This window comes from Mus musculus, chromosome 4, assembly GCF_000001635.26.
Source record: "Mus musculus strain C57BL/6J chromosome 4, GRCm38.p6 C57BL/6J".
Taxonomy (NCBI): Eukaryota; Metazoa; Chordata; class Mammalia; order Rodentia; family Muridae; genus Mus; species Mus musculus.
Genome location: NC_000070.6, coordinates 51,107,200 through 51,179,288, shown reverse-complemented (window position 1 = coordinate 51,179,288; position 72,089 = coordinate 51,107,200).

The following is a 72,089-nucleotide window of genomic DNA, read 5'->3' as shown; positions in this document are numbered from 1 at the left end:
AAAAAAATAACATTTATGGGAATTTAATAAGCATAGAATTCTACCACGACATTCATGAACTCACAGCTGCTGTAGCTGCCTAAACAAGGTCGGTTGATGATGTAATTCAATATTCTGGAACAGAGTGAGAAGGGATTTATGGGCTTTTCCATCATCTGAGGAGATATGGAAGGTTGATGGATTCCGGAAAAGAGAATGTCACTTTTCCAGGGAGGTTTCTTAGCATGATGTCTGTAAATAAATAGACCTACATGCAGGAATATATAGACAGGACAAATTACACTTGAAGTGTTATTAAACCACAAAAACCCCTGAAATCCTGTGTTAGAATCTTAGAAAAAAATATGTGTATAGCTGTTGGAAAAACAATTAGATGCCATTATTTCATGAGAAGGACAAATTCATTGTTTGAATGCATTTTTATCTTTTCTTAGTCTCTCTAATTTTATTAAGGTTGTTCTGAAATATTTCAAAAAAACATATTAATTAACATCAAGTCTACTGCATACTTCCTAGTCTTCAAATTCTCCCCCGCAATAAAATCAGGAACTTTCAGCTTCATTTAAATCTCTGAGAATAATTACTCAGGCCACTGCATGTTGCAGTGTAGAGTTCTGTTACTCACCCATGCCCCACTGCCACATAAAAGAGAAGCATACCTTTGAACTTCTACATCTTCTGAGTATTATTAATATAAACATTGGAAATGTTATTGTATATTGAGGACAATGGAAGTTTTATAATGGTAATGATCTTTGATCTCAGATATTAAGGACATTCAGAATGTTAATATTGTAACTTGAATAAGTAAGAGGAAATAGAAATGAAGGCATTAGTGCACAATGACGTAGAGTGCCATGCTCATAAGTGCACAATGACATAAGATACCATGTTTATATATTATTTAAAAAAAAATCTTCATTATGTAAAGTGATGTTCAAAGATGGACATGAAGGCACATGAAAACAAATCTCTATAGAATTAGATCTCCTATCATATTATTTATGAATTTCTTTTTTTTTAAATTTTTTATTAGGTATTTTCCTCATTTACATTTCCAATGCTATCCCAAAAGTCCCCCATACCCTCCCCCCCACTCCCCTACCCACCCACTCCCACTTCTTGGCCCAGGCGTTCCCCTGTACTGAGGCATATAAAGTTTTCACGACCAATGTGCCTCTCTTTCCACTGATGGCCGACTAGGCCATCTTCTGCTACATATGCAGCTAGACACATGAGCTCCAGGGGGTACTGGTTACTTCATATTGTTGTTCCACCTATAGGGTTGCAGACACCTTTAGCTCCTTGGGTACTTTCTCTAGCTCCTCCATTGGGGGCCCTGTGATCCATCCAATAGCTGACTGTGAGCATCCACTTCTGTGTTTGCTAGGCCCATTTCTTAGCTTGGTGGAAAGTTCTGTTTGTTATTCTGTTTATCCTCAAAGATGTAGAAAAGTTAGAAAAGAAAGTATAAGCTTCCAAAAACATAATTCTATTTTAAATTAGATATTCTCACACCATTTAATGTAGTGGGAATGTGGCTAGGTTTATATTTAAATATAAATAAATCTCCACAAATCATTTAGCTTCCCACTTATTTTCAGGTAACTAAGTACGTACAACTAGTAGGTTAATATTCAACCCCATTCTTTTACTATTCAAGACTAAGATAATCTAGCATCCATAACTCAGTTCATTTAATTACAACTATTAACTATTTGCAAAATTGTTCTATCTCCAGTGACTATTGACTCCATGTATATTTTTGTTAGCAGGTTAACTGATTTTTAAGGTGCTGTGACTCTTTTATAGACAAATGGTCTTAGCATCTTTGACCTCATCAAAAAATGCTTCAATCTCTAAGAAAAAATAGAATTCACAGATACATGTCTTTATGTCTTTTTGTTTGCATAGCCCATGGTAATATTTTCAAGAGGATGAACTCATCAGTCAATACAGGAATGGCAATATAATATTTCTTTTACATGGTAATATTTCTATTATATGAGTGACAGTTTTGTGTCTGGTGTACACTGGTACTGATTAGTATTCCACCCTTTGAGTTACAAGTACTGCACAGTGTCTTACAGACTTTTATGTGGACTGTGGACCTAGAGTACAACAACAACAACAACAAAAAAAAAAATAGAAGGAGGCAGAGCTTCTGAATCAGGATAATTCAAATTCTTTTTGGCTACTGTAGTGAGAAGTAAGGACATTGTAAAGAAGGGGATAAACAGAAGGAAGAACAAAAATAAAATTTAGAAATCTCTTATTATTTTTAATTATTCTTTATAAAATCATACTAACAAAATAAGAAGCAGACTGATAAGGGAAAGTATGTTTTAAAATGGTGACCATAAAGACAGTCAATAGATCTGTACAGATGAGAAAAGAAGTACAGGTAAAAGAAAAGAGTCTGTAGGTATTCCTTACATACTGCACATAAGATCAAGAAATGAGAATTCAGTGAGACTCACACTGTGTGTCTTAGTTACTTTTCTTTTCTCTTCTTTTCTCTTCTTTTCTCTTCTTTTCTCTTCTTTTCTCTTCTTTTCTCTTCTCTTCTCTTCCCTTATCTTCTCTTCTCTTCTCTTCTTTTCTTTTCTTTTCTCTTTAAAGGTATTTTATATTAGATTTTTTTCATTTACACTTCAAATGCTATTCTCAAAGCTTCTATACCCCCCCTGCCCTGCTCCCCAACCCACTCACTCCTGCTTCCTGGCCCTGACATTCCCCTGAACTGGGGCAATCCCAAGAGCCTCTCCTCCCATTGATGGCTGACTAGGACATCCTCTGCTACATATGCAACTAGAGACACAGCTTGGGGCAGCGGGTGGAGGGGGTAACTGGTTAGTTTATATTGTTGTTCCTCCTATAGGGTTACAGACCCCTTTAGCTCCTTGAGTACTTTCTCTAGCTCCATCATTAGGGTCCCTATGTTTCATCCAATAGATAACTGTGAGCATCCACTTTTGTATTTGCCAGGCATTGACATGGCCTCACCAGAGAAAGCTATGTAAGGGTTCTGTCAGCAAAATCTTTCTGCCATATGCAATAGAGTCTGGGCTTAGTTGTTGTATATGGGACGGATCCCCAGGTGGGGCAGTCTCTGGATGGTCCTTCCTTTTGTCTCAGCTCTGGAGTTTGTCTCTGTAACTCCTTCCAGGGGTATTTTGTTCCCCATTCTAAGAAGGAGCCAAGTATCCACACTTTGTTCTTCCTTCTTCTTGAGTTTCATGTGTTTTGCAAATTGTATCTTGGGTATTCTAAGTTTCTGGGCTCATATCTGCTTATCAGTGAGTGCATATCATGTGTGTTATTTTGTGATTGGGTTACCTCACACAAGATGATATTCTCCAGATGCATCCATATGCCTAAGAATTTCATGAATTTATTGTTTTTAATTGCGGAGTAGTACTCCATTGTCAACTGAGGAATACTGAATGGCTGAGAAGCACCTGAAAAAAAAAAAGTTCAACATCCTTAGTCATCAGGGAAATGAAAATCAAAACAACCCTTAGTGACTTTTCATTTTATTTATTTATTTATTTATTTATTTATTTATTTATTTATTTATTACATACTTTCCTCAATTACATTTCCAATGCTATCCCAAAAGTCCCCCATACCTTCCCCACACTGCCCTACACACCCATTCCCATTTTTTTGGCCCTGGCATTCCCCTGTACTGGGCATATAAAGTTTGTGTGTCCAATGGGCCTCTCTTTCCAGTGATGACCAACTAGGCCATCTTTTGATACATATGCAGCTAGAGTCAAGAGCTCTGGGGTACTGATTAGTTCATAATGTTGTTCCACCTATAGGGTTTCAGATCCCTTTAGCTCCTTTGGTAGTTTCTCTAGCTCCTCCATTGGGAACCCTGTGATCCATCCAATAGCTGTCTGTGAGTATCCACTTCTGTGTGTGCTAGGCCCTGGCATAGTCTCACAAGAGACAGCTATATCTGGGTCCTTTCAGCAAAATCTTGCTACTGTATGCAATGGTGTCACAGTTTGGAAGCTGATTATGGGGTGGATCTCTGGATATGCATTTAGCAAATTGTACGTTATATCTTGAGTATCCTAAGTTTTGGGCTAATATCCACTTATCAGTGAGTACATATTGTGTGAGTTCCTTTGTGATTGTGTTACCTCACTCAGGATCATGCCCTCCAGGTCCATCCATTTGACTAGGAATTTCATAAATTCATTCTTTTTAATAGCTGAGTAGTACTCCATTGTGTAAATGTACCACATTTTCTGTATCCATTCCTCTGTTGAGGGGCATCTGGGTTCTTTCCAGCTTCTGGCTATTATAGATAAGGCTGCCATGAACATAGTGGAGCGTGTGTCCTTCTTACCGGTTGGGGCATCTTCGGGATATATGCCCAGGAGAGGTATTGCTGGATCCTCTGGTAGTACTATGTCCAATTTTCTAAGGAACTGCCAGACTGATTTCCAGAGTGGTTGTACAAGCTTGCAATCCTACCAACAGTGGCAGAGTGTTCCTCTTTCTCCACATCCTCACCAGCATCTGCTGTCACCTGAATTTTTTATCTTAGCCATTCTGACTGGTGTGACATGGAATCTCAGGGTTGTTTTGATTTGCATTTCCCTGATGATTAAGGATATTGAACATTTTTTCAGGTGCTTCTCTGCCATTCGGTATTCCTCGGGTGAGAATTCTTTGTTCAGTTCTGAGCCCCATTTTTAATGGGGTTATTTGATTTTCTGGAGTCCACCTTCTTGAGTTCTTTATATATATTGAATAATAGTCCCCTATCTTCTCAGCACCTCACGGAACCTTCTCCAAAACTGACCATATAATTGGTCACAGAACAGGCCTCAACAGATACAAAAATGTTGAAATTGTCCCATGCATCCTATTAGACCACCATGGACTAAGGCTGATCTTCAATAACAACATAAATAATGGAAATCCAACATTCACATGGAAACTGAACAACACTCTTCTCAATGATACCTTGGTCAAGGTAGGAATAAAGAAAGAAATTAAAGACTTTTTAGAGTTTAATGAAAATGAAGCCACAACGTACCCAAACCTATGGGACACAATGAAAGCATTTCTAAGAGGGAAACTCATAGCTCTGAGTGCCTCCAAGAAGAAACTGGAGAGAGCACACACTAGCAGCTTGACAACACATCTAAAAGCTCTAGGAAAAAAGGAAGAAAATTCACCCAAGAGAAGTACACGGCAGGAAATGATCAAATTCAGGGGTGATATCAACCAAGTGGAAACAAGAACTATTCAAAGAATTACCAAATGAGGAGTTGGTTCTTTGAGAAAATCAACAAGATAGATAAACCCTTAGCTAGACTCACTAGGGGGCACAGGGAAAACATCCTAATTAACAAAATCAGAAATGAAAAGGGAGGCATAACAACAGATCCTGAAGAAATCCAAAACATTATCAGATCCTTCTTCAAAAGGCTATGCTCAACAAAACTGGAAAACCTGGATGAAATGAACAAATTCCTAGACAGATGCCAGATACCAAAGATAAATGAGGATCAAATTAACGATCTAAACAGTCCCATATCCCCTAAAGAAATAGAAGCAGTCATTAAGAGTCTCCCAGACAAAAAAAAAACCCAGGACAAGATGGGTTTACTGCAGAGTTATACCAGACCTTCAAAGAAGATCTAATTCCAGTTCTGCACAAACTATTCCACAAAATAGAAGTAGAAGGAACTCTACCCAACTTGTTCTATGAAGCCACAATTACTCTGATACCTAAACCACAGAAAGATCCAACAAAGATAGAGAACTTCAGACCAATTTACCTTATGAATATAGATGCAAAAATCCTCAATAAAATTCTCACTAACCGAATCCAGGAACACATTAAAGCAATCATCTACCCTGACCAAGTAGGTTTTATTCCAGGGTTGCAGGGATGGTTTAATATATGGAAATCCATCAATGTAATCCATTATATAAACACACTCAAAGACAAAAACCACATGATCATCTCGTTAGATGCTGAAAAAGCATTTGACAAGATCCAACACCCATTCATGATTCAAAGTCTTGGAAAGATCAGGAATTTAAGGCCCATACCTAACCATGATAAAAGCAATCTACAGCAAACTAGTAGCTAACATCAAAGTAAATGGTGAGAAGCTTGAAGAAATCCCACTAAAATCAGGGACTAGACAAGGTTGTCCACTCTCTCCATACCTATTCAACATTGTACTTGAAGTCCTAGGCAGAGCAATTCAACAACAAAAGGAGATCAAGAGGATACAAATTGGAAAAGAGGAAGTCAAAATATCACTTTTTTCAGATGATATGATAGTATATATAAGTGACCCTAAAAATTCCATCAGAGAACTCCTAAACCTGATAAACAGCTTCAGTGAAGTAGCTGGATATAAAATTAACTCAAACAAGTCAATGGCCTTTCTCTACACAGAGAATAAACAGGCTGAGTAAGAAATTAGGGAAACAACACCCTTCTCAATAGTCACAAATAATATAAAATATCTTGGCGTGACTCTAACTAAGGAAGTGAAAGATCTGTATAATAAGAACTTCAAGTCTCTGAAGAAAGAAATTAAAGAAGATCTCAGAAGGTGGAAAGATCTCCCATGCTCATGGATTGGTAGGATCAACATTGTAAAAATGGCTATCTTGCCAAAAGCAATCTACAGATTCAATGCAATCCCCATCAAAATTTCAACTCAATTCTTCTACGAATTAGAAAGACCAATCTGCAAATTCATCTGGAATAACAAAAAACCTAGGATAGCAAAAACTCTTCTCAAGGATAAAAGAACTTCTGGTGGAATCACCATCCCTGACCTAAAGCTTTACTACAGAGCAATTGTGATAAAAACTGCACGGTACTGGTATACAGACAGACGAGTAGACCAATGGAATAGAATTGAAGACCCAGAAATGAACCCACACACCTATGGATGGTCACTTGATCTTCGACAAGGGATCTGAAACCATCAAGTGGAGGAAAGACAGCATTTTCAACAAATGGTGCTGACACAACTAGTTGTTATCATGTAGAAGAATTTGAATTGATCCATTCCTATCTCCTTGTACTAAGGTCAAATATAAGTGGATCAAGGAACTTCACATAAAACCAGAGACACTGAAACTTATAGAGGAGAAAGTGGGGAAAAGCCTTGAAGATATGGGCACAGGGGAAAAATTCCTGAATAAAACAGCAATGGCTTGTGCTCTAAGATCGAGAATTGACAAATGCGACCTCATGAAAATGCAAAGCTTCTGCAAACCAAAAGACACCTTCAATAAGACAAAAAGACCACCAACAGATTGGGAAAGGATCTTTACTTTTTCATTGCCTAATAAACCACCATGACCAAAGTAACTTTAAAAGAAACTATTCATGGAAGATCAGGATCTACAGAGTTAGAGTTCTGAGACTACCATGGTGGGGAGAACAGCAACAGGCCAGCAGGCATGGCACCATAGTAGTAGCTGATAACAATGAAGATAGAGAAGATAATTTAAGAGAGATAGACAGACAGACAGACAGACAGACAGACAGACAGAGAGACAGAGAGAGAGAGAGAGAAGACAGAGAGACAGAGACAGAGATATAGAGATAGAGAGACATAGACAGAGAGACAGAGACAGAGAGAGACAGAGTGCTAACTGGGAATAGCATGAGCTTCTGAAATCTCAAAGCTGTCCCAAGTATACATCTTTCCAACTAAAACACAAGTGTGGAGGAGGTAGAAGCACCTATTTTCTGAATGAGAAAAAAATTAGAAACAGCATAATGTTAGCTGTTCAAGTTAAAAATACAGGGTTGGGTCAACAAATTCTTTTATTCTTTATCTTTTCACATTTATGTAGTTGATGGTGAGTTAAGCAAGGCTCAACATGGGGCTCGCACCATGGACTGAGAACAATCTCTAGTATTCTGTTTTCTCTCCTTCCATTGTGTGCATTTCAGGGATCAAACTCAGGTAGTCAGGCTTAATAGGAAACACTTTGACTTTCCATGATTCACTTTCTCCACAGCCCATAAAAACTTTGTTTCCTCCCATTTGTAAAGAAACAATGTCTTTGTCATGTAACTAGTTTGTAGGTATGTTCCTTTATCAATTTATACACCTAAGGATGGAGGAAGAGAAGCTTAGAAAGCCATTATTAGACTGCTGCCTATTATATCCAACATCCAGCTAAGCTATTCTAATAAATACCAGAGGAAATTCCTTTGTTCAGTTTTATGTGATTCAGAAATACCTCACATTTGCCCCAAAAATAGTTTTATCAGAATGTATTATTACTAACACCTTTTGAATTTATATTACTTCATATCACATCTATTCCACTCTAATAAAAGATTTTTACTATTTTTCCCTTCCTGTTTCCAACTTCCCCATAAAAATAAATAACGAGATGTTTTTGATATTTATATGTAATTGGTATAATCATTCATTAAATATATATTCATTTCTTTACAATCCATAATTGGTCCAGCTACAAGACCTAGCATAACTGGGGAGGGCAATTTTATTGAATTTATGAGTATTATCACATGCAATGATAGAAACTTACACAATTCTGTGAAAGAAATTAAAAATTGAAAAGAAACATTGAAGGAAAAGATGTGCACTGGGGAATGGCTCGTGAGTTACAGATCACACTACTCTTACAGATGATCAGAGTGAACTCCCATCTCTCTTTCTTCACCTTCATGTCACAATCTTTATAACTTCAGGGATTCTGACACCCATTCTAGCCTTTCCAGAAAATAGTACTCAAGTGCAAACACCCACACATTCACATATATACATACAACTGAAAATTAAAAAATAATCTTTCTCTCTCTTTTTATAGGTACAACAGGGTTTGTCTAAGACTAAGGATAATACAACTTTGGGGGAAGTGGTATAGTGAATGAGAGACAGAAAAATTTTAAATTAAAAAAAAAAATCTCTGCTTGTTGGTGGTGGTGCATGCCTTTAATCCCAGCACTTGGGAGGCAGAGGCCAGCAGATTTCTGAGTTTGAGGTCAGCCTGTTCTACAAAGTGAGTTCCAGGACAGCCAGGGCTACACAGAGAAACCCTGTCTCAAGCCCGCCTCCCCCCCTCCCCCCCCCAAAAAAAAAAAAAAAACTCAAAGGAATGGAAAAGGGATTCAATCTACTAGATTTCTAGATTTTAAGCATTGGAGAATGAAAGATAGGAAAATACCCCAACAGGAATAAATCTACGCTAGCATACTGCACTGAAGCACTGAGCAGTACCTCTTGACACACTGACAACCAAGGCACCAAGGCAACTAAGTGACCTTAAATGTGAAAGCAATACAAAGTGAGAGATTTCATCTCATTTTTGAAAGAGAAGATGTGTGGACAGAGACATAGTAAAAACATGGATCTTTCCTGTTTGTAGTTGCATTTTATATTAGGATAGAGTTTCTCTTTATTGGGCCTCCCATTTCAGGAACAGTCACTAACATGAAGCTTGTGAATGTGGATGGTACTTCTGGGTGAAAAAGGGACTTGATAAAATCTATAAGGAGAGGAAATGGCCGTTGCCAGTGACTTCACTTATTATTTTTTCCTTTTTATATTTTATCTTTTTTTTTTCACTTTTTTTAATTAGGTATTTATTTCAATTACATTTCCAATGCTATCCCAAAAGTCCCCCACACGCTCCCCCACCCACTCCCCCATCCATCCATTCCCACTTCTTGGCCCTGGCGTTCCCCTGTACTGAGGCTTATAAAGTTTGCATGACCAATCTTTCCACTGATGGCTGACTAGGCCATCTTCTGATACATATGCAGCTAGAGACACAAGCCCCCAGGGGGCGGGGGGGGGGGTTACTGGTTAGTTCATATTGTTGTTCCACCTATAGGGTTGCAGATCCCTTTAGCTCCTTGGTACTTTCTCTTGCTCCTCCATTGGGGGCCCTGTGATCCATCCAATAGCTGACTGTGAGCATCCACTTCTGTGTTTGTTAGGCCCAGGCATAGTCTCACAAGAGACATCTATATCTGGGTCCTTTGAGCAAAATCTTGCTAGTGTGTGCAATGGTGTTAGCGTTTAGAAGCTGATTATGGGATGGATCCCTGGATATGGCAGTCTCTAGATGGTCCATCCTTTTGTCTCAGCTCCAAACTTTGTCTCTGTAACTCCTTCCATGGGTGTTTTGTTCCCAATTCTAAGAAGGGGCAAAGTGTCCACACTTTGGTCTTCGTTCTTCTTGAGTGTCATGTATTTAGCAAATTGTATCTTATATACTTCACTTATTAAGGAGTTGTTTGGTTACTCAGAACCTAATGTTTATTATTGTTTCTCCCTTACTTCAACAGATATCCAAGAGAACAATTGTAAGTGTGAAAAGATATGTTGCCATTGTTCTGGGTTTCTTTTTTCTCACTTTAATTCACTTTACATCCTAATTATTGGCCTCTTTCATAATCCTCTCCCCATTCTCCTCCTCTTCTCCTCTGAGAGAGTGGAGGACCCCCTAATTATCCCTCTATCTTGGTGCAAATAAGTCTCTGGGGGGCTAAGTGTATCCTCTCCTAAATGAGGACAAAGAAGGCAACCCAGCTAGAAGAACATACCCCACTGCCAGGCAACGGCTTTTGGAATAGACCCTGATCCAGATGTTCAGGACTGAGCTGCACATCTTCTAAATGTCTTTGGGGTGGGGGGCAGGTCCAGGCTGTGTATGCCTTTTGGTTGGTGGTTGAGGTTTCTGAGATCCTAAAGGGTCCAGTTTAGTTGATTCTGTAGGTTTTTCTGTGGAATTCCTATTTCCTTTTGGGGGATGCTTTAATCTTTCACTCAATTCTTTCATAAAAGTTCCCAAGCTCCATCCACTGTTTGGCTGTAGGTTTCTGCATCCGTCTGAGTCAGCTGCTGGGTGGGGCCTCTTGGATGAGAGCCATGCTAGACTCCTGTCTGCAAGAATAACACAGTATCATCAATAGTAACAGGGATTATACATTATAAATACATTGGTATTTGCCCATGAAATTGGTCTCTATTTGGGTTTGTTATTGCTTGGTCATTTCCTTAGTCTCTGCTCCATCACCTGTCCCTGAGTTTCTTGCAGACAGTTTTAAAGGTGGATTGGCATTCATACTGCTCCACTGGGTTTATCACTTGGCTACTGTAGATGCCCTCTTTACATTCCACATCCTGAATGTTATGAGTCATAGCTAAGTTCACCCCACCCCTTTTGATTCTTGAATGCCTCCCCTATCCTAGGTCTCTCCAGTGACTTCAAGATCACTTTCACCTCCATAGACAGTTTTTCTCTCTTTTTCTACTACCAATGACCTTGAAAATTTACACAACCTTGTGCTCTAGTTTGTTTTGCTGCCAATTCTCCTGAACATCTGAAAAGTGAAAACGAAGTATGTCACTGACAATCGGCAATATTTTCTTGAAAGTTTGTTCCCCAAATGAATTAGATCATTATTTCTAAGCATGGCCACATTTAAATATTCAAAGCATAAAAGAATAGATAAATTTTTGCCAGAAATTATTTTGTAGAGTCTGCTTTTCTTTTCTTTTCTTTTCTTTTCTTTTCTTTTCTTTTCTTTTCTTTTCTTTTCTTTTCTTGTCTTGTCTTGTCTTGTCTTTTCTTTTCTTTTCTTTTTTCTCTTCTCTTCTCTTCTCTTCTCTTCTCTTCTCTTCTCTTCTCTCTCTTCCCTTCCCTTCCCCTCCCCTCCCCTTTTTTATTCTCTGTGTGTGTATGTATGTATGTATATGTGTAGAATAGAATATTTTCAGGGAATGGGGAGGGGTGTTGAGATGGTAGTAGAGACAGAGAAAAGGGGGAGAGAGAGACAGAGACAGAGAGAGAGACAGATAGATAGATAGACAGACAGACAGTCAGACAGACAGGCAGACAGAGAGTAGAGAAGCAGAGGCCAGCCACGAGCATTTGGAAAGAGAGAGGGAAAGGGAATGGAGAGATTGGGAGATTGGGGAAAGGGTGAGAGGACAGAATGGGAGCAAGAAGGCAAGAGAACCAGATTGAGAGGAGGAGTGAGCAGCCCCATTTTTACTGAGTCAGGCATACCTCGATGTTGCCAGGTAACTATGGGTTGGAGTCTAGACAAAACGCTAACAATATTTGCTGCTATGGCTCTTTGATAATTTATTCAAAATTGGATTTTACAACCTGTATCTATTCTGGTTATTTTTTCTTTTAGTTGATATTTACTTTATTTACATTTCAAATGTTTTCCCCTTTCTAGATCTCCCCTCTGGAAAACCCTATCCCATCCCTCTTCTCCCTGCCTCTATGAAGTACTCTCCCACCCACATACCCACTCCTACCTTCATGCCCAGGAATTCCCCTATACTGGGGCTTTGAACATCCTCATGCCCAAGGGCCGCACCTCCCACTGATGTCCAACAAGGCCATCCTCTACCACATATGTTACTGGAGCCATGAGTCCCTCCATGTGTACTATTTGGTTGGTGGTCCAGTCCTCAGGAAGTCCATGGAGTCTGTCCCATTGACATTGTTGCTCCCCTCATGGGGCTGCAAAACCCCTCAGCTCTTTGAGTCTCTTCTCCAACTCCTTCATCTGGGACCCTCATGCTCAGTCCAATGGTTGACTGCAAGCATCCAATTCTGTATTTATCATGCTCTGGAAGATCCTCACAGGAGACCGTTATATCAGGATCCTCTCAGCAAACACTTCTTGGCATCCACAATAGTGTCTGTGTTGGGTAACTGTTTATGGGATGGATCCCAGTTGGGGCAGTCTCTGGATGGCCTTTCCTTCAGTATCTGCTACACACTTTGTCTCTGTATCTCCTGCCATTTCTATTTTGATCCTCTTTCTAAGAAGAACATCTACAAGTGGGTAGGGAGAGAGGGACCTGGGAGGGAGAGTGGATGGGGAGGGGGGAGAATTGGCCAGAGAGGGGAACCTTATCTGGCATTGGGTAAGAGTAAAGGATTGAAGCCCAGAGAACCAGAAGAAAGAATGGAAACAGGCAACCTCAGGAGGTAGGAAGATGGCAGGACCCTCCAGAATGCACTAGAGACCTGGGGGGTAGGAGGATCTCAGGACTTAAAGGGTGTGATCTTATGAAATGTCCAACAGTAGGGAGAGGGTACTTATTGAGCCCACCTCCAGCAGGAAGACAGGGCATCAAATGAGATGGGGGTGCATCCCATAGTCACAATTCTGACCTATAATTGTTTCTGTCTCAAAGAATTACAGGAATGGAAATGGAGAGGAGCCTGAGGAAACTAAGGTCCAGTGACAGGCCAAAAGTGGGATCCAGCTCAAGGGGAGGTCCAAGGCCTGACACTATCACTGAGGCTATAGAGCACTCACAAAAAGGGACCTATCCTGACTGCCCTCCAAAAGACCCAACAAACAGCTAAAAGAATCAGATGCAGATATTTGCACCCAACCAATGGACAGAAACAGCTGACCCCTGTTGTTGAATTTGGAAAGGCTGAAAGAATCTGAGGAGAAGGCTGATTCTGTAGGAGGACAAGCAGTCTCAATTGATCTGGACCTCTGAGATCTCTCAAACATTGGGCCACCAAACAGGCAGCATACACTAGCTGATATGAAGTCACCAGCACACATACAGCAGAGGACAGCCGGGTCTGTGTTCATTCAGAGATGATGCACCTAATCCTCAAGAGACTGGAGGCCCCAGGAAGTTTAGAGGCTAGGTGGGGTTGGGGGTAGGGACAGCCACGTGGCAACAGAGGTGTGGGGAGGAGTTATGGGATATAGATCAGTCAGAGGGTAGACAGGGAGGGAATGAAATTTGGAGTGTAAAATTAATTAATTAATTTAAAAAAGAACTGGGGGAATCAGCATCCCTGACCTCTGTACTAGAGTCCTATTTTTATGCCACTTCCTCTTCCCCTGTCACCTATTGTTTTAGTAACAGTTCAATTGCTATGAAGTGGCAACAGAGGAAAGGCAACTCTTATAAAAGGAAGCATTTAATTTAATTGGGGTCTTACTTGAAATGTCTGAGTCTCAATTCACTTTCAACATAGCCAGAAGCTTGGTATCAATCAGGCATTCATGGGCTGACGGCTAACATACTGATTCATAGGGAAGCAAGCATAGTGGGGGACACTGTGCCTGGCTTTAAACCTCAAAGCTACATTAGAGTAACACACTTTCTCCAATACCTCTCTCTCTCTCTCTCTCTCTCTCTCTCTTTCTCTCTCTCTCCATATATATATATATATATATATATATATATATGTATATATATATATATATATGATCTTCCTCCTCCAACTTCTTCCTGTTCCTCCTCTTCTCCTTCTCCTTCTTGATATATAAATATATATTAAGTAATTTTATAAATTATATATAAATATAAATTTGGTTATTTATTTTGCATTTAAAAAGTTATTTGTGCATTTCAGTCAGGGAAGGGATAATTCAATTGCTGTGACAGTGATTGACTCACAAACAAACCTTCCCACTTATAACTATTTCTAGTTTTTCAGTTACATAGATAGTTTTGAAAGGAAAACCAGAATCCTTAAATATTTTATTTACAGATATTACTAGATAACTTTACAAAAACATTGGTTTCAATTTTTTAAAGAAGAAGAAGAAGAAGAAGAAGAAGAAGAAGAAGAAGAAGAAGAAGAAGAAGAAGAAGAAGAAGAAGAAGAAGAAGAAGAGCAGGAAGAACAAGAACACACATAACAAGAAGGATAGGAAGACGAAGCAGAAAAGGAGGGCAAAGTAGAAGAAGAAAATGGTGGAGGGGAAATTCAGTGCTATTGTATTTGATTTCTTCTTTTAATGATTTGTGGATTTGTTTAAACACTCTCCCTCTCTCCCTCCCTCTCCCCGTTCTCTCTCTATCTCTGTCTGTCTCTGTCTGCCTCTCTGTCTGTCTGTCTCTGTCTCTGTTTCTGTATCTCTCTCCCTCTCTGTATCTATATGTTAAATTTTACTGATTTAGTTACATAATTCTTTCTACCACATATTTTTCATAAAAGTCATTGATTTCAAAGACAAAAGCGCGAGATCAACTTTTGTTTTCTCCACATTATTTTATTTTGTGTGAGTGTATGTATGTGAGAGAGAAAAATAGGGAAAACAATGGGCCCATACATGTCATGACATAAATGTAGATGTCAAGCAACAGCTTTGCAGATATGGCTCTCTTCTTCCACCTTATGTAGGTTTCCTGGACTGAACTCAGGGCCATCAGGCTTCTAAGCCTTTACCTGCTGAGCCATTTCCCAGCATAAGTTTTCATCTCAGAATCAAGACTATGCAATTGAGATGTTAGATTCATTTAAGAGGAGGTACATAAAAATCAAAGGCCAGTTTTAGTGCTATGGAAACTGCTACTTTTGAAAAGAGAGTAGGGAATCTTTCACCTGAGAGTGAAAAAATAGTAATGATAGAATTTGAATGTACCTCATTCATTTATGTTCATATGTGTATAAGAAGAAAATACACCTAATTAATTATGTTATTTTACAAGAAATATATGAGTTTAAGGAAAGAACACTGGAGCTGGTAAGAAGGCTAAGTGTGTAAGAGTGCTTCCTGTGCAAGCATGACCATTTGCATTTGCATCCCAGTACATTGATAAATCCTGGGGGTGGCTGGATCCATACTTGCATGTCATAATCATGAAGTAAGAGATAGGATTTGGAGCTTTGTAGCTTCAGATTAAGTAAAAGATGCTGTGTTAAACTGTGCTAACACTGTCATAAAAGAAGACTACAAAGAATGCTAGAGCAGGATAACTCCCTAGGAACTCTGTGTGTTCATGCTCAGGTATGTACATATATAAAGATCACACATATACACACATGTATGTTTAAACTTAAATAGCTGACTTATTTATAATAGCCAGAAGCTGGAAACAACCCAGGTATCCCTCAACAGAGGAATGGATACAGAAAATGTGGTTCATTTACACAATGGAGTATTACTCAGCTATTAAGAAAAATGACCTCATGAAATTTGCAGGCAAATGGATGGAACTAGAAAATATCATCCTGAGAGAGGCAACGCGGTCACAAAACAAAACAAAACAAAACAAAACAAAACAAAACAACCCATAGTATGTACTTACTGATAACTGGATATTAGCCAAAACGAAACCCAAAAAAACCAAAAACCAAAAACCAAAAAACAAAAACCAAAAAACAAAAACCAAAAAACAAAACAAAACAAAAACAAAAACAAAAAACAAAAAACCTCAGAAACCCATAATACAACTCACAGAACATATGAAACCCAAGAAGAAAGACCAAATCCTAGATGTTTCAGTCCTACTCACAAGGGCTAAGAAATAGTAATTATCTCAGGAAGTAGAGGGAGGGAGGGATCTAGGAGGGGGAGAGGAGGGGAAGGGAATAAGAGGGCAGGTTCAGATACAGGAGGAGATGGGGTAGAATTATAGAGGGTCAGGAATTTGAAAGGAAATGTGTAGCAGTGTAGGAGGGGGAACTTGTGGCAGCCACTGGAAAGTCCCCAGATGCCAGGGACTCAAGAGGTTTCCAGGATACAAAAAGGAGGATATTAGTCAAAATACCCAATGAAGTGGAGGTAGAACCTGTAGAGACCCTATCCAGTGGATAAGCACGACCCCCTTTGAGGGATGGGACCTCCCATCCACCTCAAAAATACTAATCCAGAATTCCTCCTATCAAAAGGAATTATAGGGACAAAGAGTGGAACAGAGACTGAAGGAAAGGTCATCCAGAGACTGTCCCACCTAGGGATCCATTCCATCTGCACACACCAAACCTAGACACTATGTCTGATGCCAAGAAGTGCTTGCTGACAGGAGCCTGTTATAGCTGTTCTTTGAGAGGCTCTGCAAGAGCCTCACCAATACAGAAGTGGATGCACTTAGCCAAACATCAGACTGAGAGCATGGGGATCCCAGTGGAGAAGTTAGGCAAGGACTGAACGAGCTCTAAAGGGGTTTGCAACCTCATAGGAAGAAGAAGAAGAAGAAGAACAACAACAACAACAACAACAACAAAAACCCAACCAGATCCCCCAAAGCTCCCAGGGCCTAAACTACCAACCAAACAGTATACATGGGGGAACCCATGACTACAGCTGGATATGTAGCAGAGGATTGCCTTATGTGGCATCAAAGGGAGGAGATCCCCTTGGTTCTCTGGAGGCTCAATGACCCAGGGTAGGGGAATGCTAGAGGACTGAGTTGGGAGTGGGTAGGTGAGTGAAGGGAGCATCCTCATAGAGGCATGTGGGAATTGGGGGAAGGAATAGGAGGGTTTGAGGTGGGGAAATTGCAAAGAGGGATAACATTTGGAATGTAAGTAAATAAAAAGAAAAGGAAGGGTGCATAAAAATAATTTAAATAAATTAATATCAATAAAAAAGAAAGAAAAGTGATTGATTTTTACTACTATCAATGTTCATAAAGTTATTTCTGAATGAGCTTTTAAAATATCTATTTTTACCTTAATATAGACAGAAGTTCACTGGTCTAAATGTATTTTTGCATTTACACCCACCACATATGTATTTTTGGCTGCATACAGTGCTCATATTTAACAATAAATATAAGAGTCTCCTCACAGGCCAGGCAGTGGTGGCTCATGCCTTTAATCCCAGAACTTGGGAGGCAGAGGCAGGCAGATTTCTGAGTTCGAGGCCAGACTGATCTACAAAGTATGTGCCAGGAAGGCCAGGGCTACACAGAGAAACCATCTCGCAAAAAAACCAAACCAAAACAACCAACCAAACAAACAAAAAAACAAAAGTCTCCTTACTAAAAAGGATAAAAATGATTTTTATTTTAACAATACTAAATGAAAAAATTAACTTTCACAGAACTACTGTGTGCAGACAAGTGTTCCCTAAGCTAGTTTTATTCTTTTTTTATTATTATGTATTTTATCATTTACATTTCAAATGCTATCCCAAAAGTCCCCCATACCCTTGCGCCCACTCTCCCCGCCCCACTCCCACTTCTTGGCCCTGGCATTCCCCTGTACTTAAGCATATAAAGTTTGCAAGATCAATGGGCCTCTTTTTTCACTGATGGCCAACTAGACCATCTTCTGATATATATGCAGCTACAGACATGAGCTCTGGGGGTACTGATTAGTTAATATTGTCGTTCCACATATAGAGTTGCAGATCCACTTAGCTCCTTGAGTACTTTCTCTAGCTCCTCTGTTGGGGGACCTGTGTTCCATCCAATAGCTGACTGTGTGAATCCTTTTCAGTGTTTGCTAGGCCCAAGAATAGCCTCAAAAGAGACAGCTATATCAGGGTCCTTTCAGCAAAATCTTGCTAGTGTATGCAATGGTGTTAGCATTTGAAGGCTGATTATGGGATGGTTCCCCGGTTATGGCAGTCTCTAGATGGTCCATCCTTTCATCTCAGCTCCAAAGTTTGTCTCTGTAATTCCTTCCATGGGTGTTTTGTTCCCAATTTTAAGAAGGGGCAAAGTGTCCACACTTTGGTCTTCGTTCTTCTTGAGTTTCATGTGTTTTACAAATTGTATCTTATATCTTGGGTATTCCAAGATTCTCTGCTAATATCCTCTTATCAGTGAGTACATATCATGTGAGTTCTTTTGTGATTGGGTTACCTCACTCAGAATGATGCCCTCCAGGTCAATCCATTTGCCTAGGAATTTCATAAATTCATTCTTTTTAATAGCTGTGTAGTACTCCATTGTGTAAATGTACCACATTTTCTGTATCCATTCCTCTGTTGAGGAGCATCTGGGTTCTTTCCAGCTTCTGGCTATTATAAATAAGGCTGCTATGAACATAGTGGAGCATGTGTCCTTCTTACCACTTGGAACATTTTCTGGATATATGCCCAGGAGAGGTATTGCAGGATCCTCCAGGAGTACTATGTGCAATTTTCTGAGGAACCGCCAGACTGATTTCCAGAGTGGTTGTACAAGCTTGCAATTCCACCCACAATGGAGGAGTGTTCCTCTTTCTCCACATCCTCGCCAGCATCTGCTGTCACCTGAATTTTTGATCTTAGCCATTCTGACTGGTATGAGATGGAATCTCAGGCTTATTTTGATTTGCATTCCCCTGATGATTAAGGATGCTGAACATATTTTCAGGTGCTTCTCAACAATTCGGTATTCCTCAGGTGAGAATTCTTTGTTTACCTTTGAGCCCCATTTTTTAATGGGGTTATTTGATTTTCTGGGATCCACCTTCTTGAGTTCTTCATATATATTGGATATTAGTCCCCTATCTGATTTAGGATAGGTAAAGATCTCCCAAACTGTTGGTGGCCTTTTTGTCTTATTGATGATGTCTTTAGCCTTACAAAAGCTTTGCAATTGTATGAAGTCCCATTTTTCGATTCTGGATCTTACAGCACAAGCCATTGCTGTTCTATTCAGGAATTTTTCTCTGTGCCCATATTTTCGAGGCTTTTCCCCACTTTCTCCTCTTTAAGTTTCACTATCTCTGGTTTTATGTGGAGTTCCTTGATCCACTTAGATTTGACCTTAGTACAAGGAGATGGGAGTGGATCAATTAACATTCTTCTACATGATAACTGCCAGTTGTAGCAGCACCATTTGTTGAAAATGCTGTCTTTTTTCCACTGGATGGTTTTAACTCCCTTGTCTAAGATCAAGTGACCATAGGTGTATGGGTTCATTTCTCAGTCTTCAATTCTATTCCATTAGTCTAGTTGTTTGTCACTATACCAGTACCATGCAGTTTTTATCACTATTGCTCTGTAGTACAGCTTTAGGTCAGGCATGGTGATTCCACCAGAGGTTCTTTTATCCTTGAAAAGAGTTTTGGCTATTCTAGGTTTTTTGTTATTCCAGATGAATTTGCAAATTGCTCTTTCTAATTCGTTGAAGAATTGAGTTGGAATTTTTATGGGAATTGCATTGAATCTGTAGAAAGTTTTGGCAAGATAGCCATTTTTACTATATTGATCCTGCCAATCCATGAGCATGGGAGATCTTTCCATCTTCTGAGATCTTTAATTTCTTTTTTCTGAGAATTGAAGTTCTTATCATACAGATCTTTCACTTCCTTAGTTAGAGTCACACCAAGGTATTTTATATTATTTGTGACTATTGAAAAGGGTGTTGTTGCCCTAATTTCTTTCTCAGCCTGTTTATTCTTTGTGTAGAGAAAGGCCGTTGACTTGTTTGAGTTAATTTTATATCCAGCTGCTTCGCTGAAGCTGTTTATCAGGCTTAGGAGTTCTCTGGTGAATTTTTAGGGTCATTTATATATACTATCATATCATCTGCAAAAAGTGATATTTTTGACTTCTTCCTTTCCAATTTTTATCCCCTTGATCTCCTTTTGTTGTCGAATTGCTCTAGCTAGGACTTGAAGTACAGTGTTGAATAGGTAGGGAGAAAGTGGGCAGCCTTGTCTATTCCTTGATCTTAGTGGGATTGCTTCCAACTTCTCACCATTTACTTTGATGTTGGCTACTAGTTTGCTGTAGATTGCTTTTATCATGTTTAGATATGGGCCTTGAATTCCTGATCTTTCCATGTCTTTTAACATGAATGGGTGTTGGATTTTGTCAAATGCTTCCTCCGCATCTAACGAGATGATCATGTTGTTTTTGTCTTTGAATTTGTTTATATAATGGATTATGTTTATGGACTTGTATATTAAACCATCCCTGCATCTCTGGAATGAAACCTACTTCGTCAGGATGGAAGATTGTTTTGATGTGTTCTTGGATTCGGTTAGGGAGAATTTTATTGAGTATTTTTGCATTGATATTCATAAGGGAAATTGGTCTGAAGTTCTCTATCTTTGTTGGGTCTTTTTGTGGTTTAGGTATCAGAGTAATTGTGGCTTCATATGAATTGGGTAGAGTACCTTGTTTCTATTTTGTAGAATTGTTTGTGAAGAACTGGAATTAGATCTTCTTTGAAGGTCTGATAGAATTCTGCACTAAAGTCATCTAGTCCTGGGCTTTTTTTGGCTGGGAGACTATTAATGCCTGCGTCTATTTCTTTAGGGGATATAGGACTGTTTAGATCATTAACTTGATCCCGATTTCAGTTTGTTACCTGGTATCTGTCAACATTATTTTGAAGATGTTTGCTTTGTAACATGTGACATATCACTATGAAGTAGCATCCCTCCTCCTTGCCTATACTCTCTAAGACTTTGTGCTTTTTGTGGGAGGTATTTTGTCTTTGTATATAAACTTATTTTTGCTTATTCATATCTTGGCATTCTTTTTTTTATTCCTTTCTAGAATCCCAAACACTCTAGAAGAAGTGAGAAAAAGTCCAACCACCATAAAGACTGTGCTGTTCAAAGTCTGTGCTGTGCATGCACAGACTGTCTTGAGCATCGTTAGCACGTAAGTGAAGCATTTGCTGAAGTGGGTTGTGCTGCTCAGCATGCCATCTCTAATCTACTGGTTAAAGAACCTTAGGTGTGTTTATTTATGTCAGTATTGTTTGTGTGGTTCACGCAGTATGTCTCTCTTACTGGATCCTGGCTGTACTCCTTATCAATTTCTTTAATAAAATACTTTGAGATCTTTAATGGTTGACAGATTAAATAATCATAATAAAAGAGGTTCTAATATAATAGATATCAATATCAGTACATCTTAATTTAAAATTTTTCTTTCTAGATTTTGTTTTATTTAACAAATTTCCAAGAAAATCCAAAACGTTTTTTAATGTTTCCAAACTTTGAAAAATTTTCATTATAATAATAGATGCTAAATTTTCATTCTCCTCTTGTCTAATAATGGCTGTTGTTTTACAGAAGGGAAATTAGTGATCATTGCATTTGTCTTATAATCTGAGGGCTTATAACATTTCTAGGGCATCATATCATTTAGCTTCTATATTAATATCTATACCGTTGAACGTCTCAAATCATGCCAAATTCCACTTTCCTCAAATTTTCTCATTTTCCACTTCTACTTTCCCTACATTTAAATGCATTCCCATCCATACTTGGTATGCATTTCACATATTTGGAGAAACAGTTTAAGTTGTGGCAAACTAGGAGGCTTCAGCAATTTGCCTTATATCATACTCAGACAGCTATCTCAGGGATAGACTGCGCTGATTTATGGTCACAATGCTGGAGCTCTGCTTTTAGCATCTTCTACTCTCACTGTGTTCATTGGTAATTTCCTTTTCAGGTTCAGTATAGATTAGTTAGGGAAGGAAATACAGCCTCCAAGATACAAACAGTGAGCAAATAAATATTTTCTTGCTCCAATATATCTGAAAACTGATTTTGATTAACATGATATAATTTTACTATAGTAGTTCAAATTTTATACTATTGTTATCATTTTTTGTTTTCCTAGGGAAGAAGAATTTGGAAATATTCTCTAAGATATCATCATTACTTTTGAAAATAGTTGTGTAAGGTTTTACTATATTGTGTTATCTGTAGCATTGTTTAGCTTGTCTGCAGTGTGTCACATGGAGCCTTAGGCATCCATTGTGTGTGAAGTCTATACATTGAACTCTACCATCAGAAAGAAACATACTAGTCATCTGCCAGCCTTTCTTGTCATTTGCTGAAGCAAGCAGTGTTCCATGGCCAGGCTGTGGAGATGGATAATCCTGTCGGGGAATCCATCAAGAAGTGGCTACGCAAGTGTTCTCTTGGATTCCCTGAAAGCATTTGTAAAGAAACATGTTTTTTTTTTTTTTTTAATTTTTGGCCAAGAATCTTTTTAGAACTATGTAAAGGCTATGGCCTGCCTCTCTGCTCAAATCAGATTGACTACATGTTAGAGATGAATCAAAGCATGAATCATTACTTTTATCATATCCTGTCTATCAAAGCTGTGAGTGTACTGCCCTCAATCTGGAAGATGAAGCCATATTTTTTTTGCTATAAAATGTGTTCAATTAAAAATGCATAATGATAATCAATTTCTTGATCTTGAAAGGTAATACACAAAATCTGCAAGTAGCTATTAATATCTGCTAGACATACACTAAAACATAATTAAAATATTTTTTCAAACAAAAATGCTTTACATGAGTGCTCATAACAATATATCTGAAGATTGCCAGAGGACAAAAATGACCCCAAACCTGATCAACTGATAAAGATGTAAAGAAAGCATAAAAATTGATGAAATAGAATATTATTCACTCATAAAATCAAGGAGAGGTGGTTATATTCTATAACATGTGTAGGCATTGGAAGAATTAAATAAAAGATAAAAAGCCAGACAGAGTTTCCTAAAATTTAGACAGAGACAATATTATGAGTTATGAAATCCTACAGAAAGAGTCATGTCAAGTGACTCAACCATAACTGTGTACTTGTACTCTTGGATAATGATGCAAGTTTGGAATTAGAAGTACTAATTCTATAGAAATGTGAAATGCTCTATTGTAATTGGCTTTTATGTTTTATGATGGGTAATTTTATTATTTGAATGTACCTTAGGCACAGGTATTACTTACATATTTATATTATTAATATATTGTATTGAATATATAGTATAGAGTAAAGTGGAATATCCATATTCAATATATATAGAAGTTCCACATATATACATATACATATATATACACATAGAAAGAATGAATATATATATTTATGTATATATGAACATATATGTATATATAGATATAATATATATGAATGAATGAGTTGTATACATAATATAATATAATATGTATATTTTATATATTATATTTTTATATATACATATATATATGCATGTATTTTGAAGTGGAAGTTTCTAGATATGTCATGTGATAGAGACTCATGTGGTATTGTGATGATGCAGGCTTACATGGATTTTTGAGGCAAGGCCTGTGGGAGTACTTGTGGTATTTGTAGAGAGTATAAATAGGAATCAATTAACAGTGACAACACACTTTCTTGCATGGCAAGCTTTGCAACATTTCAGTGGTCTCACATTTTTGTTGATCTTTGTTTTGTTTTGTTTTTTGAGAAAGGCATTGCAAAGAACTTCTACTGTAGTTCTGGGTGGTCCTGACCACTACTGCTGACACATCCTTATGGTTTCTGCTGGATTATGTTACTGCTGCTGATTGGTGTTTGCTATCCTGACACTAATGGCACGGACTGCTGGTATCCTGACAAATGGAGATTAGAATTTCCCCTAAGGAAATACTTCTAAAGACAGCCCCATCCCCTTGTCTTTCTCCCCTACTTTTGGATGATGGGCTAAAAGTAGAGTTGGTGTATTTAAGGATCCTTATTAAAAGTAGGTTTTGAAAAAAATCCAAGCCTATAGGGGATGGCTGTGATTATCTGAGTCTGTTCAAATGACTCTTGTCTATTAGATGCAGATGTATGAGGCATTAGAAGTACGTAGGGGTCACTAAAAAGGACTTTTAATAAGGCAACAGGTCTTCTATGGCAAGGGACCATATCCAAAGATATGATCTGGCAGGAATGAAGACATAACACAATATTAACCCTTCTGTCTGGAACACACCTTTATTTCCCTGAAATGACCTCAAATTAAGGGGCAGATAAAGTGACAATTCAGAGAAAGTTTTGACAGAATGAGTCAGAGATAGGATACTACCAACTCTCATGAGAAAAGACAGGAACAAGAGGCTACTTAAAGGTCAATGAAGGAGGGAAAGTTGAATTTAGTTCAATTTAATTCTGATGAGTTCAGGTCAAGTGAGTTCTGCTTAGTATAGTTCAGTTGAGTGCAATAAAGCTTAGTGCAGATCAGATCATGGAATTGGCAAAAGGCACTCTTTCTAAGCCGTTCAATTTAGTTAGAAGCTGAGAAAAGCCAATTTGAACCTGTCAGCCTAGAGAGTAGTTTGAGCCAGAATAGCTGAGTTGAATCAGCCAGCCAAAGTTCATAAAGAGTTAGAAAGCGTGTGGTTATTCAGCAGTTAAGGCTTTCAGACTGAAAATTTCTAGATTTCCATTTGCAGACAGAGGCTGGAAGCTTAAGCCTTCAAAGTGTGAGCTTATAGAAGATTAGATTGTATAGAGTCTATAATTATTAAAAATAAATCTCAAGTATATTCTAAGCAATGATAAGCAGTATAAACATATAAGAGTAGTTTTAGCATACTAGAGGAAAATCATTTCACAGAGTAGAATATTAACTTTATTTTTTATTTCGTAAAATATATATAATTTCTATATTTGTTACCCTACTTTTAATGTCATTTTTATTACTACCAAATCTAGATTTTCAAGAAAGCACAGTAATATTTTTCTACATATCTAAGGATATATTTGAATAATTTTTGTTGCTTCTTTATAGTTTTAACATGTCATATTTCAGCATTCAATCTCCCAGATATTTAAAAGTATCTCTGTTTTCAAAATTCCGTGTAAATATTTCATTATAGTGTCACTTTCTGGTTGTTTGGAATGCAATAATAATCCTTACATATAAATATTGACTTGTTTTTATTTCTGTGTCTTAATTCGTCCATGTACTGAAAGTCGATTTTCTCTGTTTGGTGACAGCCTACTCTGTCACTCAATGTTCATTCCCTGATTATAACCATGACCCATGCTCTCTGTTCAAACATGCTATAGTGGTGGGGTTGCTGTACTTGAGCCTCCCTTTCCTTTCCTCTGAATCACTCATGCAGATGTACACTGGCTCACTGAGAGGTGTGATGTCAGCTTTGCTGCAGCTGTGACATCCAGAACTCATTGTGTTTCTCTTTCTAAAGCTCAGTCTCTTCATGAGTGCTTCTTGAATTCAAAAATTCCTGACATCATTCCCTTCTTTTCTGCCTGTGATTAAAAGTCTTATTTGTCTTCCAAGTGCTATGATTTTTTTAAAGAAATTACTATTTCTGATGATGATGACTTCTGAAGCATCAAAACACAGGCTGCAAATGTAAAACAGATCGTTATGACAGTATAAATTTGCTTATCCTGGTGGTTTGAGAATGTTGGATATGCATGTCATTTGTTTGCATCAATGTGCTCCTTTTACACCTCCCCTCCAATTGCTTCCGGGTCTCCTCTGGCCCAGCTTCTATGCCCCTGCCACATTTTCATTCTCATTCTTTGACTTTAGTGCTAACGTTTATTTAAAAATAATCAATAAAACAGCCTGAGCATTTCACACTGCATTTTCTGTTCTCTTTATGTGCGATACATAGAATCAGCTTAACTCTGCCCAGTATGCATCAGTGTCTTTTGACAGTTGCTATAAACAAAGAACAGAATTGTTCAGTCATGCTTTTAGCTTTATGCTTTACTGAAAGAAGAGGCAAGAAACCACAGCCTGTGTTTGCCAGAAAGGCTTTGCTGATAGCATTTAACAAAGGAGGCTAGCCTAGCCCATTTTCTTGAATCAGAACTCAAGTTTTATCCAGTTTAACTCTGAAATCTAGGTAAAGAAAGGTAAGCAATATTGTTTGCCACATTACTTTCTATCAATAGAATTTCCTCTGTAATGCAATGGTCTGATATTTCATTAAACCTCTATTAGCACAGACCTGTGAAAAACACAGACTTTCTGTCATCCAGAATTTTGCCTAGTTTACAAATGCCATACAGCTTTCTCACTTTGCCAATTGTGTTTTCTAATATTTTATTATAATTTGTTATGCAATTTAGGCCAATATATTTTTAGACATAGGTTTAAAATTAAAATACTGAATATTGTGCTCATTTCTTTAAAATGGTTAACATCATACCCTATTGTTAATTTTTTCTAGTAAAGAAATTAAAAAAAAAGCAGTAGAAACATATAGTTCACTATCTGCAACAGGTCCATGTAGCTTCCAAAAGAACTATGACAAACAGAAACTGTATAAACTAACAGTGCAAGCTCAGCTCTGATTTTATTTATTTTCATTGTTCCAGGAATAGCCTTAGGCTCTATTCCTCACAGTTCATATCTCTGCTGTTAAATTTATTTAAAAAATGTTTCTATTCCTCTCATTTTTCTTGTTTTTTTTATCTGTCTTTTTTTTATGTTTAGTTTCCACAATTCCCATCCTCTGTCTTTAACTGATATTTATTGAGACTGGTTGTTGACTACCATTTCTTTGGCCTCAGGCACCCAGGTGCTGGCTGAAGATTAATCTCTCATTTACCCAACCACTCTGCAGTGATGGGATGGATTGGCAGTACTCATTTATATTACTTATTTCTGATACATAATAGAAAGCTCAAAGTTCTACAACAGAAATTGCCTGATATCTGTGTGTCAGTTTATTCAATTTCACCTGGACAATTACAACTAAGGACATATTGTGTACATGGAGCCAGAATTAACTATGGGACTTTGGCGTTTGCTCCACTATGTTCATAGCAGCCTTATTTATAATAGCCAGAAGCTGGAAAGAACCAAGATGCCCCTCAACAGAGGAATGGATACAGAAAATGCGGTACATTTACATAATGGAGTACTACTCAGCTATTAAAAAGAATTAATTTATGAGATTCCTAGACAAATGGATGGACCTGGAGGGCATCATCCTGAGTGAGGTAACCCAATCACAAAAGAACTCACATGACATGTACTCACTGATAAGAGGATATTAGCCCAGATACTTAGAATACCCAAGATATAAGATACAAGTTGTGAAACACATGAAACTCAAGTAGAACAAAGACAAAAGTGTGGACACTTTGCCCCTTCTTAGAATTGGGAACAAAACACCCATGGAAGGAGTTACAGAGACAAAGTATGGAGCTGAGACAAAAGGATTGACCATCTAGAGATGGTCATATCCAGGGATCCATCCCATAATCAGCCTCCAAATGCTGACACCATTGCATACACTAGCAAGATTTTGCTGAAAGTACCCTGATATAGCTGTATCTTGTGAGACTATGCCAGGGCCTAGCAAACACAGAAATGGATGCTCACAGTCAGCTATTGGATGGATCACAGGGTCCCCAATGGAGGAGCTAGTGAAAGTACCCAAGGATCTAAAGGGTTCTGCAATCCTATAGGTGGAAAAAAAATATGAACTAACCAGTATCCCCCAGAGTTGGTGTCTCTAGCTGCATATGTATCAGAAGATGGCCTAGTCAGCCATCAGTGGAAAGAGAGGCCCATTGGTCATGCAAACTTTATATGCCTCAGTACAGGGGAACACCAGGGACAAGAAGTGGGAGTGGGTGGGTAGGGGAGTGCGGGGGGGGGGGGGTCTGGGGGACTTGAAATGTAAATGAAGAAACTACCTAAAAAATAAAATAAAAAACACTTATATTTTCCAAAAAGAAAAAGAAATTAGAATGAAAGGTTAGTTTTGAAATAAGTTGAATAGAATTTAAACTGTCTAAACTCTCTAATCAGTAAACTCACTAAACCCAATAGATCATATGCTCAACACAGAAGGGTTATTACAATGATGGGAGGAAAAGGAACTTTTTACCTTGAATTCATTATGTTTCTTTCAGTCATACCAAATTATTGTTCTCTAGTAATGCCCCAGTGTTATAACAGTTCATTCAATGTTTTATAGTAGTAGAACAAAGTCACACACAAAGTTTCTTTAAAAATATGTTAGGGGGGCAGTGGTGGCGCATGCCTATAATCCTAGCACTTGGGAGGCAGAGGCAGGCCAGGCAGATTTCTGAGTTCAAGGCCAGCATGGCGTATGGAGTGAGTTCCAGGACAGCCAGGACTAAACAGAGAAACTCTGTCTCAAACAACAACAACAACAAAATGAAAAACAAAAAAAAATATGTTAGTAGAAACATTGAGTTGGTAGGTTGCAGCAAAATGGCGAAACCTCTATCTTGGGCCTCAGGAACTATCTGATGGTATTCTTAGTCTTTGCATGATGGAGACTAAGGTATTTTTTTTGTTGTTTTTTGTTTGTTTGTTTGTTTCTTGTTTTGTTGTTGTTGTTTGTTTTCTGAGACAGGGTTTTTCTGTGTAGCCCTGGCTGTTCTGGAACTCACTCTGTAGACCAGGCTGGCCTATAACTCAGAAATTTGCCTGCCTCTACTCCCAAATGCTGGGATTAGAGGTATGCAACACCATTGCCTGAGACTAAGGTTTTGTAAAGGTAATACATTAATCCATTTCAAAGTTTTGATCTGTTAGTCACAGATTATTCAGTCCTAGACAAAGGTGGACAAGAAATGGTTATTTAAGGGGATAAATATACTTAAGATCAAAATAAATAATCATAGAACCAATGAGACAAAATGTGTGGGTAAGATTTGTGAGTTGATGGGAGGGGTAACATGATCAGAAGATATTCTATAAAAATATATTTTATATAGTTCTTGCTATATGTTTCTTTGCTCTTTAATAATGTTCCAATGTTATAACAGTAAAGCTATAAGACATTCAATAAACTGTTACAACACTGGAATGTTATATGAGAATAATGAAACATATAACAAGAAATCATAATTGAATATACAGTGAAAGTAGACTTCAGACTAACAACATATCATTCTCTCCCAAATCATTAATTCTAATTAGTTAAATAGACTTGGAGAAGGATTAGCTGAAAATGGAATTTCCTTCTGTGTGGAGAGCCGGTAAGTGCTGCGAGCAATCGCATGTGTGCCGCCAGTAATCCCTGAGGAGAGCCGTGTGTGCCATGAGCAATCGCCATTATAAGATGGCGCGGGCCTCCGCTGTGCCTAACTAGTAAACAAGCCTTGTACGCAGGTGCGAGAGTGAACTCACTCCTAGTCACTCCTATTCTCGGGGTGTAATAGTGGGGTGATGGGCAAGCAACGAATCAGGAGCTGTCACACCATATCAGGTGCTGAAACGTCACGCTGCAGGTTATAAAAGCAGCACCATTTTCCCGGTTTGGGATCTTCCTGAGAAGCAAGCAATAAAGCTCTTGCTGCGGAAGATTCTGGTTTGTTGCGTCTTTCTTGCCGGTCGAGCGGGACGCAATACTTCTGGGCAATTTCATTCATGTTTTCGTCTCTTACAACAAGATAATCCATGAAGCAATTTGCAGTAAGTTGTGTTGAAGTTCCCCCTCTCCAAACTTCTGTCTACACAAAAACTCAGAATGTGAGCATCTACTTCTGTGTTTGCCAGGTCCTGGCATAGCCTCACAAGAGACAGCATATGTATCAGAAGATGACGTAGTCGGCCATCATTAGGAAGAGAGGCCCCTTGGTCTTGCAAACTTTATATGCATACAGGGGAACGGCAGGACCAAGAAGTAGGAATGGGTGGGTAGGGGAGTGGGGAGGGTATGGGGGACTTTTGGGATAGCATTTGAAATGTAAATGAAGAAAATACCTAATTTTAAAAAAAAAGAAAAAAAAAAACTCCGAATGATGAAGCCCCTAGTAAAAACTTAAGATCTTGCTAAAAATGACATCATGTCAGGTTATTCTAGGCTTGAATTCTAGTAAACATAGTCCCAAGACACAGCACAAGTTACAGGAAGTAGATGTCACAAGAGCATAAAAGCAAAGGTTGCTCTTTATCCAAGCCAAGGATATTCAGCAACTGCTAGAAAGCCAGTAGGACAAAAGAGACACATCCACAGAAACAGAGTATCTTTCTTTTTCCAACCTATGGAAAGAAAGAACACAAAGATTTTGACTTGTGACTACTGTTTTTCAGAGCTATATGAAAACACATTTCTGTTGATGTATGCTAAATTAGGGGTAGAACACTTGCTTTGTAGGTTTGAAGTCTTTGGTTAAATTTAAACGGTATAATAAATGATAAATTAATTAATAAATACATATTTCCATTTTCTCCTTACCAAAGAATAAAAGCAAATATCATGTAAATGATTTAAAGATCTGGATCCATAACCTTAAAAGAATGAAGTAATTGTACTAGTTAGTTTTTGACAACTTGACACAAAGTAGAATTACTTGAGAAAAGCAAACATCAGTTGAGGAATTGTCTCTATGAGACTGGCCTATAGACATATCTGTGGGGTACTTTCTTGACTAGTGTTAGTGTAGAAGAGCCTGGCTCACTGGAGATCAATGCCCAGTTGGGCATGGGCCATATAAGAAAGGTAGCTGAATAAGTCATGGGAAGCAAGCCAGTAAGTAGTACTCTTCTTGTCTGCTTCAGTTTTTGCCTCCATATTTCTGCCTTGAGTTCTTGCCGCAAATTCCATTCATGATGAACTCTAAGCTATGGGATAAAACAAACTCTTTCCTCCGCAGATTGCTTCTGGTCATGGTGGTTGTCATAGCAACAGAAATCAAATTAGTACAGTAATATTTCCCTATACCAAAAAACACAATAGTATCTACATATAAATAAACTAAAGTGTTTACAATAACAGCATCTAGTAGGGAAGGCAGATATTTAGTTTCCCCATACATGCTAGTGAAGGAAATGTCATATATGAAGAAAGGAATCATTGGAAACTAAAGGTTCTGGCATGCTTTGTCATCTTGTCAGTTCCAGTCACATCATGTGAAGGCAAAAAAGATTTTGAAGCCATGAGTAAACAAGGATCTGGCATGAAGTGGTGCCCACCATCGGTTTAACTTTCCTGATACAGCTCAACTTTTCAATAAGATAGGTTATAAAAACTCTTCTGTTATGTACAAGTGTAACCTTCTTTCCATAATTCAGTCTAGAATTCAAATATCCCGTAGTTTCCATTCAAATGTTACAATCTATGAACCTAAAACTAAACCTCAATTATTTTTTCTAAGTGTGTGCACTAGCTATATACTCCCTGGAATTTTCTGTTTGTTTGATTGATTGATTCTAGGTCAACATGTACAATTATACGTGTAAGAGATTTATGGGAAATTCTGGATAAAACAAGACACTGTGACTCCTGATCATTGTAGTAGAATGGGTAGGACTGAGAAGAAATGTGCATTAGTGCCAAGGGAGATGGGAGCTGCAACGACAACTTTGTAGTGCACTGTGTCTACAGAGGGAATTTAGATAATTTTAAATGTGTGGGTTTTTTTTTTTTTTGAGATTTCTTTAGTAGCTATCCTATTCCATGACAAGAAGGAATGGGAGTTGAATTAGCAAAGAGGAAATATTATAAGGAGAGGTAATTGGATAGAAGAATAAAGGACAGAGGCAGTTAGGATGGGATGGATTCAGAAAGCAAGAGACAGGCTGGTGAAATCAACAATGACTGACTACTGAAAAAAGCCTCCATGGCTGCCCTTTCCTTACTTAGTATTGGGTCATTAGGAATAGCATTTGTTTTGACAGAAGACACCTCACAAGGGTGATAGGGGTATCATCAAGTGAGTTTTGCTAAATGTTCAGGCAATGAGGGAAGAAGCAAAACACAGGCCTTACTCCTGAGGTACTTGGGGCTGATTACGTGGGTGATGGACTCTGTCAGATGTCTCTCTCTCCCTGTCTTGCTTTCCATCTGTTGCTCACAAGTGGTCATTTCACTGTTCATTAGTCTCTTTACCAGAGGGATGGGAATCATTTCAAACTCCAACGTCTTTAAGTGTAGCTGCTTGTCTGCTTCTTAATTGAGATTACATTTGCTTTTGTCTCTGTGGATTGCAGGCATCTATCTGATTCCTAGTTTCAAAGAGTACTTCTGTTTTTTGTTGTTTGGGTGTATATGGTTTCAAGGCTAGCCACTGCCTTGAAAGACCAAGGGGATCATCCCTGAAAGAAGCTAATTTTCTTCACACTTCGTATTTGCCTGTTATTCTTTGTTTAGGGAATATGGTGCACTGAAATTTTGTCCCTTCTATGGTAACCTCTCCATTGATCAGATTCTATTTACATGTATTTGTGTATACATACGTGTGTGTGTGTGTGTGTGTGTGTGTGTGTGTGTGTGTGTGTTGATGTGTATCAAATCAAAGGAAAAGAAGCTTTTAAATTAAACAAAAAAAAGGTAGGAGAGAGGTGCCAAGTGCCAGGGATTGTATCAAGAAGCAGATTAATAAGCAGGGGGAGAAGATATGAGTAATATTGTTTAAAATAAAAAACTATAAAGATAAAAATCCAATTAAGCAAATGTATCTCTGAGTAGTAGCAAGAACAGCTTTTGGAAACTCTAATCCTGCAGTTTGTGTGCTGTCTCAGGTCTCATACCTGGAAATGGAGAAAGATTTGGATTAAATTTACAACCTCCTCAAATTAATACTGTATCAGTCTTTGAACTGTCATCATTAGCTACATTTATTTCATTGTGATAACTGAGCACTCTCTGCTAAAATGTCAGGTGTCTTGAGAGCTGGTAGATAATGTATCCCTGCAGAGAGGCCTGATGGCCTCAGTTTGACATCAGGGACACGGTGCTGAAAGGAGAAACTGACTCTTGCAAGTTGTGTTCTGACTTCCATGTATACACTGAGGCAAACACACATACACACAAAATGCAAACACAATAAATAAATAATTGTTACAAAATATTTTTAAAAATACACTGTGAATCCAGTAGATAAACCTATATACTATTTAGTTTCACATCACCGACTAACTAAAGTTTTTTATTTCTTTTTGAGGATGTAGGTTTAAGATGTAGTGGGCTTAAGCTGTTCTATCAGCCTTATGTCTTTTCCTTTGTGCTTGAGTAAAGGGTAATGAGCAAATTTGTGGTCCTCTCTTCTCTCACACTCTGTATCCCTTGTTTTCTTGTTTCTCTCAATTCCTTTTTTTTTTAAAGGCAAATCAGTTTTCTATTTTTTAAGTTTACAGATCAATACTATAGGAAAATAAGACACCAAATACTAATGTATTTAGTACAAAGGCCTTCTTGTGAGGTGCTATATTTTAGAACGTAAATGTCTCCTCATGTAACCCATGATAAAGGCTTGGTCATCACCTATGTTACCAGGCCTTTTGGAAGGAAGTCAGGTATTGGAGCTATGCTCTTCTCTGCCTCTCTCTTTACTTCCTAACTGCAGATTTTTAAGTACACATTTTCCCTGTGGCAAACTGCACTATCCTGGACCTCAAACTGGGAGCAGAAATAAATTTGTGAGCCCAAATAAATCTTTCCTGTCATTAATTTGATCAACTTAAATATTTTGTTATAGCAACAGAAAGCAGCCTATTGGAAACAGTACATAAAAGTTCCTAAACTAGCTGCCATTGTGGTTACTATTACTACAATCAGGGCTCTCATTTGCTTCTAATTTTTCCAGCTGTAAGCATCATGTGTTCAATTATGAACACAGGAAAAAATAACATCAATATTTATTTCTAACAAAATTTGTATATATTAGGCTATTTGGAAGTATGACTAAGTCTTAAAAATCCCAGGAAAAAGACAAGATTGAATTGACAGTTTCTTTTCTGTGATAGAAATTGTTCAACGATATGGATGTTAATATGTGTTCCCATGCATATATGTGTGTTTCTTATTTACTATATCTTTGGAAATTGAAATGAATCACACTGAAAAAAAGAGGTAACCAAACAGATTGCCATGAAATGTTATCTATTATCCTGCAATTAAATGGTAAGGTTGTTTTTCTTGTGAGAAATAGCAACCAACACTTTTCATTGTGGTTTAATTTACACATGGATTAGAGTAAAAATATATATCTCAAAATTAACTGAGCCTACTGTAAATAAACGTTGGTCAGGAATTAATAATTTATTTCCCTTTCCAAATTACAATAATGAGATTAATTACATTTTCTCATCCTATAGTGCTTCTCTTTCCCTTTTCCTAGACAATTTCTTTTTTTCTTAATACTTTATAGATATTATTTTCAAATTGAGAAGTTTGTGCCACAATTTTCAAACATTTCTCTAAACTTTGTAGCTTTGGAAATGGTCTGTAACTGCCAGTAAAATGCTATTTATTTTAAAATTCTCTGTTAAAATTTTCATTAGGATTGTCTTCTGAGAATGGCTGATTTTTCTTCTATGTCTCCAAATGAATCCTAATATATAAATTATAGATACTAATCAATAAACATCCAAATGCTAAGCTTAAATGTCTACACTATTTTGTCCAATTTTAATCTAAAAGGCAAACAATATATATCACACACACACACATTTGCTCAAGTGCTTATTGCTCTTCCACGGAACCTGAGTTTTGCTCCTAACACCAGTGTCTTAATGCTTAGATCTGATTCCTCTTTCTCTTATCCAAAGGCACTGTATGCATGTGCATATGTGTGAACACACACACACACACACACACACACACACATCAAAATATGAAAAAGAAAACCTTAGAAAGAAAAGAAAAATGCCAAGGCTTAGTTTCAGAGAACAAACAATTATAAAGTAATTATGTAATCAGTTGACCCCAGGTGGTGGTCCTTCTCCACTGATGGACTTAGTTCGCTGCATCTCACTGTTTTTCCTTATATGCCCACATGTGTCTGCAGTATTCCGTCTTTAGTGTAGAAGAGGAACTATGTATAATTTACATTCATATCTCAAAGTGACAGAAAACGTTTATACTTCTGTCAAAAAAGAACAAATATTTATTTACTGATAAATGTTTATTTATATACTGATAAATTAGTTTATCAGTATCACAAACAAAGTAAATAAATAATATTGAAATCATTACTGTAAATCTCATTACAGTAATAAGGCAATTTTGAATCCATTAGACAGATAGATATGATTAATTTAACATACAATATGTAATTACAATTAGATCGGAGCCTGAGGTTAACTGAGCTCAGATTAAAATTTTAGTGACTAAATATTTTACCAAAGTTCTATGCTGGGGTCTTCCTGAGAACTGAGTGCTGAATCTGTCCCAGGACAACAATATGTGTTGTAGTTGATATTCATTTGCCACTTAACATGGGATATTTTGTATTCAGAACCCAGACACTTTGTCAAACACCAGGATGATTCCTAACAAGTTTAAATAGGATTGCTCACATCAAATACAATGCTATCTTGCTAAGATTGAGCTGGGATCTCACATTTCCATCTTATTTCAGGATGCTTTCCCATTTGAATCATTGATTTCTAGGGCAAAAGTAGACAAGTTCAATTGGGTTTAAATTGGCTGATTTCTCCTGACAGAATTCTTATAAGTGAAGGGCTGCATCTCATGAGAACTATCTTCCATTTCTTGGGAAAGAATTTATATGCAGGCTGTCTTTTTAACCCTAAATTGTAATTAATGAACCATGGGTTTTAACTGGTATTGACCAAGCTATTATTCTCTCCTTTGAGGCTACAGACTGAAACTGGAATCTATATCTGTCTTTGGTAGATCTAAACAATATGCCTCAAATAAACTGGGTCAATAAATACTATCTGACTGGAAAGACATTCTACCCATCACTCAAAAGCTCCCAAAGCTTTTGCATACTTGAGAAGAAATTGATGATGCAATTCCTTTGCATACAAGACTTCCTAACACTGAAGAACAGGAATAAAAAACATAATCAGTTCCTGGGTTGTGAGTGAGGTTTCTCCAAACTTACGGTGTGTAGGGATGAGAATAATTTTGAAATGACATTTGAGTCACAAACTTGTTCATGTTTCTGGAATTTATTTTTCAGTACTTTGTATTTATTTATAAATGTATTCATTTCTTTTAGGTTTCCCAGCTTTGTGGAATATAAGTTGGGAAATATTCATTAATGATCTGAATTTCATATGAATAAATACTGTAACAATTTTATTTTCATCTTTAGTTTTATTTCTTTGAGTCTTCTCTTTCTTTCCTCCTGATAGTTTTGAAAGATGTTTGTCAATTTTGTGAACGTTTTAGAGCACCAACTCTTTAAGGGATTTTTTTTATCAAAAGGGCCTCATTTTGATTTTTTTTATCAAAAGTAATTAGATCATGATGGCTTTAAATTAATCTATACAATAATCCACTGAAAACAAGTAACAATAGAATTTGGAGTAATGGTAAAATCAAAGAGGATTCTAATTGAGGGAGTATTTCTCTGTAGACATTCACTGAGAAGGTACACCTTGACCCAATGCCTGTGCACTTTTCTTTCTGCCTGCTTGTGAGGAAGTGAGCCAATTTCTTCTAGCGTTCCCTTTGGGCACCATGATTCTCTGCCTTTTGAATGCAGTAAAGCAAGACAACAATGGTTTGAAGACTCCCAAACTATAAACAAAAAACAAATCATTTTTTAAGTTTCCTCAGATATTTTGTCATAGCAGTACAAAGCAATCAACACCGATGTACTATAGAATTTAATACTTATGTATCTAGCCATTGAACTAATAAAATGTTGAAAAATTTTATTCAAAACCTGTATATTTCAACTTATTTATACTTATTCAATCAAGTACTAGTGTGAATTAAGACAAATTCCAACAAGTGAAGGCAAAATTGTAAAACTAATAATTTTTTATATAATAAAAAGTAATTTCTTGTAAATTAAATTCAGACAGATGGCTAAAGACTGATATGACAGATGAAGAGGTCTAAGGTTAACCTGATTTTGTTGCTGTGTGAATCTTATTGAGACTCTTTCCATTTGTTTTCAAGATATTCTATCCAACTCCATCTATCACAGGTTTCATATGCCAGGGAATGGAAAAGGACAGGGGAAATGAAGAGTTATTCTTCTTTGTTTCAGTGAAACTATGTGTGTTTTACACACAACAGCAACAAATCTTTACAAAATCACATTCAAGAAAGACAGAAATAGTCTTTATTTCATGCAACTATGGACCCAGACAAAGCTCACAAATTCTATTAATCTAGAAGTAACAAAAAGTACATGGGGAAAAACTCATAGATTTTCGTAAGAGGTAAGCATCTACATGTGAGTGAAGATGAAATAGAGTTTCGTGTAAAGAGGAGACATTATGTAGACTTCACAAAGAATCTGCAATAGCCATCACCCAAGTTCACCAGTCTGAAAAGTCCTAGTAGATTAACTGATCACCACCTGAGGTTGATTATGAGAGGTGTGCTTGATACGTCACCAACTTCTCCACTGACATGAGGTTTCAAGGTCAAATTCAGAGTCCTCCCATGTAACTGTCCTTAAGTTGATGATTCCAAGTAACAGCCTCTGAAAGCTTGAATCACAAGCCAGCTTCTGTGCCTACTGGGTTTGTTACCTGGGATGTAGAGATTCATATTCTGGACTTTCTGTCTATACATTAAGTATTTTAAGCAGGTGCTGCTTCCTAAACTCTTCCATTAACTGCATTTAAAACTGTGTAAATGAGACTGCAGAGATGGCTCAGCAGTTAAGAGGTTTCCTTCCCCTTCCTATGGCCAAATTTGGTTGAGAGCACTTTATAAGGCACAAATTCCTTTAATTCCAATTTTCCCAAACCAGGTGATTCTTTGTTCTCAACAGGCTCCCACATATTAGACATATCACACACACACACACACACACACACACACACACACATAAAATGAAAATTACCTTTTTTAGGAAAATAAAATATTATACATGTAAATTGGGCAAGTAGAAAACCAGAAGAGTTCAACCTACACAAAAAACAGCAGACATTAAAAAATTCTGAGAGGGGTAGAAATAATAATAATCACCACAGAAGAGCAAACCAACTTGTTATCTAATTACAAATGGTCAGTCCTGCATAAATGGACCATGATTTTGATAGACTAAGAAGGAATTGCCTGAAACCCTGAAAGTGTTTCAGAAAAGATCCTCCTAATTGGTTATTCAGTGACAAGTGTTTAGTCCTGGAACAATAAACTAGAGAACAATCAAGACCTACTCAGCAGATTATTTTATATATTTATGCATACACACAAAACAATTATAACCAAAGAAAAAGTGGCCATCGTTTTGAGAGGGAAAGAGAGGTGGGACCTGGGAGGCACTGGACTTAGGAAAAAGTAGAGGAAAGTGATATAATTGTATTTTAATTTAAAACAGAAAAGACGTTTCAAAAGGCAGGAAATAATGCCATGTCTAAGCATGAACAGCCCTTGAGGATATCATGTCAAATGAGAAGAGCCAATCACAAAGACAAACACTTTATTATTCACTGACAGGAAGAAGTCATAGAGAAAGAAAAAGTACAATAGTTATCTGATTCTAAAGATACAATTCACAAACCACATGAAGCTCAAGAAAAAGGAAGATTCAAGTGTGGATGCTCCATTCTTCTTAGATGGAGGGAAGAAAATATTGAAAGAAGGAAATACAGAGACAAAGAGTGGAGCAGAGATTGAAGGAAAGGCCATCCAGAGACTACCCCACCTTCCGATCCATCCCACATACTGGTACCAAACCTATACTATTATGGATGCCAAGAAGTATTTGCTGACAAGAGCCTAATATAGCTGTCTCCTGAGAGGCTCTGACAGAGCAAGATGCTTTCAGCAAACCATTGGACTGAGCACAGGGACCCCAATGGAGGAGTTAGAGAAAGGACTGAAGGAGCTGAAAGTGTTTGCAACTCATTAGGAAGAACAACAATATGAACCAGACCCCCCCCCACCCCCAGATCTCCCAGGGACTAAACCACCAACCAAAGAGTATACATGGAGGGACCCATGATGCCAGCCAGCCACATATGTAGCAGAGGATGGCCTTATCTGGCATCAATGGGAGAAGAGGCTTTTGATCCTGGGAAGGCTTGATGCCCCAGTGTAGGGGAATACCAGGGTGGGGAAGCAGGAGTGGGTGGGTGGGTGGATAGGAGAGCACCCTCATAGAAGCAGCAGGTTGGGGGTGGCATAGGCAGTTTCCAGAGGGGAAATAGGAAAGGGGATAACATTTGAAATGTATATAAATAAAATATCCAATAAAAAAGAAAAAGAGAAGATGGTGTAAAAATGCATCAGTAAATTCTGTGTAAGTAAAAAAAATGAAGTTATTGTTTAATTGATAGACAATTCAGTTTTTTTTAAATGAAGAGAATGGTGTAAGCAGACATGAGTAATGCTCCAAAAATTATGATTGCTGTATCTTAATTACTGAATTTATATAAAGTCATGAAAATATACATGAAAAATAAAGTCATCTAGGGAAATCATTGATAACTTTTAAGAACTCTAAGGCAGCAATTCTAGTAATTTTTGCTATGGAAATTACTTAATAATTATATAAATGTTTCCTTCTTTGATATCATCAATCAATTTCTGTAAATGTTGAAACTATCATTTTAGAAGTTGTATGTACATATGTTGGCATATATGTGTGTGTGTGCATATATATTCTTTGGGTTTTTTAGTTTGCTTTGTCTTGGGGTTTATTATTTGTTTTTATATGCTTTGATATCTAGATACCTTTTTAATGCATTTATTCATTCACTTTACAACCTAATATTGGCTCTTTGTCTCCTTTCAGTACACCCTCACACAATCCTCTCCAATTCTGCTGTCTCCTGTACCTCCTCACTCCCATCAAGTGTCTGAGGTACTAGGTGCATCCTCTCCCACTGAAGCTATTCAAAGTGATCCAAGCTGCTCATCTGCTAGATATGTGTAAGAGGACTTGGTCCAGTCTGCTTATGCTCTTTTGTTGATTATTTAGTCTCTGGGAGTCTCCAAGTGGCCAAGTTAGACTACGTTGGTCTTCCTGTGGAGTCCCTGTCCTTGATGCTTCCCTCAATCCTTCTTTGAACTCTTCTGTAAGATTTTTCAATTTCCAGCTAAAGTTTCGGTGTGAGTTTCTGCATCTCTTTCAGTTGGCTTTTGGGTGGGGCCTCTCAGAGTACAGTTAGGCTAGATTGCTGTGTGCAAGTATCATTAATAGTGTCAGGTATTGGTTCTTGCCAATGGAATAGGTCTCAATTTGGGGTATTCATTGGTTCACCGTTCCTTCAGTCTCTGCTCTGTCTTTGTCCCAGCATATCATGTAGGCAGGACACATGTTGCATCAAATATTTTCTGGGTGGGATCCTCTCCTTGTCACTCCACTAGGAGTCAGGCATGGCTTAAGAAAGAGGCCATTTCAGACTCCATATCAGACACTGCTAGGAGTCATAGTGAGAGTCGCTCCCATAGACACTCTGTGGTCTCTCTTCATCACAGGTCTCTGGCATGTCCTAGAAATTGTTCCCACTCATCTTCATTTTCTCTTACTTGTTCTCGTTACATATGATCCCTCCTACCCTACTACATACAATCTTCCATCCAGTTCCCTCCTTTCATCCAATTGCTATTTTGTTTTTCCTTCTGAGAAAGATTCCTTGTTATTTGACTTTTTTGTGTCAGTTTATTACAGCATGATTATCCTGTACTTTATGGTTAATACACACTTACAAGTGAGTAATATCATGCATGTCCTTATGGGTCTAGGTTATCTTACTCAGGATGATATTCTCTAGTCCAATCCACCTTCAAAATTCATGATGTCCTTGTTTTGTTTTTGTTTTTGTTTTGTTTTGTTTTGTTTTGTTTTTGGTTGTTTTTTTTTGGGGGGGTTGGCTGCACTGCATTCCATTTTCTAGAAGTACCACATTTTTGTATACATTCTTCAGGTGAGAGACATCTATGTTGTTTTCATTTTGGGGCTATTATGAATAAATCTGGTATGAACTTAGTTGAGCACATGTCCCTGTGGGATTGTGGAGCATCTTTTGGTATATGCCCAGGAGTGGTAAAGCTGACTCTTCAGGTAGAACTATTCTCAATCTGAAAAAAAACACCAAATTGATTTTCAGAGCAGTTGTACAAGTTTGCACTCCCACTGACAGTGTTCCCCTTGCTTCATAACCTTACCAGCATGTGCTATTCTTTGAATTTTGATGTTAGCCAGTATTGATGGGTATAAGGTGGAATCTCAGAGTCATTTTGATTTGCATTTCCTTGATGTATAATGACATTGAACATTTCAGGTTCTTATAGACCATTCCATTGTTGAGAATTCTCTGTTTAGCTCTGTAACCCATTTTCAGTTGGGTTATTTGGATTGTTAGTGATAATTTCTCAATGCAGTCTCCATCAAAATTCCAACACAATTCTCTACAGATCTTAAAAGAACAATTCTTCACCTAATATTAAAAAGAAAGAAAGAAAGAAAGAAAAAAAGAAAGAAAGAAAGAAAGAACAACAAAACAGGATAGCTAAAAGGATCATGAACAATAAAAGAACTTCTGGAGGTATCAATATTCCTGACTTTAAACTGTACTACAGAGAAATGGTAATAAAAACTGCATGGTATTTATATAGAAACAGATAGGCGGATGAACAGAATCAAATCAAAGACCCATAAATAAACCCACTTAACATCAGACACTTGGTTTTTGACAAAGAATCCAAAATCATACAATGGAAAAGGGGGGGCATTTTCAACAATTGGTGCTGGTCTAACTGGATATCTGCGGTAGAAGAATGCAAATAGATCCATATTTATCACCCAGCACAAAACTCAAGCCCAAATAGATCAAAGACCTCAATGTAACACCAGATACTTTAAATCAAATAGAACAGAGCAGGGAATAGCCTTAAACTTGTTGGCACAGGAGACAACTTGATGAACAAAATACCAACAGTTTAGGCACTAAGGTCAATATTAATAAGTGGAACCTGATAAAAACGAAAAGCTCCTGTGTGTCAATGGACATCATCAGTATGATGGAACAGCAGCCAACAGATTTGTAAATGATCTTCAGTAACTCACATCTGATACAGGGCTAACATCCAAAATATGTAAATAACTCAAAAAGTATATTTTTCTTTGTGTGTCTATTTTTTTAACTATAAACAATACTATGAGATATTAAAATTTAATTTATTACCTATTTTAAACAATTAGAAAATTGAAAAAGTCAGGGAATAGAAGAGAACAAAAACTCATTGTCAATATTAAAATGATACTTTTCCTTAATGATCTACTTTTACATTACAAGTATATTAAATTCCAAATTGTAAATACCTCCCCCACATACAGAAAATATTGAGATGGTATTAAAGGAATTAAGTAGCTAACATTAGCCTGTCACTAACAAAACTTTATATGCAAATGCTATATACAGAGATTATATTATATAATTATACAGAGATGTGGAGTATAATTTTCTTCATATCATTTTATTATAATTTCCTAAAAATGGATCATAATTTTACACTGAGGGATTAAGATACTATTTTCTCTTCTTTTCTCTAGGATATAGATAATTTCAGCTATCGCAATTTGACTAAAGATAAAAAAATGTGAGTAATTTAATGCAAAAATCTTCCCAATTTTCACAAGATCTTTATCTTTAGGGAAAAAATAATCTAACCTTAGGGTGGTGAGACTAGAGAGTTTTTCAATGTACTCTGCTAACATATGAAATGAATATATAACTACAGTTTTACACACACACATATGTATATACATATATATGTATATACATATATGAATAGTTATTCTAACTTGAACAATAAGTATTTATGCCTTTAGAACATGCTTACTATGTGACAAAAATGTAGACCATTTTACCTAGAATATTGTAATCTTTCTGATTTAAGATTGTATGCATTTGTCTCTGATAAAGTGTTTGTTGAGGCCAGGCAGTGGTGGCGCATACCTGTAATCCTAGCAGATGGGAGGCAGAGGCAGGTGGATTTCTGAGTTCTAGACCAGCCTGGTCTACAGAGTGAGTTCCAGGACAGCCAGGGCTATACAGAGAAACCCTGTCTCAAAAAACCAAAAACATAGTTTTTGTTGAAAAGGTGATATTCACAACCCTTAGGAGGTAGCTGCTGCATGTGTATTTAGAAATGGTTTGACATGACAATAATTTTTATTTCTGAAGTTGTGGATATTATACCTATGAAATTATCTTAGTCAGACTTTCCATTACCATGAGTCCTTGAGTCAAAATTTCAACAGAGGAAAAAAGTTTTCTTTGTTGTTGCTCTTTTTCTTGTTTACTATTTCTTCTATTTTTGAGAATATAGTATAACTACATTGATTCCCCCTTCCTTAACTCACTCAAATCCTCCAATACACTCTGCTGTCTTCTGGTATTTCTTGTATATTTATGGCCTCTTGTTCTTAATTGCTGTTAAATTTCAAATATATGTTATATATTTATATAATATATATAATATTAGATAGTTGCTAAAAACATGTGTTGTTAAACATAACCTGTTCAGTCTGTATGATGTTACTCGCATATATGCTTTCAGGCCTGACCCCTTTATTGGTATTGGATAACCAATTGGTGTCCTCTTCCCTGAGGAAGACTATTTTTCTCACTCTCAGAATTCCTTGGTTGCTTGTGTACCATTTGGTCCACACTTAGCTGGCTCTGTTGGATTGAGTTCTATAAGAAGCCTGAGAAATACAGTGGAAAGAACAGATAGCAATGAGCAAGGTAAAATCAGCTTCCATGGGAAATTTCCCAAGTTAACTACTTTTTTCCAGTTTTCTGAGTTCCTTGTACCTCCCATAAGAGTGAAACAGCTAGGAACCAGACATTTTTCATAAGGCTGTAGAGTCAACTCATAACAGAATTGGAGCACAACAGAACAAAAAGCATCATGCTGAAGAAAACAGAGGACAGAAAACTTTCATTCTGAATGTCTGATGAAGGCAGTTTTTCCTTTCCTTTTAGATATTTACACATTACATTTTATTTTATGTGTATGTGTGTGCTTAAGTATGTATATATGTACTACATGCATGCTGAAACCCTAGAAATTCAGAAGAGGCTACAATGTGGGCTCTGCCAATTGGACATTTGTCTTCTTTGAGAATAGTAGACACTTTCAACTACTAAGTTGTCTCTCTAGCCCCTCAATATGAATTTAAACATCTGAATAGATCAATAAATTTGTATTTGCACACCCAAATTCTGGGAATTTTTATGTATTTGAATATACTTATACAATTTTGTAGCTATATTTATTAAGTGCATGTGTTTAGAGAGGCAAACAATGTACCTTGACTGATGCCATAGCTCTCCTGCCTACTGCCTAAAGGAGTAACTTGACTGCACATCTTGGCTAACAGAAATGTTGCACACAATCTGTGTTGTTTTATAAAAATACTTTATGGCTTTGGGAGAGAATTTGTATTTTTTTTCTGCCTTCTTATTAAATTCACATGTATGATTTCTATTATTTTTTATACATAAGATTATTTTTTCAATAAACAACCAATCTAGAAGCTATTGTTGTTGTGCATTGAGACATTTTCCTCAACCTACAACCTGTCTCCTACAACTGCATTTCCAACAGTGAAGGCAACAGTGTGCTCATGGAGAGACCTCTGAAGATATTTTATTGTACTATCTTTTTGCAAAGAATGATAGTTATGGAGTTGAGCTGCACAGAATCTTTAGTACAGATCCTTGAGTAAGCAGACCTTTCATTAGAAGCCCACTTAAATTAAAGTAGACTCTGGAATTTTCCATGTGAGTATCTTAGAGCTAGGGTATTTCTTTTAATCCTTTAAAAAATAGCAACAGTAGAATAACAGAAGCAGTAAAATTCTCCCCTGAGGGAAATGACATGTTTGCATTAATGAAGCAAAAATGTGTGTTCCATTTTTCATTGACAATCTAATAATTAATAATCTCTCAGAGCTCAGATCCATGATAACATGATTTATTATTTAGTTTTTATGTTATCTCCTCAGAGATCATATGCAATTGAAATGTTTCCATAAAAGAATGAGACTATTGAAGACTGTATTTCTGTATCTATAAAATTCAGAGTTGGTGGGTAAGTTTCATAGTATAGCTTACACATTTAAGAACACAACATCTTAGGAGAAAGTAAATTATTTTAATTTGTCTCTATAGGTTTAAATTTCATATATACATTTTACACCGTAGCATAAACTCAGATGCCTTCTGATTTGTCATTATGTATAATGACAGTTTAGATATAAAATGTTTAACATAAAGATGAATGTCTTATATATCAGAATGACTTATATAGGTTTTTACCAAGAGTATAGCATTATGATATCTTAAACACTAGTTAAGAAATCATGCACTTCAGAAGGTTGCTGAAACATATTTTATCAGCAAAATAATATATTAATCTCAGTCAGGACATCTGCCATTTTCCCCAGATTCCAAGCTATTCTACTTCTTCCCACATCCTATGCTCTTATAGTTTCCTATGCTCTTATCACCACTGAGAAAATTTGAACCAAGATGGCTCCCTCACCTGCTCCAGCAGTCAGAGCCCTTCTGGGCGGGCACCTCTCCTCTGGCAGGGAAGGTGCCTGGATGTCTGGAGCATGAACCAGGGTCTGTCCCAGAAGCTGTGTCACTTCTGCAGTCTGCTCGCTCACCCTTTGCAGTCAGCTCGCTGACCTGCGCAGACTGGTCTCTGAGGGACCCAAGATACCCACAATCAGGTATTAATAGATTTTTTTAATTGTTCAATTCACTTCAAAGATTTCTTTACCAGAAGCAAACAAGAAAAACAAACAAAACAAAACAAAACAAACAAACAAAAACGTGTAGAAATGAAACCAGATCAAATCTCTCCAATATTTAAAATAAAGCAAAATTCTAAATAATGTATGGATCAAAGAAGAAATCAATAGACAAAACTAGAGGTGTTTTAAAATATGGTAAGAAAGCAAAGTATTTAAATCGAGTAGTATATAGAGGAAAAGTGATAGCAATGCAAATATATACTAGAACCCAGAAAGAGATGAAATCAGAGTTTTAAAGATAAAGTTAGAAAATTGTAATAGGTCAAAATGCAGATAAAGGAGATTCAGAAAATGCTAATTAAGCTCAAGTAAACTGATGTAAATATTATATTAGCTTATGGTATAGAAAAGTACTTGAAAACTTTGTTTACTAAAGATATAGATATAAAGATAGCATTTAACGGCAAGGAGATGATGGATAGAAGGAAAGGGACTGGCAAGAGAGGAGACTGGCATGACATCATGCCAGTAGACAATGTTCAAGGTCCTGTCACACACAAATGCACTCCTTCTTGTGATTTTTTCTGACAAATCCAGTAAAACAAACCTGTCTCTAGGGAAGTCAGTGCAGAAATTGCAAGTGGAAGTTTTCATGTTCCTGTTTGTCCTTAGAGAGATAAAATGTCATTTTTTAAATTTTATTTTATTTTTAATTTATTTTTTACACTCCATTTTCCATTCCCTTCCCCAATCTACCCTCCATCTGCTCTACATCCCATACCTACTCCATACCCCACCCTGGTTCCACGTGGATTCCCCCACCTCCCATCCCACCTGACCTCTAAACTCCCTGGGGCCTCCAGTCTCTTGAGGGTTAGGTGCATCAACTCTGAATGAACACAGACCCAGAAGTCCTCTACTATATGGTGTTGGGGGCCTTATATCAGGTTTATGCTGTCTGTTTGGTGATCCAGTGTTTGAGATATCTCCGGGGTCCAGATTAATTGAGACTGCTGGTCCTTCTACAGGATTGGCCTTCTCCTCAGCTGCTTTCAGCCTTCCCCAGTTACACAGGGGTCAGTTGTTTCTGTCCATTGATTTTATGCAAATATCTACATCTGACTCTTTCAGCTGCTTGTTAGGCCTTTCAGAGAGTATTCATGAGAGATCCCTTTTTGTGAGCACTCCAAAGCCTCAGTAATAGTGTCATGTCTTGGGATCTCCCATTGAGCTGGAGCCTACTCTGGGCCTGTTGCTGGACCTTCTTTTCCTCAGGCTCCTCTCCATTTCCATTCCTGTAATTCTTTCAGACAGGAACAATTATGAGTCAGAGTTGTGACTGGGATGCCCCTTACCCCTGTAATTTGATGTCCTGTCTTCATGCTGGAGGTGGTCTCTATAAGTCCCCTCTCCCTACTGTCGGGCATTTCATCCCTTTGTGTCTTAGGAGTCTCTCACCTTCTAGGTCTCTGGTGAATTCTGTTTTTTGTTTGTTTGTTTTCCCAACCTGCTATTTTTTGAGGTTGCATGTTTCCATTCTTTCTGCTAGCTCCCAGGGCATCAGTGCTTTTCACTCACCCAATGCCAGATCAGGGTTCCCTCTTCACCCACACCCCGACCCCCATCCACTTTCTGCCCCAAGTCCATCTCTTCCTCCCCATTTGTGATTGTTTTCTTCTCTCTCCCAAATGGGACTGAACAGTCTTTACTTGGGCACTTCAGCTTCTTGAGCTTTCTGAGTTCTGTGGACTCTATCATGGATATTCTGTACTTTTTTTTTTTTTTTTTTTTTTTTTTTTGGCTAATATACACTTATTAGTGAGTACATACCATACATGTCTTTTTGGGTCTGAGTTACCTTATGGAGGATAATATACTACTCAGCTATTAAGAACAAGGGTATCCTGAGTTTTGTAGGCAAAGCATTAAAATGTCATTTTTAAAAAGCAAGTATTTATAAAGGAATATGACAACTAGTATAAGAGGATATTTGCAGTGATGGGGATAGAGACAGAAAAAGGCAAGGAACACTAGAGTTTGACAGGTCAGGGAGAAGACCCCATTGTTTCCCAGATACAGATGCAGTAGGACTGACATCACTGGCCTCAGCGTTCAGAAACTTAGCAAGTTGGACCTTATATCAAGGTGCTCTCTCATTCCAGAATTGCTAAAGTTCTCATAGGTTCACATTTCCACAAAATTTTAGATAAATTTAGGACAAATTAGATCTTGTTTCATAGTGTGTGTGTGTTTACGGTGAGAACAGAAAGCTGATGCCAAAATTTTTGTCCTATACTGCAAGACTTTAGTTGCTTCTTAGACATCCATGTGGCTTAATAAGGTCTTACAGAAGTCAGGAATAAGGCCTTATTCCTCACTGTGGTGGTTTGAATAAGACTGGCCACCTAGATTTATGAGCTTGGTCCACAGAGAGTAGAACATAGCAGCCTTTTTTAATTAGGTGTGGATTTGTTGAAGGAAACATGTCAAGGTTGGTGTGAGCTTTGAAGTCTCCTATTCTCAAGCTCAACTAAATATGGAACAGAGTCTCCTCCAGGCTACTTTTCAATCAAGTTGTAGAACTCTTGCCTCCTTCAACACCGTGTCTGTCTGCACACAGCCATGATCCCCATCATGGCTAAAGATCTGAAACTGTAAACCAGCCCCAATTAAATGTTCGCCTTTATAAGAGGTGCCTTGGTCATGGTGTCTCATCACAGCAATAAAATTCAAATTAATCCACTCAGGCATCATATATTCTGGAAAAATAGGGAACAAATATCACTGACCCTTGAATATATAAGAGCTGAAAGAATACTAAGGTATCCTTTTTCCAGCATTTTATTTACAGAAACATATGAAAGACAATATAGGTCTGGAAAGAGGTATAATTATTTATTGACATTCATAAGATGTCAAAATCATTGTGTCAGAGCAACAAATTCTCTGACTATTCTGTTTCTCTATTAAATATACTTTTGTTCCCAACCCACTTTGACAGCCACATTAGACAAGGAAAAAAGAAGGCCTAACTTTCCTATCATTTTTTAACTGATCCAATGATATATATTAATCTGATAAGAATTTTAGGGCCTTCTATCCAGATCAGACTCACCAATGAGAGAGTTTTCTGCATTTTCTCTCCTTAGCACAGATCTTGTACTCATTCTGTGTACATAGTAATTTTACTACCAAAAAGCTGCTGAAGAGCAAAAATATGAAGGCTTAGGTTGTATGTAGGTGAGAAAGGAAGCCCACCATAGATTCTAGTTAGAAAGTACCTGAGGACCCACTAATACCACTCCTGGGCATAGTAAGAAGGACACATGTTCCACTATATTCATAGCAGCCTTATTTATAATAGCCAGGAGCTGGAAAGAACCCAGATGTCCCTCAACAGAGGAATGGATATAGAAAGTGCGGTACATTTTCACTCACCTATTAAAAATAATGAATTCATGAAATTCCTGGGCTAATGGATGGAACTAAAAAATATCCTGAGTGAGGTAACCCACTGAGTAATTGAGTGAGGTAATACATTGTATGCACTCACTGATAAGTGGATATTAGCCCAGAACCTTGGAATACCCAAGATAAAACTAACAGACCATATGAAGCTCAAGAGGAAGGAAGTCAAAGTTTGGATACTTTGGTCCTTCTTAGAAGGGGAAACAAAATATGCATGGGAGGAGATACAGAGACAAAGTGCAGAGTAGAGACTGAAGGAAAGACCATCCAGAGACTGCCCCACATGGGGATCCATCCCATACACAGTTACCAAACCCAGACACTGTTGTGGATGCCAACAAATGCTTGCTGAAAGGAGTTTAATATAGCTGTCTCTTGAGAGGCTCTTCCAGTATCTGACATATTCAGAGGTGGATGTTTCTGCCAACCATTGAACTGAGCACACGGTCTCCAATGGAGAAGCTAGAGAAAGGACCAAAGGAGCTGAAAGGTTTGCAGCCCCACAGAAGGAACAACAATATAAGACAACCAGTACCCCCAGATCTTCCAGGATCTAAACCACCAACCTAAGAGTATACATGGAGGGACCCACGGCTCCGGCCCCATATGTAGCAGAGCAGGACCTTGTAGGACATCAGTGGGAGATGAGGCCCTTAGTCTTGTGAAGGGTTGATGCCCCAGTGTAGGTGAATGCTGGACAGAGAAGCAGGAGTGGGTGGGTTGGTGAGCAGGGGGAGCGGAGATGGGATATGGGGTTTTCAGAGGGGAAACCAGGAAAGGGGATAACATTTGAAATGTAAGTAAAGAAAATATCTAAGAAAAAAGAATCCTTAAAGTTTCCATATTACATAGTTATTACTAATTTTATTTTATTCAAAGGATAAATCTTTCTTTGGGGTTTAACTTTTATTTTTAAAATAATGTGTATTAAGGTAACCATTGAGCCTAACTTGCCAGAAGTTGCTATGGTTGAAGCCAGAGTAGAAAAATGTATAAAGGCAGGGTGAGAGTACCGATTTTCTAAGGAAATATCAAGTACATGAATTATAAAGTCTGTTTAAGGTTTTACAAAGACACACCAGATAAAAAGGAGCTTAAGAAGACACACCATGAGCTATTAAGCAAACAAAAGCAAACACACCTTGTAGTTGACTGTTCAGTGCCTGAACTGGATGGTGAGAAAGAAGCAACACAATGGTGCACATGAAGGGATACCAATAAATTTTCACACATTTAAAGTAGTTTGTCTTATAGAACATATGCATTAATCTCCATAGAGTGGGTGGGTTCAATCCAATCATGTGGCCTAATGTAATGGAGATTATTAGGTTCATAACTTCATTTCCATAATTAGTAAACTACAAAAGATTTTAAAGTTCTAAGTACCTGTCAATTTGGTTATGTATCTTAGGTGCTTGTTTGTTTGTTTGTATTTCCTGATCTTAATAGACATTTGAGAAGTATTGCCTTTTGTTACTTCCTGGGTGTTACAGCCATGCTGTAACATTTGATGGTACACATCAGGAACTTTGATATCTGAGCTACACTCTTGAATTTCTCCTTTCTTTCTTCAATAGCGGCATCATTTTTCTGATTCATAGAACAAAATAATTTGAGCAAAGAAATTTAAGCTATGATGAATAAGGTTATTTTCATAGAGTTATCTCTTTTTAAACCAAGCCCTTACCATCTGTTCCCTTCTTTATGTGTTTGTGATGTATATAATTAACTGAGCAATCATGTCATAAAAGGAAGGAGATGAGTCATTTCAGTGCATCTCCATAGCTTTTGTACAGTACAGCTGTTAGGAAAGATTTCCTTCCAAACACTTTTTTCAGGTAAAAGTAAAAAGAGATCTTTTTCCCTCTTTGATCAACCTCCCTAAAATGCACATAAAATAGAAGCAAATTTGAGAGTTCATATTCACTGAAAGCACATAGCAAGTTACAGGCCAAGATAAGGTCACACATTGCTTGTTTTATTCATGTTGAAAACAGTATAATAGACTGAATTTTATCTCCAATGTTATCTGTATGCTGCAACTCTATAAACCCTATCAAACTAATTCTTCAACTTGATATACTGCTTCTTTCTAGTACTAACAACATGCTGTTTGTTCTGCATGGCACAACCTCAGGGGTTTGGAAATTATATCTCTGTATAGCATATCTTTGAAAACAAGTTATATTCACCTTCTATTTACCAGAGTACAACATTTATAACTTTTCATTGAAATTGTCTCATTATTCAATTCCAACACTAAATTATAAACTCTGTGAAGCCTTATATACTATTTTTCCTACATATTAGTTCTGGTAGTACGCAACTAACAGTGGATGCCCACAGAGGTTTATACCCCATTGAACTAATAAACTATACCATGATCATTACCAATCCTGAACAAAGGTGTATGTGCCTACAAATACAAGTTATTTGTTAACTGAGTGACGTCAGAGGACATACCCAGGCAGGTATGTTACCTTATAGAACAGCTGCCCATGACAAGGTGTAATTGGTGCCATTTTTCAAATGTCACTTTTGTATCCACAATAAAAATTGAAATATGTGTGCTTTTTCACATTGGTATTTTGGACAACTATAGACTCACATGTGTGCCTGCAAAAAAACTAAATCATAAAATTATGTGACAGGAATATTTTTAGAAAATTTGAAACACCAAAAATGTTTTTAATTAAAAAAAAAGGGAGGTAAGGATGAAGAGAGATGTCACTGATTAAGAACACTTTCTGGTCTCCTGGAAGACCTGAGATCAGTTCCCTAAACCAACATTGGGAGCTCACAAGTGACTGTCACTACAGCAGCAGGAGTTCTCACCTCCTCTGCTGGGCAACATGAGCGTCTGCACATAGATAGCACACACACAATGTACATCTAGAACTGACTCTAAAATTGATGTTAACAATACAAGACAAACAGATAAATAAACTAGAATCTTGAATTAGTGATTCAGTCCAGATTGTGCAGAAGTATAAATCTCTAGTAAAATTCAGATGACTAATTAGGTATTACACTGGCAGTACACAGAAATTTATCATCACATAAGCCATAGTAGCAATCGCAGGGTAAATAAGTAAGAATTAACAGATTACCATCAAATTTTTAAAGTCATACTTATTACTTTAAATAGTTTACTTGAGATAGGCATGAGCCTTATTTCGAACAACTGTTTTGAATTGTTTTTCAGCTCTATTTTGAATATATTCAATAAATTTATTTAGTTTTAATTCAGCTTCTTTACTACTTATTTGTATTATTTTATGTGGAAATTACAATGATGTTCTTCATTTCACTAGTAAGTAAAATAAATATTTAAAATTAAAATGAGTAGTTCTAGAGGCAATAATGTGCCAAGGAGAGGTTGTCTATAAGGTCTAACACAAACCCAGAGTATCTATAATACAAACAAAAAAGCAAAAACAAAAAAAACAAAAAGCAAAATAGAACAAAATAAAAAAAAACAGTAAAACATAATCTCTGGGCCATAGAACCCCCAATTTACATACTGACATTAAACTTTCTAAAAATCCTTGAGATTCCCTTCAAAAATGTGTGAAGATGGACTATGAATCCGAAGATGTACCAAAGGTCAGAATTAAGAAAATGTTTGCACATAGAATCTGAAAGGCTTGCTCTTGACACAGAATGGAAGGACATGGACTAAATGTTATAAAGGGAGCAGAAAGGATTTTCTTGAAGAGTTTATGATTTTGAAATGATAATAAAGTCAGTAGTGATGATTGGCAACAAGATATATCTTGAGTGGTTTTCAGTGTTCATCCCCATGCACACTAACACATGTGCACACACACATGAAAACACAAACAAGTGCAAGAAATTTTTAACTTCGCTGATTTTTTTTCTTAAATGTGACAATGGCCAAAAAAAATTGCTGTGGGAACCCACAAGAGGAACAATCTACATTTTAGAATATCAGTGACTAAGAAACAGAATAAATAATATCCATTGAAGCAGTCATAAATACAAAAAAGAGATAATTTTTCTAAAAGTAGTCTTTGCAAATGACTTGTAAATAAACAAAAGATAAGATGGAAAATGTAAAAATGAGAAATTATTTTAAAAGGTAACTTATCAATACAGAAAGGTAAGTACTTCTAGAATGATAAATATATAGATACATAAATAAACTTCATTACACATACACACACCCATCAGTATATATTTAAACTAAGTAGTATGGGCAAAATAGAGAACAAATCAAAACAATTTGACTACATATAATAGTGTGTCCTGTAATCCCAGGACTACAAAAAATAGAGACAGAATGAAAGAAAGGGGGAAAAAAGAAAGAAAGTAAAGAAAGGATGAATGAAAGAGAGAAAGAAGAAATAAAGAAAGGAAATTTAGTATTATTAGCAAAGAAAATCATCATAAAATAGTTTAAATAATTGACCTGTAAAACAGAATAAATGTTTAAGTTACAATAGTGAGAGGAGGGGTGGGTGAAGACACTACAAGACTATAACATATCAATTTCATGTCTGTCTAATTAGAATGTCAGAAAGAGTGAATTTGGAGTAGATTAAATGTTCAATTTTTGAAGAATTGACAATGTACACTTCCATGTAAACCGAATAAACATATAACGGCAATCAGGCCCAAAAAATACATAACATTTTATGTCTACACTTGTCATCATAAATCAGTACAATTATGAAGAAAGACAAACCCAGCTGACTCATCTCCATATCAGTAATTAAAGGCATTTTTTGTAGGATGATTAAAGAAAATTACTTTCAACAAGTCCTATAGTAAGAAATAGCTTTCCCAAATTGGTTACATAAAAAGGACATTATAAAATGTTAAACTAATCCTAGATTAAAAATCATATAGTAAACAATTACTAAGACTGTGTAAATCTGACACTCACTGTGGTGGAAATCAGCCAGAAATTAAAAAATAAAATAAATGAACTTTTAAAGTTCTTTGAGATTTATATGTTTAAGAGTAGTTTTATAAATGGCATCAAATATATTTTAAATAATGTATAATATGGATGGAAAACAATGAATAACTTTACATTCAAGAAGTAAATAAATAAGACCTCCACATAAAGGCCTTAGAACACACATGATTCCTTTCCACCACAAAATAAATAAAATGAGTGAAATATTTAAAATAATGTTTAATAATATGATATAAAAACAAATTTTGTAACAATAAATTTGAAAAAAAACTGGCATTCTAATATTAAAAGTCTTCTAGAGCCTCTATTACACAGACTTGAAGGTTATCTCCCATTTTTGTTAATTATCATTTTTTCATTTATTTTCAGTTTCATTATTTTACTTTCATTTCTGTTTTTCATTTGGCATTTTCTTTATTTACACATCAAATGTCATTCACATTCCTGGTTTTCCCTTAGAAAACTCTGTAATACTGCCCCTCTCCACAACCCACCTATCCCCAATTCCTGGCCTTGATATTCCCTTACACTGGGGCATAGAGCCTCACAGGACCAAGGCCCTCTTCTCTCACTGATGACCAACTAGGCCATCCACTGCTACACATGCAGCTGGAGTCATGAGTTCCACCATGTGTAATCTTTGGTTGGTGGTTTAGTCCCTGGGAGCTCTGGGGGTACTGGTTAGTTCATATTGTTGTTCCTCCTATGGGGCTGCAAACACATTTCAGCTCCTTGAGTCCTTTCTCTAGTTCCTTCATTGGGGATCCTGTGATCATTGCAATGGATGGCTGTGAGCATCCACCTATGTATTTGTCAGGCACTGTTGGAGCCTCTCAGGAGACAGCTATAACAGGCTTCTGTCAGCAAGCACTTGTTGGCATCCACAAAACTGTCTGGGTTTGGTGACTATATGGGCTGGATCCCCATGTGGGGCAGTCTCTAGATGGTCATTCCTCCAGTCTCTGCTCTGAACTTTGTCTCTGTGACTCCTTCCATTGGTATTTTTCCCCCTTCTAAGAAGGATCAAAGTATCCTCACTCTGGTCTTCCTTCCTCTTGAGTTTCATGGGGTTTCTGAATTGTATCTCGGGTATTCTGAGATTCTGGGCTAATATCCACTTATCAGTGAGTGCACACCATGTGTGTTCTTTTTTTTTTTTTTTATTGGGTTACCTCACTCAGGATGATACTTTCTAGTTCCACTAATTTGCCTAAGAATTTCATACATTTATTGTTTTTAATAGCTGAGTAGTATTCCATTGTGTAAATGTAACCACATATTCTGAATCCATTCCTCTGCTGAGGGGCATCTGGGTTCTTTCCAGCTTCTGGCTATTATGAATAAGGCTGCAATGAACATAGTGAAGCATGTGCCCTTATTATGAGTTGGAGCATCTTCTGGATATATGCCCATGAGTTGTATTAGTAGGTCCTCAGGTAGTACTATGTCCAATTTTCTGAGGAAATGCCAAACTGATTTGCAGAGTGGTTATACCAGGTTGCAATCCCATCAGTAATGGAAGAATGTTACTCTTCCTACAAAACTACTCTAGCATCTGCTGTCACCTGAGTTTTTGATGTTAGCCATTCTTACTGGTGTGAGGTAGAATCTCAGGGTTATTATGATTTACATTTCCCTGATTACTAAGGATGTTGAACATTTTTAAGTGCTTCTCAGCTATACAGTATTCTTCAGTTGACAATTCCTTGTTTAGCTCTATACCTATTTTTAATAGTGTTATTTGGTTCTTTGGAGTCTAACTTCTTGATTTTTTTGTATATATATTGGATATTAGCCCTCTATCAGATGTAGGGTTGGTAAAGATCCTTTTCCAATCTGTTGGTTGCTGTTTTGTCCTTGTGACAGTGTCCTTTGCCTTACAGAAGCTTTACAATTTTATGAGGTACCATTTGTTAATTCTTGATCTCAGAGCAAAAGCTATTGGTGTTCTGTTCAGGAAATTTTCCTTTGTGCCCATGTGCTTGAGGCTCTTCTCTACTTTCTATTGTATTTGTTTCAGTATATCTGGTTTTATGTGGAGGCCCTTGATCCACTTGGACTTGAGCTTTGTACAAGGAGTAAGAATGGATCAATTTGCATTCTTGTATATGCTAACCACCAGTTGAGCCATCACCATTGGTTATCTTCTTTCCTAGTTTCCCCTCTAAAAATTCACTATCCCCTCCCCACTTCCCCCTGCTCCCCAACCCACCCACTCCTGCCTCTTAACCCTGGCATTCCCCTATACTGGTGCATAGAACACTCACAGAACCAATGGCCTCTCCTACTGACGAACAACTAGGCCATGCTCTGCTACATATACACTTAGAGCCGTGATTCTCATCAGGTGTTTTCTTTGATTGGTGGCTTAATCCTAGGGAGCTCTGAGGGTACTGGTTAGTTCATATTGGTGTTCCTCCTATTGGGCTGCAAATCCCTTCAGGGCCTTGGGTACTTTCTCTGGCTCCTTCATTGGGGAACCTGTGCTCTGTCCAATGGATGGCTGTGTGCATCCACTTCTGTATTTGTCAGGCACTGGGAGACTTTCTCAGGCGACAGCTTTATCAGGTTCCTGTCAGCATGCTCTTGTTTGCATCTGCAATAGTGTCTGGTTTTGGTGGTTGTTTATAAGATGGATTCTCAAGTGGGGCATTCTCTGACTAGTCATTCTAAGAATTTCATAAACTCATTGCTTTTAATAGCTGTATACTACTTGATTGTTAGTCCAGATGAATTTGTAAATTGTTCTTTCTAACTCCGTGAATAATTGAGTTGGAATTTTGATGGGGATTGCATTGAATTTGTACATTGCTTTTGGCAAGATGGCCATTTTTACTATATTAATCCTGCCAACCCATGAGCATAAGAGATCTTTCCATCTTCTGAGATTCTCTACGATTTCTTTCTTCAGAGACTTGAAGTTCTTGTCATATAGATCTTTCACTTGCTTAGTGTCACACCAAGGTATTTTATATTGTTTGTGACTATTGTGACTATTGTTGTTGTTGTTATGAGACTATTAATGACTGTTTCTACTTCTTTAGGGGATATGGGACTGTTTAGATCGTTTGTCTGCTCCTGATTTAACTTTGGTACCTGATCTCTGTCTAGAAAATTGTCTATTCCAGATTTTCTAATTTGTTGAGTATAGGCCATTGTAGTTAGATCTGATGATTTTGGGGGGTTTTCTCCGTTTCTGTTGTTATGTCTCCCTTCTAATTTCTGATTTTATAATTTGGATACTGTCTCTGTGCCCTCTAGTGAATCTGGCTATGGGTTTATTGATTTTAATGATTTTCTCAAAGAACCAGCTCCTGGTTTGGTTGATGGTTTGGTTGATTCTTAGTATATTACTTTTTGTTTCCACTTGGTTGATTTCAGTCCTGACTTTATTTGCTGACATATACTCCTCTTGGGTAAATTTGCTTCCTTTTTTCTAGAGCTTTTATGTGTGCTGTCAAGCTGCTAGAGTATGCTCTCTCCAGTTACTTTTTGGAAACACGCAGAGCTATGAGTTTCCCTCTTATGCCTGTTTTCATTGTGTCCAAAACATTTGGGTATGTTGTGGCTTCATTTTCATTAAACTCTAAAAAGTTTTTAATTTCTTTCTTTATTTCTTCCATGAGAAAGTTATCATTGCGTAGATGGTTGTTCAACTTCCAGGTATATCTGGGCTTTCTATTGTTTATATTGTTATTGAGTACAAGTATATGCTCAGTTTTGTAGAAGGTACCATGAAGTTCTGAGAAGAAGGTATATTCCTTTGTTTTAGGATAAAATGTTCTACAGATATCTCTTAAATCCATTTGTTTCATAAATTCTATTAGTTTCACTTTGTCTCTGTTTAGTTTATGTTTCCATGATCCGTCCATTGTTGAGAGTGGGGTGTTGAAAACTTTCACTATTACTGTGTGTAGGGCAATATGCTTTGAGCTTTAGTAAAGTTTCTTTTGCGAATGTGGTATCCCTTATATTAGGAGCACAGATATTCTGAATAGAGAGAGAGTCCTTCTTGTTAGATTTTTCCTTTGATGAGTAGAAGTGTCCTTCCTTATCATTTTTGATAATGTTAGGTGAAAGTCGATTTTATTCAATATTATTATGTTTACTCCAGCTTGTTTCTTGGAACCATTTGCTTAGAGAATTGTTTTCCAGCCTTTTACTCTGAGGTTGTATCTGACTTTGTCCCTGAGGTGGATTTCCTGTATGCAGCAAAATGTTGGGTCCTATTTATTTATCTAGTCTGTTAGTCTATGTACTTTTCTTTGGGAATTGAGTCCATTGATACTAAGAGATATTAAGGAAAAAATTGTTGTTTCCTGTTATTTTTGTTGTTAGGGTGGAATTATGTTTTTTGTTGTTATCTTCTTTTTGTTCTGTTAAAAGATTATTTTCTTGCTTTTTTCTAGGGTGTGATTTCCCTCCTTGTCTTGGAGTTTCAATTTATTATCCTTGAAGGGCTAGATTTGTATAAAGATATTGTATAAATTTGTTTTTGTCATGCAATATCTTGGTTTCTCCATCTATGTTTATTGAGAGTTTTGCTGGGTATAGTAGCCTGGGCTGGCATAGTAATCTGTGTGACATCTGCCCAGGAGCTTTTGGCTTTTATAATCTCTGGTCTTGTGTAATCTAATTGGTCTACCTTTATATGTTAGTTGATGTTTGTCCCTCACTGTTTTTAATAATCTTTATTTCTTTTATTCATTTGGTGTTTTGATTATTTTGTGACAGGAGGAATTTATTTTCTGATTCAATTTATTTGGTATGCTGTAGGCTTCTTGTATGTTCATGGGCATGTCTTTCTTTAGGTTAGGGAAGTTTTCTTCTATAATTTTATTGAAGATATTACTGACCTTTTAAGTTGTGAACCTTCACTCTGTTCTTTATCTATTATCCTTGGCTTTGGTCTTCTCGTTGTGTTCTGGATTTCCTGAGTTTTGAGTTAGGATCATTTTGCATATTTAATTTTCTTTATTGTGTCAATGTTTTCTATGGAATCTTTTGCACATGAGATTCTTTCTTCTATCTCTTGTATTCTGTTGCTGATGCTTGCATGTATGACTCCTGATCTCTTTCCTAGGTTTTCTATCCCCAGAGTTGTCTCCCTTTGTGATTTCTTTATTATTTCTACTCCATTTTTAGATCATGGATGGATTTGTTCAATCCCTTCACCTGGTTGGTTGTGTTTTCCTGTATTTATTTAAGGGATTTTTGTGTTTCCTCTTTAAGGGCTTCTACCTCTTTAATTGTGTTCTCCTGCATTTCTTTAAGGGGTTTATTTATGTGCCTCTTAAAATCCTCTATCAGCATCATGAGATAATGGTTTTAAATCCATATTTTGCTTTTCTGGTGTGCTGCAGAATCCAGGATTTTCTCTGGTGGGAGAACTGAGGTCTGATGGTGCCAAGTAGTCTTGGTTTCTGTTGGTAAGATTCTTGAGTTTGCTTTTGTCATCTGGTTGTCTCTTGTGTTATATGTTCTTGCTGTCTTTGGCTGGAGCTTGTTCCTCCTGTGAGTCTGTAATCCTGTGTCAGCACTCCTGGGAGATCAGCTTCCTCCTGGTGGAACTTGTGTACAGAGGGCTCTAGAACAGCCCAAGCTCTGGTTAAAGATGGTGGACTGTAAGGATCCTGTCCCAGCTGCTTCACTGTTCTTACACCCAGTATGCTCCTTGTTGCCTAGCTCCATTTAATAGAGAGAAAGTAGCTATCTCACTTCTGAGCCTGGGAGTGAAAACACTCCTGGGAGAACAGGTCTCTCCTGACAGGACCCACGCACAGTTGGTTGTAGAACAGCCTAAGCTCATGGGTGCAGATGGTGGACCGGAAGTGTTAATTATCATTTTTATTTGAAGTATAAGATAGTAGATATTCATATGCCTTTTTAATACTTTCTTGGATATTTTAACCCTTAGATTTCCTTCTATTCTTATTTCACTCTGTGCCTACATCTTTTTATTTCCATGCTTAATACATCTCCTTTACTTTCATATTACCCATATTCTACTAGCCATCCCTCCTTTACTTTACTTATATTAATCAATTATTTGTAGAGTGGATATATAAAAAGTCATAGATTTAATCATAAGTACTTTCCCATTTCAACATCCATAGCTTGCACAGTTATCCAGATAAAACACTCAGAACTAGAAATTCAAAGCTATTATCCACATTTGGGGAAAATTATACAAGCTGTGCAATACAAATGCCATAATCTTCTTCCTCATATAAAACTTTAAAAGGTGTCTGAATATTTGTATATTCATATAAGAGTTACTTTATATGGTCATTCATAAACATTGGTGTTCTATAATAATTCTGCACAGGTTTTGTTTTATGTAATGTGTAATCTATATCTACATTCCTAATAAGAGATAAGAGGGCCCGGCGATGGGGGGATGTCTCGGGAATGTCTGCTCAATATACAGTGTACACTTGTGTGTGTTTATCTTATTTAAACACAGAATGGGTAAAGAATATATTAAACAAAAAGTTTTAAAGAGAAAGGAAAAAGAAAACGACAAAGAAACAAATTCTCAGACATATAATGCAAGATGACAGAACAGGGTACAGGTCAATGATTCATAACTTAAAGTTTTCAAGAAATGGAGAGAACAAAACAGTTTCTTCATTCTGTGCTAAGGCTTCTGGACTAGCTTCCATTGTCATACTATCTTAGATCATGACTTTGGGTCTAATAACACAGGAGAGTCAGCTATACCATAAAAACTTCTCTTAGAGACCTATTTGCTAGAGTTTGGCCAACTCCACAGGGTCATGCAAACTTCAAATTGTATATATGATTAAATCAACAGTTTGTTTACCTTGAGGCAAGGTTCTCCTCCTGGTCCCAGTGCATCCTTCTTTAAAAGGATAAAGTTGATGAAGAGGGTTACAGACATACTTTTGAGGTCTACATTTCTGTTATTTCTGATTCTTATCAAAGTATATGTTTATTCATTTATCTTTTACCTATTCACACTTGTGAAAGTTTGGTCTCAGCTAAGTAAAGCCAAGCAGCAGGAAGATACAGCTTAAAGAGAAGTGAAATCAATAACCCCAAAGCAATTGCTTCAAAGACTATGTGCATCTTTTGTCTCTCTTCAAGAGCAAAATGCGTGCAAGAATAAGGGGAAAAGAAACCAGAATGAGTGAGAACAAGAAGAAATTTGGGAGTTAGGCAGGGGATTGAATAATGAAGGAAGAAATGAATTTAGAATAAAGCCCTAAAATTATACATTTTACTCAAGCATTTATTTAGCATCTATGGCTTCAGAAAATGTCTATATGTAGTGATTGCTCACTTTTCTTTTTTTTCCGTGTATTGGCAGATAAAAACACTCTCCTCTGCCCTCTCTCCTCATCTTTTCCCTCCATTCTTATACTCCCAAAATTACAGTTCCATATTTTCCATTGATATGATAATACCTTTTGTTTCAGGTATATTGATTGAATCCAGATATTACAGATAATGGGCAAGTATTCCAAAACTGTGATTATCCAAAGTTACTTTGTCATTGGTATGTAAAGAAAATCTTCCATTTTGAAATTTAGAGTATTGACAGACAACCACAGCTAAAGTCTCCACCCACCAAACACTTATAATTCTCAATTGGAGACCATGCAGCAAGCAGAACCATGCAATTTACTACAGTGCTCACCTTATCCAATGAGCTGGTATTCCACAGAAGAAGAATGAGGTAGAGGTATAAAATAGCTCACCAAATTTCATGAACTAGAAATAACAAAGCTACAGGATGAGCCTTGATGGGACTACCTATGTGTTACTAAGTAAAAATGTGAAAAACAATAGCTATTGTATGAGATAGGTAGAACTTTTGTTCTTCTACTTAGTTTATTTCCATCAAAATAGTTCAAATTTGTACTACTCAATTATATGGCTTTTAAACTTTTAGTGAGATTTTGTGAGATATAAAATCATAAACAGTAATTCTTGTCTAGAGATTGTTACCCGAATCCCAAACAATGCTTTCTCTCTTTCTCTCTCTCTCTCTCTCTCTCTCTCTCTCTCTCTCTCTCTCTCTCTCTCTCTCTCTCTCTCTCTCTCTCTCTCTCTCCATTAAGGTAGGCAAAAGAAAAGGATTGAGGATCTTGATAATTCCAAATATACTTAACTCAAAGACACAATCAGCAACTTAGAAAGTTGCTTTTAACAATGGAATGAGATTTTAAGTAAATAAATGGGACCTCATAAAATTACAAAGCTTCTCTAAGGCAAAGGACACTGTCAATAAAACAAAATGGCAACCATCAGATTGGGAAAAATAATCTTTCCAAACCTATATCTGATAGAGGGCTTATATCATATATATATAATATATCATATATATATATATAGATAGATAGATAGATAGATAGAGAGAGAGAGAGAGAGAGAGAACTCAAGAAGATAGACTCCAGATAATTAAATAACCCTATTAAAAATGGGGTATAGAGCTAAACAAAGAATTTTCAACTGAGGAATATCGAATGACTGAGAAGCACCTAAAGAAATGTTCAACATCCTTATTCATCAGGGAAATGCAGACCAAAGCAGCCTTGAGATTCCAATTCACACCATTCAGAATGGCTAACATGAAAAACTCAGGTGACAGCAGATGTTGGTGAGGATGTGGACAGAGAGGACGATTCCTCCATTCTTGGTAGGGTTGCAAGCTGGTACAATCACTCTGAAAATCAGTCTGGTGGTTCTTCAGAAATGTGGACATAGGGAGTGGGTGGGTAGGGGAACATGGATGGGGGGAGGGTATAGGGGACTTTCAGGATAGCATTTGAAATGTAAATGAAGAAAATATCTAATGAAAAATTGAAAAAAAATAGAAAAGAAATATGGACATAGGGGGGGACCTGAGGACCCACTAATACCACTCCTGGGCATATACCCAAAAGATGCCCCAACATATAACAAAGACACATGTTCTACTATGTTCACAGCAGCCTTATTAATAATAGCCAGAAGCTTGAAAGAACCCAGATATCATTCAACAAAAGAATGGATACAGAAAATGTGGTACATTTACACAAGGAAGTACTACTCACCTATTAAAAACAATGATTTCATGAAATTCTAAGGAAAACGGATGGAAATATCACCCTGAGTGAGGTAATTCAATCATGAAAGAACACACATGGTATGCACTAACTTATAAGTGGGTATTAGCCCAAAAGTTTGGAATACCCAAGATACAATTCAGAGACCACATGAAGCTCAAGAAGAAGGAAGACCAAAATGTGGATGCTTCTTCCAATGAGGGACAAAATACTCACAGGAGGAAATACAGAGACAAAGTGTGGAGCAGAGACTGAAGGAAATGCCATCCAAAGACTGACCCACCTGAGGATCCATCCCATATACTGTTACCAAATGCAGACTCTATTGTGGATGCCAAGAAACACGTACTCACAGGAGCCTGATATAGCATCTCCTGAGAGGCTGTTTCATATCCTGGCAAATACAGTGAAGGATACTCACAGTTAACCATTGGACTGAGCACAGGGACCCCAATGGAGGAGTTAGAGGAATGAATAAAGGAGCTGAAGGGGTTTGCAACCCCAAAGGAAGAACAACAATACCAAACAAACAAACAAACTCCTCAGAGCTACCAGGGACTAAACCACCAACCAAAGAGTATACATGGAGGGACTCATCTCACCAGCTGCATATGTAGCAGAAGATTACCTTCTCAGGGGTATCAATGGGAGGAGAGGACCTTGGTCCTGTCAAGACTTGCTGCCCAAGTGTTGGGGGAATGCCAGAGTGGGGAGATGGGGGAGGGTGAGTGGGTAAACACCCTCATAGAAGCAAGGGGAAGGGCATGGGATACAGTGTTTGAGCAAGGGGTTCCTGTAAAGGGGATTTTGCCCTTCCCAGCTTTGCGCAGCTTTCTTCCAGCCTTGAGCAGGCTGAACAGACCTGAGTGCTTGCCACTTTGGACCTTAATGAGCAGGTGGAGTCATCTGCCTTGGTTGCACAGTGCACATGCAAGTTCCCACAGGAACTTAGAAGAATATACTCCCAGGTCATCTTGCTTTTCACCATAGTCCAGCTCAAACAAATGATGGGTCTATGGGTTTTCCCTATATAAACGCAGTACTGAATATTAAACTTTGATCCTTGATTAGAACCTTGTCTTGGCCTCATTCTTCTCTTGCTCCCTGCCCCCCCCCCCAGGCCTTTTTCATTTCCAGCCCACTCCCCCTTCAGTTAAACCTCATTTGTCCATGGCAAATGGATGGCTACAGGGGATAACATTTGAAGTGTAAATAAAGAAAATATATAATAAAGAAAAGGAAAAAATGAAGGGTGTCAGTAGACATAACTTCTCCAGACCTCTGAACTGAAATAAAACTCTTTTTCTCTATAACATAAAAAGAAAAAAAAATAGACTGAAATATGATGTGGTTAAATGTTTATTCCTAGTTCTGTGTATTAGGTACTGTGATGGCTAAATTTGCTTCTTTGTTTATTTGCTTTTGTCAACTTCACACAAGTTAAGGTAATGTGGAGAAAAGGAAAGCCCCATTAAGGAAATGCTTCCAGGAAGTTGACCTGATAGCAAGCATGTGGACTATTGTAGCTGTTATTGTTTATTTTTTTTTCCTTGAATGATGATCAATGATTGACTGTAGGCAGTGGTGTTCTTGGGTGGGTGGGTGGCCCAGGGTATATAACTGTGCATGCTATCTTCGTCAAGCCAGTATGATATCTCATCATGGTCAGTGAATTAGTTCCTACCCCGATGTTCTAGCCTTGTGTTCCTGCCCCTACCTCCCTCAATGAAGGACGGTGATATATAAGATGAAACAAAGCCTTACATCCCCAAGTTTCTTTTGGTTATGTTGTTTTATCACAACCGAAGGCAAATTTGACAGGTGGCAAATGCCCTTTATCACTAACCACCTAATGTCAGGAAAAAAAAGCAAGGTCTCTAAGTAATCTGGAATAAGAATATGGTCAGTAGACAACTAAATATTGCACGGGAAAAGGGAAAAGTGAATAAGTAAAAACAATGTTATAGTTTCTAAAAAATTAGGAGATAATAAATAATTTGAGATGATAAAAAACAAGATAAGAAGACATGGGAACATTGAAATTTGTGGTTATAGAAGCAAATTAAGACAAAAAATTGCAGCACACTAGATTTTGCACAGTGAAAAAGAGATAAACTTGAAAAGGTAGTGGGCAGATTGTAAAATATTTGAAAATGTATATTTGATAAGATGAAATGTGTATAGTTTACTTGAAAGATATACTCACAGTAAGCAAATTTTTTGAATACGTCCTTTTTTCAAAAATGAAATAATAATAATAATAATAATAATAATAATAATAATAAAGCCAGTGGGTATATGAGAAACTACTCAGCCTCAGTTTGAGTTGTCATCAGCAAATACAATTGAAAGCTCTTACAGCATACCTATCAATATGATTGTTAACAAAGAAACCAGATGTAAGTGTTGACTGAAGCATAAAAAAAGAAGTACATGAATATAATTACTGGATATATGGATTAGCACAGCAATTATAAAAACAAAATGGATGTTCCTAAAATTTTTAAAATGAAATTATAATAGGATATAGTAATCTTACTTCTTGATAAATAGCCAAAGGAAATAAAATCATTCATCTTGTAATGATGTTTGTTACTATGACGATTGAAACAATAGTCATAATAACCAAACCACAAAAATCTAAGTATCTTAAAATATGAGAGTAGCAAAGGAAAACTATGACTAATAAGCACACATGCTATTTATCTACCTTACAGACTTGCATATGTATTTTTGAATATAACCTAAGAAACATAGCTTGCCATTTGAAGGGACCTGAAAATAAATTAAATTATGTGAAAAAAAGATAGATAAATATTGAAAAATGGCATATGTCTTCAATTCTATATCAGCTTGTTTTAGAAACAAAAAATGGTGTAATCATAAAAACAGTGAAGCATGCTAGCCAACAACAACTAACCAAATAGAATCCTTACAGACTGCATGTACACTGGAAAAGGAGAAAGTGGGAGGATATTTTGCATATGTAGTACAAATGTGCAGTATGTTTCTTATAGAGAAAGTGCTCAATGGAGAATTTCAAAGTGATTATTATTTAAGGACAGAGTAAAGATGAGATTTTGACATTTTAAAGTTTACAATTTTTGTTTTCAGCAAAACAACAAAAACAATAACAAAAAGCACGGGATTGCAGTTTCTGATTTTGATCATTAATTAGCCTATATTCAGTATAGCAGCCTTTCTACTTTTCTGGTCTATTTGTGTAAGCATTTTCACTCAGAAGAGAGATGCAGGCACTTCCTAACACTGCAAGTCTTTAATATCATCCTAGTTTCCCTTGTAGTTTGGGGAAATTGCTGAGTTTTCTGTGGCACATATCATAGGGTTTTCCTTCTTGTGCATATCTAGTCAGTTTTCATCAGGGCATGTACATTTGCATAAGAATGAGCTTTCCTGGAATTCCTGCCAAAAGTTAGGCTCTTTATGTGTGTTGCCTGAGTTATGCTTTTTTTTTTTTTTCAGACATAAATGAATATAGAGAGCAGGTGTGAATTTTGGAGAAATTTTGAGACACACACATATATATGCAGATAAATATTAACAAGTTGGGTAATACATATTTCTTTTATCACATTTCATTAAACAATATGTTATCACTTTTATGATTTTATTTATCAACAACTAAGTACAGGACCAGGGATAACCAGATTTTTAAAAAATTTAGTTAATGAAAATATCAAAATATCAAACACTTAATAAAATATGTTTGGAGAAAATAAATAATACTTTTCTGACAATGCAAAAAAAGAGACTCATTTTTAAAGTGGAAAGTATTAATTGGTAAATGGAAACTCCAACTTAAATGTATTTATAATGAAAGGAGACAAAATTGTGTTGTGTCTTCAATACATTTCTTAAATGATAAATATAGAAAAATATATTGAACCAAACACAGACATTAGTAGAAATCAAAGGACAGAAAAATAGTAATTTCCAAAATCTGTATCCAAGAAATGGACAAATATTTTATTTGAAATAGTTCCAATTTATTCCAGTTTACACTTGGCATTCTGGTGCTCTGACCTGCTAGTCCTTTATGTGTGAAAGATATTTGTTTCAGACATTCAAAGTACTGGCTACTTAGGATGATCTTGGCTACTGAGAATAGTTTCAAACAGGTTGGTACTATCTTTAGGGACTGCTCATATCCAGTAGCTGTTCAAGGGTAGATACATTTCTTTAAAACCTAGACTCCACCTAGAAAAAATGCTAAACTATTTTTCTATGTATGTCTGGAAAAGGTTGTTTTGATTGGTTGGTAACTGATGTGGGAAGGTTCTGCTAGTTATAGGTATCATCATGAGCTGTGTAAAGTACATATCTGAGCATGAATCACAAAGTGAGAACATAAGCAGCCTTCCTAAAGGGTTTCTTATTCAGGTTCTGGCCTGAAGCTCCTCATCCAACTTTCTTCTGTGATAGACTTGACCTGGAACTATTCTCAGAAAACCCTGGCTACCATGTGTCATTTTGGATCAGGATTTTTAATGTAGTAATAGAAAATGAAACACCAACAGATTTTTTTTTCTTAAACCAGGAGAGGATTTCATGGATGTGATGAAGAGAGGCTGTTGTTTTGTACTGGATAATATATGTCAACTTGACACAAAATATTCATCAGCAAAGAAAGAACCTCAATTAAGAAAATGCCTCCCTAAAATCTGACTCTGAGCAAGCATATAGGATATTTTCTTAATTAGTGAGTGATACAGGAGATGCCGGGCCATTATAAGGTGATATTATCCTTGGGCTGATGATCCTAGGTTCTATAAGAACGCCTTAAGATTGGAGCACGAATTGACCAACACTTATAAACAGGCAAACCTATTAGTGAAGGAACTAGGACACCAACTCAGACACAAAACATTCAATCTACAAATTGTCCTGCCTACAAGATGTGCTGCGGTAACCGTGGTGCAGAAGTTGTAATGAAAAATGAAATTGGGGCCAAATAATGACTGATCCAGCTTGAGACGTATGGCAGATAAGGAGCCCACCCATTATAAAACCTGGAAGGCTAGAACCTAGAGACTGAATAGCTCAAGAGACCTAGGATAGAACCAAGCAAGGATGAAGAAAACGAACAAACAAACAAACAAACAAATTAAAAGTCAATGAAATGAGTCCTAATGATATTTCCCTAAAACCATAGATTAGTACCTAACTAATTGCTTTCAGAGAGGCTTCATAGAGCAACTGATGCCAACAGTTGTAGAGACCCACAGCTAAACATTAGGGGGAAGTTGGGGAATCCTGTAGAATATGTGATGAAGCATTGGATAAGTGGGCTCAGGGGCACCACAAGAAAACCCATAGAATCAACTAAACTGAGCTCACATGCACTCACAGAGACTGAGCTGACAACCAGAGAGCCTGCATTGGAGTGACCTATGCCCTCTGCATATATAGTGCAGTTGTATAACTTTGGCTTCTTGTGGAACTCCTAACAGTGGGAACATGGTTTAAAACTAGGTTTAACTCTTTTGCCTGCTTTTGGGACCCTTTCCTCATCATGGGTCACCTTATCTAGTCTTAATATAATGAGAGGTTCCTAGTCTTGCTGCAACTTGATATTCTATGTTTGGTTGATATCAGTGGAAGAAATGTCCTTTTCTGAAGAGGGAAAACTGACTTAGGATTAAATAAAAGCATGCTGAACAAGCCATGGTAAACAAACTAGCAAGCAGTATGATTTCATGGTCTCTGCATCAGTTCCTAGATCCAGGTTCCTGCCATGTTTGAGTTTCTGGTTCCCTTTAATGACAAATAGGATATAGAAGTTTAAGCCAAATAAAACCTTTACTCTATGACTTGCAATTTTGTCATGATGTTTCATTTCAGCAGTAGAAACCCTAACTAAAACAGCAATGATTATGGAAGAATTTGGAACTTTGGGCTTGAAAACCTATTAAGTGACCAGAACTTAGTAAGCTGTTGTAGGAACTTGAAAGATAAAAATATTGAGAGAAACACAGATAATGACATTTTTGATTTCAATCAGTATAGTAAAGTGCAACCTCCGTGCTTTACTAAAACAATGATTGCAAGTCAAAATCAGCTATAATTTATAAGAGATCAGTTATTGTTCTGACCACTTCTGTCTAGGTCAACACTTAGAGGCTGTGTTTCAGTGGAAAGCAATACCTTAATCTCAAGTTGGTGGTCAGACTTATGAGATAAATTATGGTAGTCACTTTATGAGACATCTGCTGTCTTAGGGTTTTCTTGATGTGAACAGACCACCATGACCAAGGCAACTCTTTAAAGGACAACATTTACTTGGATTGGCTTACATGTTCAGAGGTTCAGTCCATTAACATCAGTCACAGAAGGAGTTGAGAGTTCAACATCTTGTTCTGAAGGCAAACAGAAGACTGGCTTCCAGACAGCTAAAACTAGGGTCTTAAAGCACACAGCTGTAGTGACACACCTATTCCAATAAGACAACAGCTCTTAATAATTGCATTCCCTGGGCCAATCATATACAAATGATCACACCTTCCTTTCAAATTAAGCTAATGTCCATTTTTAAGCTAAGTGTAAATTATGGTAGTCAACTTATTAGAAACCTGTCTAATTCCAGGGCTGGAAAGTGGGCCCAATGGTTAAGAGCATTTACTATTCTTTACAGAAAAGGTACAAACTAGCAACTTTGTCAGGTGGAGGTCTAATACCTCTGTCCTCTCCAGGATAAAGCCCAGCATTAAGCTAAAATTACACTAACTAAAACATGCAGTAAAACAAAATTTACTAATACACCAAGAAAAATGTAGCTATGAAGACAATGAGATTTAATTTATGTTGCTAATTGGTCTGCTAAGGAATAACTATTATTAATTAAATATTGCATGTTAAAATGGAGAGGCATTTTTTATGATCATAAGCAAGTTCAAATTACCTTCTCTGGGGAGGTAGAGACAGGTAAAAGTCATCACAAAAATTTGTTTATCTATAACTGTTAAAGCATAGATAGGACCTGGAGGAAAGCCAAATACTAATAAAGACTAGTCTGCTATACCACGGAAAGAATAAACAGTCTTACTGACTGTTAAGACTGAGACTTGAGACAAAGTATGGAATATCTAAGTTATACATTGAGGAATTTTAAATTTCCAAAACCAGGTAAGGCTGAGCAAATAGATGCACTGTATCCATCTATGTTGAGAATGTGCAACCCCATGATGGTTATAGAAAATGCAAAGAGCTGTCTTCTATAGTAATGCATTTACTCCAAGATGTCCATTTCCTACTTGTCACTAAGACTACATGACAAAATTATCAGAATAGGGATGTACCAGGACTTCCAGTAGAGGTGAAATATTATAGTTGTAGTGAAATTTTATGTGAACATGTTTTTGTTTTAATCCCACGTATGGGATGAGAGACTGCCTCATAGCAGGTGATTATGATTTGTCTCTTACACTAACAGAAAAGCACTGGTATGATTTTTGTCTACTGCAGATAATTTAATTATGGGGACCCTGGAGAGGGTATAAATGTGAGAACCCTAAGAGGACCTGTGGAGGCTATTGTTCCCCCTATTGTTCCTGGTTGCTATTGTTGTGGTTTGGCAAGTAGTCTGGAGTGAGAGAAAATTGTTGACAAGAATATTGGACTTGCCCCCAAGAAAGTCTATTTAGTAGGAAGTCTGTTATTATGAAGTAGTCTATTTTGTTTGCTGAAAGAGGTCTATGCCCCTTTACTTGCTAACTTTTCTTTCCTACCTAGTGTTAGGGGATTGGAAGACATTAGGGTGGAAAAAAAGGTTGGAAGGGAGATAGATTAGCACTCAATAAAATACTAAAACAAATAGAACTAAACAGAAAATTCTCCACAGAGGAATCTCTAATGGCTAAGAAGCACTTAAGGAATTCAATGACCTTGGTCCTCAGAGAAATATAAATTAAAACAACTCTGAGATTCCACCTTACTGGCTAAGATCAAAAACTCTAGGGGAAGCACATGTTGGTAGGGATGTGGAACGAGGATAACACTCCTTCATTGCTAGTGGGAGTGCTAACTTATACAACCACTCTGGAAATCAATTTGGCAGTTTCTCATAAAAAAATAATAATATTTCTACCTGACCACCCGGCTACACCACTCTTGGTGTACATATACAAAAGGATGCTCCATCAGAACACAAAGATATTTGATCAACTATGTTTAAAGCAGCTTTATTCATAATAGCCAGAAACTGGAAACAACCCAAGTGTCCTTCAACCAAAGAATAGAGAAAGAAAATGTACTACTACTCAGATATTAGAAACAAAGACATCATGAAATATGTAGGCAAATGCATGAAACTGAAAAATATCATCCCGAGTGAAGTAACCCATACCAAAAATGACATTTATGCTATGTACTCACTTATAAGTGGATGTTAGTTATAATGTACAGGATACTCACACTACAATCCACAGACCTGTAAAGCTATGTAATAAGGAGAGTTCAAGGGAGGATGCTTGAATCTCACTCAGAAGGAGAAATGAAATTGTCATTGAAGATGACAAGAA